The following is a 72,089-nucleotide window of genomic DNA, read 5'->3' as shown; positions in this document are numbered from 1 at the left end:
CAAAGGGGAACAGGTTTTGATCCAAGACGACCACATTTTGTTACAAAGGTTAAACAAACAGTACACTAAGCTAGAGGTAAGATTTCACCATGATACAGGTGATCTTAACGAGGTAGAACACAAAAATGAGCAGGTGAGTGCCAGTCTGACCTGGTGGACAAGGGTTCCGGTGATGTTCCAGGGACACTCGGACTGGGCCTCTGCGGTTCCAAAGTTCTTTCTACACCCACTGGTCGTCTGGATGGGGATGACAACTTTAGGCATCATTATCTAGGTGAGGTTGCGTGTTAAAATTACGTAAAACAAATTAACCTGGTTCAGAGATTGGTGCCTCATAAACAATCTCCTGAACCGATATTTTCAAATTAAGGGATATACAGGGTTACGGGTATAGGTTTAGTAGTACCTGTGATGGAGCTGATTGTATAAAGGCGTTCTTTTAGAAGGCACCTGGCACTGCTCCCTTGAGTAACAACCAAACGAGTTTCACTTTTCTGTGGTCATGCAAGTTTGTGAGTGATACGGAAGTGACGCAAATGCTGAGCATGTGGTATAGAGGGACTTAGAAGTAGGGCCCCCCAGAGAGCCTGGTTACAGGAAGACCAAGAGGTCTTGCTCTCTCTCTTCCAGGGGTAATCGCCTAGAGCAGAGAAGTTGTGTGAGCACGAACATCGAAGAGTGAAACATAAAAGAAAAGAAACCAGGTACTGGGAGAGGTTCAGACGCTGGGATCTGCGGGTCAAGCCGTTTTAGGGGGGATTGTTATAATTTAAGTAGGCCTCAGTTACTTGGCCTGAGTTTTATGTAAAAGGCTTGTCCGCAGTGTATGTCTTTAAAATAAATAGAGGTTTTGTGATGCAGGCAGAGGCATCTCAGGGTCTGCGTGTAGCAGAGGATACACGCAGATACTGAGAACATGTTCCTAAAAGAAGGCCATCGGCCACTCTGACCTCAACAGGAACAGAAAACATTGGCCATGTTTACTAAACATCCACGGTCCTGCATATAGGCCAAACGCCTCATTGATTATTAATCAAGTAGGTGTGTATGATGACACCACGAGTGGGTCCACCAATAGACTGATATAGGGGGTGGCGAAGATGATGTCATATTTAACTCTTTCCTAGTCGGTATTAAATCTGGAGCGAGCGATGGAGAACTCACTTCTGCTTCTTCCTTCCGCACTAGCTCGCAATACTGACTGGAACCCAATTATTTCTTTAAGCATGTTCTTCCTTTAGGTAATCTGATATAATGTCTGCTGTACATAGGTAGTTTAGTGGAACGTAGGTTAGCAAGAAGTGCCTGAGTGACTTCAGTAGGGAGTCTAATCACGAGCTTGTAATGCAACATGAAGATTGGCATGGCTAGGATATGATGAATGTATCTATCTGTATTCCTGTTTCCTGAATAAATAACGTAAACATTGAAGAAGCCTGAGAAAGTCTATATCCTGTTTGCGGTGTGGAGAGTCAAGTGATCTCACAGTCTGTGAGACGATGGTGTCGAAGCAAGGTGATAAGAACAGTTTATAACAAGGCACAGCAAATACAATAAGGAGATACGGAAAATAACAACCGCTAGCTAACCGCGAACACCGCACTCATTCGCAACAGTGCACGCGGTTATGCGCGATCTCCACGTGATAAGCACAATAGAGACAAGCACGCCAAACTAACCATAAACAGACAAACATGAAACAGGGGACGCGAGCGCTTGCTTAACGGTTACCTCACCGAGCCTGTAGCAAGCGCAGCGGACAAGACAGACACACGAAAAACAAGAACTAGGCAGGAAGGATCCACCGCTCTTCCGCCAGAGCAAGTGTGATCCAAGCAGGAACATAGATCAGAAAGATCCACAGCCGCTAACGCTAGCGGCTAGTGCGATCTCAGCAAGACAGAACGATTCGCTATCAACCGCCGTTGGTGACAGCGCAATCGCGACCGACAAGACAGAACAGAAGGATCCCCAGCGCTCGCACAAAGTAGCTAGCGCGATCCCAGGAAACAGAACAGAAGGATCCCCAGCGCTAGCACAAAGTAGCTAGCGCGATCCCAGGAAACAGAACAGAAGAGATAGCTGGTAGCAACCGCTGCACCAGCTATACTCCAAGAACATAGATCAGAACCATTTCCTGTCAACCACCATAGGGACAGGACAATGGCAAACAGGCAAGACAAGACAGAACAGGCAATACAGATAATACAACCTGACTGGGCTAGAAGAGGAGCCAAAAGCAACCCCCAGGAATTAACTATACTAGATAGCAATGGCTGACACTCCAGCAGTGTCCATCAGGAACTGAGCAAGGAAGGGAAATGACCAGCAAAGCATTCTGGGAAACATAAAGCTCTTATAGTGCCAGTCATCAAAGAAGGCAGGTAGGGGATTTGCATAACGAATGTATGCAAATTCCCCAGCAAGAGAACAGAACAGAAACTTGCAATGAAAAGACAGGTCTCTGTTCCAGAGACCTGCAGCCCACAGACTAGAGGAATGGACAAACAGCTGTCTGCCTGTGCAGCCAGCTGAGCGGATCATCACACCTACCCATCAGATCAGGCCCTAATCTGCCCCCTGCGGGCTTCTAATCACCCGGCCAAACCCTCACCCGCCCCACCACAGTGACAGAATTTTTTTTTCTGATCACTGCTGGTTTCTACGACTTAATTGTGGCTGAGACCAACCGTTATGCCACACAATACACAACCGCCAATCCAAGAAGCTGCCATGCCCAGCCCTTTCAGTGGAAACCACTCCAAGTTTCCGAACGTAACATTTTTTGGGGCCTTCTCCTTAACATGGGTCTAGTCAAAAATAATGTATTGCCGTCTTATTGGTCTACGCACCCAATACATCACATGTCCATGTTCTCTGATGCCCTGTCCAGGTCACGATTTGAGAACATCCTGCACTTCCTGCACTTCAGTGCCAATACAACCTGTCATCTAAGAGGCCACCCTGCTTATGACCAGTTCCACAAAATGTGGCCCCTCATAGACCACATGTCATCAAAATTTGCAGATGCTTATACCCCTGAACAGTCATTTTGAGGCATTTGGTTTCCAGACTACTCCTCACGGTTTTGGGCTCCTAAAATGCCAGGGCAGTATAGGAACCCCACAAGTGACCCCATTTTAGAAAGAAGACACCCCGTGGTATTTCGTTAGGTGTATGATGAGTTCATAGAAGATTTTATTTTTGTCACAAATTAGTGGAAAATGACACTTTGTGAAAAAAAACAATAAAAATCAATTTCTGCTAACTCTTCTATGAACTCACCATACACCTAACGGAATACCTTGGGGTGTCTTCTTTCTAAAATTGGGTCACTTGTGGGGTTCCTATACTGCCCTGGCATTTTAGGGGCTCTAAACCGTGAGGAGTAGACTTGAAAACAAATGTCTCAAAATGACCTGTGAAATCCTAAAGGTACTCATAGGACTTTGGGCCCCTTAGCGCAGTTAGGGTGCAAAAAAGTGCCACACATGTGGTATCGCCGTACTCCGGAGAAGTAGTATAATGTGTTTTTGGGTGTATTTTTACACATACCCATGCTGGGTGGGAGAAATATCTCTGTAAATGGACAATTGTGTGTAAAAAAATCAAAAAATTGTCATTGTAATTCTAGCACCTCATGAAATATGACAGGTGGTCAGAAAAGTCAGAGACGCTTCAAATTGGGAAAATTCACTTTTTGCACCATAGTTTGTAAACGCTATAACTTTTACCCAAACCAATAAATATACGCTGAATGGGATTTTTTTTTTATCAAGACATGTAGCACAATAAATTTGGACAAAAATGTATACAGAAATTTTACTTTATTTGAAAAATGTCAGCACAGAAAGTTAAAAAAAATCATTTTTTTGACAAAATTCATGTCTTTTTTGATGAATATAATAAAAAGTAAGAATCGCAGCAGCAATCAAATAGCACCAAAAGAAAGCTGTATTAGTGACAAGAAAAGGAGGTAAAATTCATTTAGGTGGTAGGTTGTATGACCGAGCAATAAACCATTAAAGCTGCCGTGGTCTGAATGGAAAAAAGTGTCTGGTCCTTAAAGGACTTCCGAGGCCAAAAAGTAGAAAATTACACTATACCTTTTAAAAATCTGAATCCACGGAGGACGTCCAGCGCTTCCTCCGCATCGTACTGCCGTCTTTGCTGCCTTTTTCTTTCCCCCCTGGCTCGGCCCGACCCCACTGAACGGGTCGCATAGGCTTCCACTAGTAAGATGGCCGCCGCCTTGAGCCGCGGCTGCGCAGTACTCTTTGCCCTTAGTGCGACTGCGCAGCCTTCAGCCCGCCTCCCGCAGCGTACATATTCCGTAATGCTGCCCAAGCGTATGTCGGGCGCGCTCACATCACTGCGAGCAGTGCATGTAAGGCCGCGCCCCCTTGACGATACAGTATACGGAGACACGCTGGGGGAGCGAGCATTACATTCACTATTGCAAGCGTGGATAAAGTAAGTTACTACCTTTGTCAAAGTTTGATTTGTGGGGTCAGAATTTTATTTCTATAAAAATGCCTAAAATCATGTTTTTATTAGTAACTTACTTTATCCACGCTTGCAATAGTGAATGTAATGCTCGCTCCCCCAGCGTGTCTCCGTATACTGTAGTGTCAAGGGGGCGTGGCTTCACATGCACTGCTCGCAGTGAGCGCCCGACATACGCTTGGGCAGCATTACGGAATATGTACGCTGCGGGAGGCGGGCTGAAGGCTGCGCAGTCGCACTAAGGGCAAAGCGTACTGCGCAGCCGCAGCTCAAGGCGGCGGCCATCTTACTAGTGGAAGCCTATGCGACCCGTTCAGTGGGGTCGGGCCGAGCCAGGGGGGAAAGAAAAAGGCAGCAAAGACGGCGGTACGATGCGGAGGACGCGCTGGACGTCCTCCGTGGATTCAGATTTTTAAAAGGTATAGTGTAATTTTCTACTTTTTGGCCTCGGAAGTCCTTTAAGGGGTAGAAAGACTGTGGTCCTCAAGTGGTTAATGTGTTATTCAGACACTTCTGCTAGACTAAAGGCATTACCATGATTCCTGTAATATGCTAACTTGCAAAGTTGTTTTCACCTTTAAATCTGCATTTATTGCACTATTATAATATAGACTAGTTGACCTAAGCCCGTTTAAAAATGGGCTCTAGGTCTCTTCAAGCACCACCACCGCCAGTCAGTGCGTCAGCCATGACTGTGCACAAACCAACTGCAGAAAACTGCTGTTTTCCAACTGTTGAGTTGATTAAAACAGCTGTTTCCAATTAATCAGTGTAATTTAGGATGCTTTAGAACAGCTTGGACTATTTTGAATGTTATATAACTTTACATTTCCCCACTGACTGTGACAGTTTGTGAAGGGTACAGGCGCGGAGCTAGGGGGGGTCGGGGTAGGACAAGTGCCCCGGGGCGCCTGGTCCCCGAGGGCGCCCTCAGCCTGGCTGAGCTGCGGGGTTTTTTTTTTTTGCGGCGGAGGGGAGGGGAGCAGCGCAGAGAAGAGGGAGAGCTGTGCGGACGGTGGGGAAGGGGGGCCATATCCCCCCTCCTTCCCTCACCTTAGGTGCTCTCTCTCTCCCTCGCTGTCCCCTCCAATGTCCGGGTGGCTGGCCTGGCAGCGGCGGGCGGAACTCACCTCCGTCTCGCTCCAGCGCCGGCCGGAAGTTCGAGTGCGCAGCCGCTGCTCTGGTCTGGACCAGACCAGAGTAGTGGCAGATCCATCCGGCGCTGCGACGAGACGAAGGTAAGTTCCGCCCGCCGCTGCAAGCCTGAGCCACCCGGACATTGGAGGGGACAGCGAGGAAGGGAGAGCAGCTCTTCTCTGCGCTGCTCCCCTCCTGCTGGGGAGGGGGACACCTGACCTGGCTACCTACTCTGGGCACATATACCCCTGGCTACCTACTCTGGGCACATATACCCCTGCCTACATATACTGGGCATATACCCCTGGCTACCTACTCTGGGCATATACCCCTGGCTACCTACTCTGGGCACATATACCCCTGGCTACCTACTCTGGGCACATATACCCCTGGCTACCTACTCTGGGCACATATACCCCTGGCTACATATACTGGACATATATCCCTGGCTACCTACTCTGGGCACATATACCCCTGGCTACCTAATCTGGGCACATATACCCCTGGCTACCTACTCTGGGCACATATACCCCTGGCTACCTACTCTGGGCACATATACCCCTGGCTACCTACTCTGGGCACATATACCCCTGCCTACATATACTGGGCATATACCCCTGGCTACCTACTCTGGGCATATACCCCTGGCTACCTACTCTGGGCACATATACCCCTGGCTACCTACTCTGGGCACATATACCCCTGGCTACCTACTCTGGGCACATATACCCCTGGCTACCTACTCTGGGCATATATACCCCTGCCTACATATACTGGGCATATACCCCTGGCTACCTACTCTGGGCACATATACCCCTGGCTACCTACTCTGGGCACATATACCCCTGGCTACCTACTCTGGGCACATATACCCCTGGCTACCTACTCTGGGCACATATACCCCTGGCTACCTACTCTGGGCACATATACCCCTGGCTACCTACTCTGGGCACATATACCCCTGCCTACATATACTGGGCATATACCCCTGGCTACCTACTCTGGGCACATATACCCCTGGCTACCTACTCTGGGCACATATACCCCTGGCTACCTACTCTGGGCACATATACCCCTGGCTACCTATTCTTGGCACATATACCCCTGCCTACATATACTGGGCATATACCCCTGGCTACCTACTCTGGGCACATATACCCCTGGCTACCTACTCTGGGCACATATACCCCTGGCTACCTACTCTGGGCACATATACCCCTGGCTACCTACTCTGGGCACATATACCCCTGCCTACATATACTGGGCACATATACCCCTAACTACATATACTGGGTACATATACCCCTGGCTACATATACTGGGCATTTATACCCCTGGCTACATATACTGGGCACATATACCTCTGGCTACATATACTGGGGACACATACCCCTGCCTACATATACTGGGCACATATACCCCTGGCTACCTGTTCTGTGGACATCTCTACCCCTGGCTACCTGTTCTGGGGACATCTATACTGCTGGCCACCTATTCTGGGGACACCTTTAGACCTGGGGCTACCTATTTTTGGGCAAGCATTGCTGTCAGATTGAGTGTATTTTGGGGAACTGCTGCCAGGTGAGAGGTGTCTACCATATTAAGGGGACATTCTGCCTATTTATGTGAAATGCTGTCTATTTATGTGCCTCATGACTGCTGAATTTGTCTTGTTGGGGGCCTCATGGTTACTGAATTTGTCTTGTTGGGGGCCTCATGATTTGTTGGGGGCCTCAAGATCGCTGAATTTGTCTTGTTAGGGGCCTCATGATTGCTGAATTTGTCTTGTTAGGGGCCTCATGATTGCTGAATTTGTCTTGTTGGGGGCCTCAGGATTGCTAAATTTGTCTTGTTGGGGGCCTCATGTTTGCTCATGATTGCGGAATTTGTCTTGATGGGGGTGGGGGGCTCATGATTGCTGAATTTGTCTTGGAACATGCTGGAAGGTACATACTGAGGGAGGGTGGGTGAGCGTGAGCCTGCTAACCTCCATGTACATTTGAAGGGGCGTGACCAAATGTGGAGTACCCATAACCACGCCCACATTTGGTCACGACCCTTCACCTTAGGGGGCGCATTAATAGTCTTTGTCCCCGGGCGCTGAAAACCCTAGCTACGCCTCTGGAAGGGTATGAATAATTTTGGACTGGACACTTTTTGCTCACATGTAAATAAAAGCTGAGAAATGTTTTTTTTTTTCTACAATAATGCCTCTTGTACATCACCTTAGTATATTTTGGGAGACACCTATGTCACTTCCTGTCAAAAAATAACTTGATGGTTGAATAAAAATAACTTTAAGTCAAAATTTGCCAGGTGTATAAATAATTTTGGGCAGCACTGTAAGGCTCATTTTAAAATAAATGTGGTGCACTGCTCAGGTCACTTCAAGTAATCCAATTCATGCTTAAGAGATTCGATTCCAAGTAAGTCGCTGAGTCTTCCCATTGTTGGTGGTCTTGTCCCTTAAAGAGAACCCGAGGCAGGTTTTTTAAATTTTAATAGCACACAGAGGCATGTTCTCTGCAGAATGACATGCCTCTGCTGCTGCTGCCACCAGTCCCCCTGGGCTTTGCTGCCCCACCCCCCCCCCCCCCCCCCCCGATAAATAGCACAAGGCTAGCGAAAAATCTGCTTGTCGCTAGCCTTCTGTTTACCGCGGGGCGGCGAGCGGCGACACAGGGGTGCTAAGGGTGTGCTTGGACACCCCCCTGTGCCACCCATGCATATTTATAAGAAGTACATTTCTCCCAGAGTAAAGTGCACCATACATCACTTTTCTCCTATGTTGCTGTCACTTACAGTAGGCAGCTAAAATCGGTCAGATCTGACAGGTTTTGAACTAGTCCATTTTGTCATGGGGAGTCTCAAGGTTTCCTTTATTTTCAAAAGCACTTACTGAATGGCAGTTGCCCAGTCCAACTGCCGAAATATCATGCAAGGAATAGGAAGGATAGTCAGCATAATTATATTAATCCTTTCCATAGAGTGTTTTCTAAAGAGTAAAGGAAATACTAAGAACCTACCATGAAAAATGGAGTAGTCCAGAACCTGTCAGATTTTAACTGACTATTCTACTTGACAAAGGAGAAAGGTAGGTCATGGTTCATTTTACTCTGGGAGTAATGTATGTCCTATAAAATGTATTTTAAATGTTAAATGTTTTGTGAGAGTGGTCCTTTAACTTGTGTGAAGCATTTAAATTATGTATTAACATGGTGCTAACTAAAATCTTCCACAGCACCTTCCACACTACAGTCGTGTAGCTAATTGTTCCTCAGAGGAACTCCCAGTCCAATCACTATTATAATTAGGCAGCAGATTGGGGTAGAGGATAACACTCTTGCTTCTGGATTTCAGTTTCCTGCTGATAAGTTAAAGGATAACTGAAGTGAAAGGTATACAGAGGAAGCCATGTATATTTTCTTTTAAATAATACCAGTTTCCTGGCAGCCCTCCTGATCTATTTGGCTGCAGAACCAAACAAGCATGCAGCCAATGTCAGAAACACCTGATCTGCTGCATGTTTGTTCAGGGTCTATGGCTAAAAGTATTAGAGGCAGAGGATCAGCAGGATAGCCAGGCAACTGGTATTGCTTACTTACAAGGAAATGAATATATCAGCCTCCATATACCTCTCACTTCAGTTGTCCTTTAACTTATTAGCAGGAAAATGGAATCCAGAAGGAATCCCAGATGAACCTGCGAAGAACATTAAGGCCTCTTTCACAGTGCGATGTTAAAGTCGCACGTTAGAAAATGTTTTAACGTGGACTAACGCACAGCAAGACTAAGTCTGTGCAACATTCACAAGGCACACGTTGTGTTGTGTGTAACGTGTAGCAATATTTAGAAAGTGCTGATGCTGTGCGTTTAGCAATACATTTGCTGTGTTATGTGTGTTGCAAATGCTAAGTAATGTTTCTTTTTGTTAAAAAATGTAACGCATGCGACGTTTTCATTCCATCAGTATGCAACGAAAACGGCGCACCAAGAGACACATAACGCAGTGCAAAATAACGTTCAATTTCATAACCTACATGCGCTCCGTTAGGGGCACGTTGTGCGACTTTAACGTCACATCAAACGCATCGTCCCACTGTTAAACTTCACACAAAATGTATTCTGGTCAAGATTCTAACCTGATACTCTAATACTATCCACTACGCCAGCGCCACTGTGCTGGCCAAACCATCATGTATAGTTGGCACTTTGTATGAAGATCCACAAAGTACGCAGTCACATAATTGTGGAGATTTTGTCTGTAACAGTGTTAATACAAAATAAACACAACATGAATGAAAAAGTGCTGTCACTCCAGTCATCTTTATGTATTTAGTAGCCAGAGCAAGCTTCGTTGCTACTCTGCCAATCTGCAAATAATGTCAAGGTAAAGGAATATTATTCGTAAGTAAAACATTGACTTAACTCTGTTTGCCATGTAAGGCATGGTGTGTTAATATACTCACTTTATCTAAGCTAATATGACATTTGGACAGTGACCATCCAGAATGAATTGTTCTTTGCAACTGGAGTCTGCAAGACATTTGACAGATAGTTGTTAGATTCCACATCTGCTGCTAATGTCAATGCAAAATATGTCATCACTACCGGATTTTGCAATTTCACAGTCAATAAAATCATGCAATTCAATCATATCCATTGGTGTGTTTTAATCTCATATTCCCTTCATCACTGTATTTTAGCATTATCTTATGTGGTCTGATCCTGGAAAATATAATAGTCTTGGCATTTTGGTGCCAAAGGTTTAAAATTTGCCTGCAGATCTTTTGGAACAGAGTCATTCTTTATGTGACCTGGCCTCTTGCTATTAGTGCTGAGATGGGATATGGTGTACATTATCAGTCACCTTTCCTTTCACTGCTAATTGGAGGGGATATGGCTTAATTTCTAGTCACATAGTCACTACCCCCTTTCCCATTAATTGATAGGGACATAAATGTGTTATGTGAGGTAGTGAGGGGCATGATACAGCTGGATTGGCATGGGGCCTTCCAAGATTTTGTACTGGCATATGAGAGGAAGGGACATCATGTAAAACACTATCAAAACTATGGCAATGAAAAGTGTTGTGATTGGCCAGAGCGTGGGCTCACATTTTCGAACGTCTGAAGTTCAGATTCCCTATAAGTTAGGAAATTTAAATAAATGTGTCATATAGTCAGAGCAAAATCCAAAAACATATTGTTCCTGAGAAAAAAAATAATTGTTGCAAAAATTCACTAAAAATAATGAGAAATGAGGTTTGTTTTTATTGCAAAAATTATACTTTCTGAAGAAGATTATAGAAATATTAACACTTTGCATTCAAAAATACTTACATATAACAACCTGTGACACAGGCAGGGATAAAAACCATGTAATAAAAACCTGAGAATATCAGTCTAGAAAAAAAGCACTGATTTTGCATTGTGCCATTCCCTAAGAACTGGTCCCCACTCCAACCCAAGCCATTCAACACAAAAACAGATGCTTTATGCTTCTCAAACTGTGCAATGTGGAATTTTTTACATCTAAAAAAATAAAAAGAACACGTCTGTTATGCATTTATTAACCTTGCAGGGAACAACACATTCTCACATGTACGCAATTTATGAAAGAAATTGGCTGTAATGCCATAAGGTCAACACACAGACAGAGCTTGCCACCAGGCCACAGTGGCTTTCAGATTAATTATCACAAACAAATAAAGCTATGCTCCTCTTTGCAAAAATCCATGGGGGGGGGGGGACTGAGCTGGAGGGGGTAGCGGGCAGGAAGTGGGTATTGGGCATAGTGGCGGGGAGGGGTGTCAAATCCCCCCCCTCACCTGGGTCCCCCGATCTGCACTACACTCCAGCTATTGAGCGCAGCAGCAGCATAGTAATATCAGGCAGCACCAGGGAGTGGGGATAACTCACCTCTTTCGCGTTCCAGTGTGCGTTCCACTCTTGTCACTCCCTGCAATGCCGTCCACTTACAGTACAGTGGGCGGCATTGCAGGAAGTGATGAGAGTGGAACGCACGCTGGAACGCAGAAGAGGTGAGTCATCCCCACCTGCTTCCTAATATCACTACGCTGCTGCTGCGCTTAATAGCTGGAGGGGGAGCGCAGATCGGGGCACCCATGTGAGGGAGGGAGGGTCTGACCCCCCCTCCCCGCCACTGTGCCCAATACCCCCTTCCTGCCCGCTACCTCCTCCAGCTCTGCGGCCCCCACACCAACGGCCAGGCGGGTGCCTCCCCCCCCCCCCCCCCGTCTTTGCTGCCTGAGGAACTCGCCTCATGGGTTACAACAACAATGAATCAACAAATAACAATGAATTTAACCATTATAAATTCAAGGCAGAATCATTAGATCATTCTTCAGTGTCCTCCTCCAGAAGTTTAGTAAGTTAAAGGAGTTATCAGGCTTTTCGGGCCCTCCTGGATCTACTTACCTGTGGCTTCCTCCAGCTCGTTGCCGGCGACATGTCCCACGACGCAGCTCCGCTCGAAGCCTGCGGCCCGGAGTCCCTGCCGGTACTGAGGGCGACCTCAGGATTTGCCTCGTACTGCGCCTGCACGAGTGGTGTTGTCAATCACCGCCACGTCGTCTGGACAACGTGGCAGTGATTGAGAGCACCACTCGCGCAGGTGCAGCACGAGGACGACTCTGAGGTCGGCCTCAGTACCGGCGGGGATTCTGGGCCACAGGCTGCGAGCAGAGCTGCGTCGTGGGACATGTCGCCGGAAACGAGCTGGAGGAAGCCACGGGTAAGTAGATCCGGGGGGGGCGAAAAGCCTGATAACGTCTTTAATATGCAGTTATCATGAAATTAGGAACCTGTAAGATTTTTGATTTTCCAGCGGCGACAGAACGCCGAGACCCAGGTTGCAGCACGGACTTCCAGGTCTCAACGTGTCGCTGACTTCACTGGAGCACAGAGCAGTGCTCAGATCCCATTGGATAAGCGGAGGACGCGTTCCCAGTACGCCCTATGCAGATGTAAACATTAGCCCACGTGTGTCGGTGTGTCAGCTGACTAGCTGACACGCTGTCCTGCGATTGGTTTAGATTCAATTCTGTTTTGTGTTGATTGGTTAGTCCTTGTATTTAAACTCAGAGTGCACCCCCAGTTATCTCCCGTGATAGCATTAGCTGTGGCTTGTTGCTGGGTATGCGCTCTCTTCCTGATTGATTCCTGTTGCCGATTACTGTTTGTATCCTGCCTACGCTAACCTTTGATTGATTCCTGTTGCCGACTACTGCCTAATACTTGGACTATGCTTGCTGGCTGCCCAGATTAACCTCTGCTTGGAAAACGGACTTTCATGAACGCCGCCTGGACTGATCTCGACTTATCCTGACTACGCTATCTCTGGAAAGTATATCTGGACTGCCTTGTCATTCTGAAACATCTGTCTCTGCAAGTCATCTGACTCATTTGTCTGGATTGCATCATCCTCTAGGCCTCAGGTGACTATAAACGTATATACTTGTGAATACTGGGCCCATTGCATTGCTAATTTATTGGGTTCTGTTGGTGGATTACTATCTGTCAGTCTGTATGCTACATCTACCTGTAGGATGTATTGTAGTATTGTGTTAGGTAGGAGTTTGTGCAGGTGTTACAGACTGGGCTATGGGTCAGTCATATGGGCATACAGCCTGACCTATAGTCATTGACCAGACAAGCCTGACAGTATCACAGGCCAGGTATCCATTAAACAAAAGGAGACTAACAGGGGGTCTCCACAATGGAGTTACAACAACAAATACTGCTCCTCACAGCAAATGTGAATCAGCTCACGGAACAAGTATCTGCTCAACAGGTACAACTGACTCAATTGGCCAATTGGCCAATGCCTCTTCTTGTGCTTAACTCCCTGTTCATTCTGCTGAACGTTCCGTACCTCATCTAAATTCATCTCCTCGAACACCAATGGATCTCATAATGCCTCTTCCAGAGACTTTTTCTGGTGCCAGATCTCAATTCAGTAATTTCGTGAATAATTGTCTGTCATATTTCAAAGTCCGCTCTCAATCTTCTGGTTCAGAATCTCAAAGAGTGTCCTTTGTTATATCCTTGTTACAGGGAGATGCACAGTCTTGGGCCTATGGACTTCCGCCTGAACATGAAGCTCTGACCTCAGTTGATAACTTGTTTAAAGCTATGATGAACAGATGAACCCATGCAGTTAGGTGTTTCAAAACTCTCTGGTGCTGAAAAAAATAGTAGAAAAGTTGTAAGATTATGTTTCTATTGTGGGGAAGTAAGGCACATAGTCCAATCATGTCCCAATAAGACAAAGAGGTTGGAAAACTACAACACTTAACTGGGGTGGAGAGAACTCGGTTAAAGTGGTCTAACACCCAGCATTTCAACTTTGCTTTAAAAGATTGCTTACAGCTTATAAACTATTATGCCAGAATTTTTTTTTAGCAGAAATTCACTGAATGAATTAAACATGACATTTTAGTGCTGCATTTAGCTAGAAATTCTCCTCCGTGCTTGCTTGTTTAGTTACAAATGTATCTATCTACAATGTAACAAACAAACACTGCTCTGAGAGAACCAAGAGGGCTTCCCCGGCAGGCTTTTCAAAGGTCTATATGTATTCCAAATAAAGATACATTTTGTAACTAAAGATAAGAACGGATGCGGATTCCTAGTTAAATCCAACACTAAAATGTCATGTTTAACCCATTCAGTGAATTTCTGCTTAAAAAAAAATCTGGCATAATAGTTTGTAAGCTGTAAGCAATCTTTTAAAGCAAAGTTGTAATGCTGGGTGTTAAACCGCTTTAAGCACTCAGTGTATCTCTCCAGAAAACAATCTCATTATGTTGCCTGTATCTATTGTCAAAGAAGAAATTGTATACAATTGCCAGACCTTAGTTGATTGTGGAGCTGTGGGCAATTTTATGGATATATCTTTAGCTAAAAGGTTATCCATTCAGACAACTGCAGTGTCTGAATCGATACCCATTACTGCTGTCGATGACTCTGTGTTACAGCAAGGGTTAATGTTAACTTCGGAGGCATGCCAGTGAGGTCTCCTCTGCTTCTTAAGCCTCCGGGCTTCATTCAGGAAGTGTCTGCTGTCGTGAATACTACTCGTGTTAGTGATCAGACCTTAGACTAGATCCCAGGTGTTGAAACCAAGGACTTCACACCTAGACTAGGAATTGTTATATTGTATTTATTATCTGTATATGACTCTGGCTAAACTCTAACTATGATCTTGTATTACTGATTTTGTACTTCTGCCTATCTGCCTTAAAGTTGCTGAACCTCTGCCTGATTACCGATTACTCTTCTGCCTCACGATTCTGTACTGATACTGTCCTCTCTGTTTCCAACCCTTGCCTGTCTGACCATTCTACTCACCCATGGACCCTCGCCACCGATGAGGTTTTAGCTTCACCAGCTTCTCTGGTGAAGTTAATTGCTTGTGACCGATTGCTCCTGCTCCTAGGCTGCAGTACAGTCAGTGAACCGATAGTACCTCACCAGCCCCTCTGGTGAGGTCTCGCCAAGCTATTAAAGTTACGGTACTCTAGCACACAGTCAGGGTACCGATAGTACCTCACCAGCCCCTCTGGTGAGGTCTCGCCAAACTATTAAATTACGGTTACATCAAGCACTACACACTCAGCTCCTCACGCTGCTGTACTGGTATTAGTGATGATTCTGCAGATCACACATAATCAGGTATAGCGTCTGCATTATTGGTGATTCTGCAGATCACCAAATAATCAGACATCTGAGTTGCTACACCAAACCGTTACAGCAAGCTAAGAGAAAATTGATTGTATGCTAAGTTAGAAAAATGTATTTTTGAGGTAAAACAAGTCACATTTCTGGGTCATGTAATATCTGATACCAGTCTAACTATGGATCAGGAAAAGGTCAAGGCAGTATTAGAATGGCCTCAGCCTAACAGCCTCAAAGCTTTGCAATGTTTTTTTGGGCTTTGCAAATTTGTATAGGAAATTCATTAATAATTTCTCTGCTAAAGTCGCTCCTCTGACGGATCTCACAAAAAAGGGGCAGATCCTTCCAATTGGAGCTCTAGGGGTGTTACGACTTTTGAGGGGTTAAAACAGGCCTTTTGTTCTGCCCCAGTTTTGGTTCATCCAGCCATCCAAAAGCCTTTCATTGTCGAGGTAGATGCATCTGAAGTGGGAGTTGGGGCAGTCCTGTCCCAGCTTTCTGGCACTCCCGAGCGATTACATCTCTGTGCTTTCTTCTCTCAGAAATTTTCTCCTGCAGAGAGAAACTATGACATTGGGAATACACAGTTATTAGCCATTAAATTGGCTCTAGAAGAATAGAGACGTTGGTTGGAAGGAGTAGAGAATCATGTGATAATTTATACTGATCATAAGAACCTTGAGTACATTGAATATGCCAAGCGTCTAAATTCTGGACAAGCCCGTTGGGTATTGTTCTTCTCCAGATTTAATTTTTATATCACTTATAAACCTGGTTCAAAAAACATCAAGGCATATGCCCTGTCGAGTTGTTTTGAGAAAGAAAGTCTCAATATGGATCCTGTATCCATAATTCCTAAGAAATGCATTATTTCTGCTTGCAAATTGTCTCCTTACCTTTCCAACCAGTTGCTCAAGATACAAGACCAGGCACCCCGGAATAAACCAACTGGGAACTTGTTTATTCCTTGTGGCCTTCCAGAGATAGTCTTTAAACAATTTCATGAGGATAAATCTGCAGGTAATCCTGGGGTTAAAAAGACTATTGAGCTTCTCAGAAGGGATGTTTGGTGGCCCTCTCTTGGTAAGGATGTTGTCAATACTTTTATTAAATCATGTTCTGTTTGCCCCAGTAGTAAGGTAGCACGTGTCAAACCTCAAGGTACCCTTTTACCCTTACCCATTCCTGAAAAACCCTGGTCACACATATTATCCATGGATTTTGTGGTTGATCTTCCAGTTTCCCAGAGTAAAGCTGTCATTTGGGTAGTGGTGGACAGGTTTAGTAAAATGACTCATTTTTTAGCTCTTTCTAAACTTCCATTGGCTAAGGAACTAGCCCAGATATTTGTTGAGAATATATTTAAGATCCCTGGTATTCCTGAAAACATTGTATCTGATAGAGGGGTGGAATTTGTTTCTCAGTTCTGGTGTGCTTTTTGTGACAAATTAGCAGTTTCTTTGTCATTTTCCTCTGGTTTTCATCCTGAGTCCAATGGGCAGACTGAAAGACTGTCTCAATGTTAAAGTATAGGAAAGTGGAAAACAGCTCTGAAAAACGCTAGATCAGAGCTGTTTTCCAGGCGTTTTTGTTACAGTAGCTGTTCAGTAACAGCTTTACTGTAACAATATATGAAATCTTCTACACAACAACGCTCCAAAAAATGCTAGACATGTTTAGAAATCAGCTCTAAACATACCTAGAATCGCTCAGAAATCTGCTTCAAAAACCTCTAGCTTTTTGCAGATCTGCTTAAGGTTTTTGGTATGCACTGGGCCTCTCTCCTGTGCTGGAGAGTGCAATGAGTGAAGGGCCGACTCTGCTATCTTGTCCAGTTCTGCCCCTCTCATTAGAGCAGAAAGGGCTCAAACCCACTATCAGCATTTTCTAAGTGCTAGTGATTTTGAAAAGCTCTTGCTAATGCAATACTATGGGTGATTTTTATAAAATCATATTGCTCTAGCGGGATCACACACATAGCATTACATTAGCAAGAGCTCAGAAAAGCGCTGCTAGTGGGTTCCATCATGCCAAAGATATATGAAATGTCTGTAAATATCATATCTCTGTGGCAATTGCCTTGAGTCGATACCACAGACATTAGCAGTTAATAGCAAAGCCCCCATACATGCTATAATCACCACATTTGCTGGGTATGATAAGAAAAATAGTTGGAACCAGGGGAAAAACGACCTTGTATATATATATTTTTTTTTTTTTTTTTTGAGAAAATCGATTTTAAAGTCATTGTATTGTAGGAAAAATACATTTTACACGAGGTTAACTTACAGATATAGTATCCACCTTTCAAGTTTCTTCCTGGTTTTGAACTCAGGATGTTTAATTGCTGCCTTAGCATACACTGCTGATGAGCCACAGGCTCTTCTAGAACACTTTCTACATTCTAGCAAAACTGCTTCTGAATTTGATGTTGCTGAACAGACCTCCTTTGCATTAGCGAGTACCCACAGCTGCTCTGCATCTCAGACACTCAGAAACACATTTAAGCACTTCCTGGTCAGCAGATCACCACAAGTTCATCAAGGTTATGTCCTGTGTTTCATGTCTCCCTGTTATCTGTATGCTTGGCCAGGAGGTTATACTTTTCCTAAATATGTCTCTGACTGCCCTGTGATAGTCTGCTCTTAAAGGAGTCATCAGGCAAAGTATATGAAACTTACTTACCTGGGGCTTTCTCCAGCCCCTTGCAGCTGTCTGTTCCACGCTGACAGCTTTTTTCGCAGCCGCCGGCCTGGGGTCCCAGCATGGTGCCGAGGATGACCTCGAGGTTGTCCTTACTGCGCCTGAGTGAAGCGCCACTGTCAATCAAGCCCATGTTGGCCACGGCGTACTGTGCCGACACAGAACTACTGCGCCTGAGCAGTATGTTGCGGACAACATGGACTTGATTGACAGTAAGGATGACCTCGAGGTCGTCCTCTGCTCCGTGCGGGGACCCCTGGCCGGCGGCTGTGAATGGAGCTGTCAGCGTGGGACAGACAGCTGCGAGGAGCTGGAGAAAGCACCAGGTAAGTAAATTTACTTTCATGTGGTTTGTCTGATGACTCCTTTAAGCATAGGTGAACTGGGATTTATACAGATTGCCTGGCTGTCCTGCTGATCATCTGCTTCTAATACTCTTATGCTTAGAACCTGAACAAGTATACAGATCAAATGTTTTTGACTGGTTTAGCTTTATGTTTGTTTTCTGTGTGTGATTCACATTACTGCAGCCAACAACATCAGCAGGACTGCCAGGCAAATGGTCTTGTTTAAAAATACATTTGGCAGTCTTCATATCTGTCTCATATGTACTGCATACGGACCCCCTGGAAACCCCTTCATGGAATTCATTGCTCTTACTTTTGACATATGTAAATTACCACTACCGTTAGGTTTGCCTGGTCAGTGGCCACAATTGTTTTGTTATAATTTATGTGTTTTTTTTTTGGGGGGGGGGGGGGCACAGCGTCAATTCTTAGCAGTAGCTGAGTAAAAACTGTATAAAAAAGCTGTACCGGAATAAAAACCACCAATGTCAAAATATTCCTTGGCTTGATGCCATACTCTGATTACAAAGTGTTCATATGTGTATATATATATATATATATATATATATATATATATATATATATATATATATATATATATATATGTATATATGTATATATATGTATATACAGTGGTGTGAAAAACTATTTGCCCCCTTTCTGATTTCTTATTTTTTTGCATGTTTGTCACGCTTAAATGTTTCTGCTCATCAAAAAACGTTAACTATTAGTTAAAGATAACATAATTGAACACAAAATGCAGTTTTAAATGATGGTTTTTATTATTTAGTGAGAAAAAAAACTTCAAACCTACATGGCCCTGTGTTAAAAAGTGATTGCCCCCCTTGTTTAAAAATAACTTAACTGTGGTTTATCACACCTGAGTTCAATTTCTGTACTCACATCAGGCCTGATTACTGCCACACCTGTTCAATCAAGAAATCACTTAAATAGGAGCTATCTGACACAGAGAAGTAGACCAAAAGCACCTCAAAAGCTAGACATCATGCCAAGATCCAAAGAAATTCAGGAACAAATGAGAACAAAAGTACTGTAATTGAGATCTATCAGTCTGGTAAAGGTTATAAAGCCATTTCTAAAGCTTTGGGACTCCAGCGAACCACAGTGAGAGCCATTATCCACAAATGGCAAAAACATGGAACAGTGATGAACCTTCCCAGGAGTGGCCGGCCGACCAAAATTACCCCAAGAGCGCAGAGAAAACTCATCCGAGAGGCCACAAAAGACCCCAGGACAGCATCTAAAGAACTGCAGGCCTCACTTGCCTCAATTAAGGTCAGTGTTCACGACTCCACCATAAGAAAGAGACTGGGCAAAAACGGCCTGCATGGCAGATATCCAAGGCGCAAACTACTTTTAAGTATAAAGAACATTAAGGCTCGTCTCAATTTTGCTAAAAAACATCTCAATGATTGCCAAGACTTTTGGGAAAATACCTTGTAGACAGACGAGGCAAAAGTTGAACTTTTTGGAGGGTGCGTGTCCCGTTACACCTGGCATAGAAGTAACACAGCATTTCAGCAAAAGAACATCATACCAACAGTAAAATATGGTGGTGGTAGTGTGATGGTCTGGGGTTGTTTTGCTGCTTCAGGACCTGCAAGGCTTGCTGTGATAGATGGAACCATGAATTCTACTGTCTACCAAAAAATCCTGAAGGAGAATGTCCGGCCATCTGTTTGTCAACTCAAGCTGAAGCGATCTTGGGTGCTGCAGCAGGACAATGACCCAAAACACATCAGCAAATCCACCTCTGAATGGCTGAAGAAAGACAAAATGAAGACTTTGGAGTGGCCTAGTCAAAGTCCTGGCCTGAATCCTATTGAGATGTTGTGGCATGACCTTAAAAAGGCGGTTCATGCTAGAAAACCCTCAAATAAAGCTGAATTACAACAATTCTGCAAAGATGAGTGGGCCAAAATTCCTCCAGAGCGCTGTAAAAGACTCGTTGCGAGTTATCGCAAACACTTGATTGCAGTTATGGCTTCTAAGGGTGGCCCAACCAGTTATTAGGTTCAGGGGGCAATTTCTTTTTCACACAGGGCCATGTAGGTTTTGAGTTTTTTTCCTCACTAAATAATAAAAACCATCATTTAAAACTGCATTTTGTGTTCAATTATGTTATCTTTGACTAATAGTTAACGGTTTTCGATGAGCAGAAACATTTAAGTGTGACAAACATGCAAAAGAATGAGAAATCAGAAAGGGGGCAAATAGTTTTTTCACACCACTGTATATATATATATATATATATATATATATATATATATATATATATATATATATATATATACATACATATATATATATATATATATATATATATATATATATATATATATATATATATATATATGTATACACAGTACTGCCCATAGTCATTCATGCCCCTGGCATATTTAGACTTAAAGTTACTTTTATTTAACCAGCAAGTCATTTTTTTGAATGGAAATGAGGTAGCTGTCTCCCAAAAAATAATACGACGATGTACAAGATGCATTACTGTGGGAAAAAAACACATTTCTCAACTTTTATTTACGTTTCAGCAAAAGTGTCCAGTCAAAAAGTATTCATACCCTTCAATAGCAAAGTCTTTATTGGATATTTCAGCAATCAAATGTTTTCTATAATTGCAGACCAACTTTTTGCATGTCTCCCCAGGTATTTTTTCCCATTCATCTTTAGCAATGAGTTCCAAATCTTTCAGGTTGGGAGGGTCTTCTTGCCATTCCCCCGATCTTTAGCTCCCTCCACAGATTCTCAATTGGATTCAAGTCAGGACTCTGGCTGGGCCACTCCAAAAGTTAATCTTGTTGTCTGCTAACCATTTCTTCACTACTTTTGCTGTGTTTTGGGTCATTGTCATGCTGCAATGTCCACTGGTGCCCAAGGCCAAGTTTCTCTGCAGACTTCCTGATGTTGTTGTTGAGAATCCTCAGGAATAGATCTTTTTTCATGGTGCTGTTTACTGTGATTAGGTTCCCTGGTCCATTGGCTGAAAAACACCCCAGAAGCATTAGGTTCCCACCACAATGTTTGATGGGGGGGGGGGGGCGCACCTCAAGCGGGCTCCACAATCATGTGTATAACAGGGCTGGAGATGAGTGCTTTGCTGGCTGGGGAGCTGGAGATTGGTGCTAGGCTGGCTGGGGAGCTGGAGATGGATGCTTGGCTGGCTGGGGAGCTGGAAATGGGTGCTAGGCTGCCTTGGAGAGCTGGTTATTGGTGCTAGGCTTGCTGAAAAGCTGAGGATAAGTACTATGCTGGCTGGGGAGCTGTAGATGGGTACTAGGCTGTCTGGGCATAGATACTAGCTGGCTGGGGACCTGGGGATTGGTACTAGGATGGCTGGGGAGCCGGGGATGGGTACAAGGATGGCTGAGGAGCTGGGGATGGGTGCTAGGCTAGCTGGGGTTGGATGCTAGGCTGGCTGGGGAGCTGGAGATGGATGCTAGGCTGGCTGAGGAAGCGGGGGTGGGTACTAGGATGGCTGAAGAGCTGGGGATGGGTACTAGGCTGTCTGGGTATGGATATTAGGCTGCCTGGGGAGCATGTCTGGATAGAAATACAAACTTAAACTTCCCATTCAAACTAGCACCCATCAGTTAGTTAAAGACATCCACTAAGCCAATGCAACAACAATGGTAGTACTATTGGCTGTTTGATGACATTAGATATTGTAATTGTTCTTATATTGGTTGGCTTAGTGGCCTTAATTGTTTCTAAACAATTAAAAGGTGTACTGCATTAGAGGTGGACAAACCTGTGAGCGTGGTGGTTCGGTAACGTATATTGCCTGCACTTGTGGCTCTAGGCCCTGCATATGACACTCACCCAAGGCCCCACGTACTCTAAGGCCATCTCTGTTGACCTTGGGTTGAAGGCTTCTCCTTTTTTACACCACATGAAGCATCATTGTCACCAAACAATTCAATTTTTGTTTTATCTGACCATAACTTTCTTATTTGTCCGGATGAGCATTTGCAAAGGCCAAGCAAGGTTTTGTGTGCCTTATCTGGAGAAGTGGCGTCCTCCTTGGTCTGCATCCATCAATGTGCAGTGTACATTGGATTGTCTGCCTTTGCCACCAGCGATGCCACCAGCAGAGACCAGATTCACCAGGATGGCCTTGGTGGTGATCCTTGGATTCTTTTCACCTCTATCACTATCCTCCTGGCCACCACAGGTGTCACTTTTGACTCCCAACCATGTCCTCTGAGATTTTCCACAGTGCAGAACATCTTGTATTTTTTAATAATACTTTGCCTGTAGCCACTGGAACATGAAAACATTTAGAAATGGCCTTGAAGCCCTTTCCTGACTTGTGAGCAGCCACAATGTGCAACCACAGATCCTCACTGAGCTCCTTTGTCTTAGCCATGGCTGTCCACAAACCAACTGTAGAGAGCTGCTGTTTTTTACCTGTTGAGTTGATTAAAACAGCTGTTCCCAATTAATCAGGGTAATTGGGATGCTTTAGCACAGCTTGTACTATTTGGAATGGTATAGAACTTTGGATTTTCCCACTGACTGTGACAGTTTGTGAAAGGTATGAATAATTTTGGACTGGACACCTTCTTTTTCATATGGAAATAAAAAGCAATGTCCCCCCCACACACACACACACAATAATGACTCTTGTACATCGTCCTATTAACTTTTGGGAGACACCTATGTCATTTCCCGTCAAAAAATTACTTGCTGGTTGAATAAAAGTAACTTTAAGTCAACATTTTCCAGGGGTATGAATAATTATGGGCAGCTATCTATCTATCTATCTATCTATCTATCTCTTTTCTTTTTGCATCCCTAACATTATATGTTTATGAAATAAATAGCTTTTAAGAAAAATGTAGCCATCCACTGCAATTAACAGAACTTAGATAAGTTATCTTCTGCTTCCACCTAGTGGAAGTCAGAAAAAAGTATATAAAATGTTTAATATGAGTTATTCAGAACTCTCTAATCATTTTTAACTAAATTGATTGTAATACAATTATTTTGGGTGCATAATTTTGAAAGTTAATTATAAAATATAAACGTAACAGATACATCTCAACATTTTAATAATTAATTGTACAGTATATTCACATGTGTTTGAAAGAGAAATAAGACGTGCATGTAAAAAACGTTATCAAAACACAGAAGCTCTTGTCCAGTAGTCCATTTGTCCTTGCTTTGAATGTCAGGTGATCAGTGATTTTTTTTCATGGGGTGCCATGCATGTGTGCAGCATGGTGGCATAGTGGTTAGCATTCTCACCTTGCAGTGCTGGGTCCCTGGATCGAATCCCAGCCAGAGCACTATCTGCATGGACTTTGTAGGTTCTCCCCATGCCAGCATGTGTTTCCTCCCACATCCCCCAAAAATACAGATACATTAATTGGCATCCCCCTAAATTAGCCCTACACTATGAAGGACATATGACTATGGTAGTGAATAGATTGTGAGTTGATCACAAATTCACAATCTAATCTAGTTATTCGATTGTGAGCTCCCCTGATGGACAGTTAGTGACAAGACTATATACTCTGTTAAGCATTGCGGAAGATGTCAGCATTATATAAATAATAATATAACTGAGATAGTATCAGTTGCCATTCCTATACATTTTTTTTTATTATTATTACTGGTATATAATAAAATGTGTGTAGTGCTACTGTGGAAGTTCTTACTACATTACTGAGACTGTGTTCATCAAAACTTAGGTACACACAACACAATTTGGCAAAGAATCAATGTAGTAAAAAAGCGTACGCAGCCTCCGTAAGATTGCTACCCAACCTTGGGTCGCAATCTTACAGAGGGGACAGTGGCAGTCTAGGAAACAGGTTTCTTTATAGGAGGTGGAGGATCGATTTAAATCAAGTGAAGCCACAAAATAGCGATCTGTTTCCAAAATTTTTTGTTTTACACTTTATTATATTCACAAAAAAATTATTTTTCTTCTTCAAAAAGGTAGAAAAATTCTTTGTAAAGCAGCAGAAGAATTTGTGATACAGACATATAAAAAGTAATACAAAAAGCAGATCATAGACACTGTGTGCTTTGTTTGATGAAAAAAGGTAATTTTAGTTCAGGCGACGACACTTGTCCGTTTCGGGTTATTGACCCTTCGTCAGGCCTTTATAAAGCATAGAGAATTATCTTAACCAGAGAATATGTACAGTCATAAAAGACCAAAAATGAATTTGATTAGTAAAGAGGTATCTGTTCCAACCAGACACAACACGGCACCTGACTGATGGCTGACATAGGGAAACTCAGCTGCAAACACAGTGTACACTCTAGGGAACAGCAGAACTTCGGTGTGGGACCTGATAGACATCTGGAGGCTAGAAGAAGCCCCAGGTGAGTAAAAATGTCTCATGTATCTTTTAAAGAGCCTATTCAGTCTAAATTAAACAGTCAATGGATTGTCTTCCCGTGCAAAGTTATAGTTACCTGTCTGGTCTTTTTCTTCTAAATCACTACTGGAGCCCCTCTGTGTCAGCTTCCGGTGTATAGCCCCACCCCACGGGGCTTCGGAGTGATTTAAAAGAAAAAGGCTCGACTAGTAGTCATAACTTTATATGAGAAAAAGATCCCTTGATTATTTAATTTAGACCATACATCTCAAACTCAGGTTCAGGGGCAAAAAGTCCTCACAGAGCCATCAAATTTGGCTTTGGTTTCTCCCACTTTGCATTATTTTTGACCCTAGGGAGACCGCCAGCTAAGCTATGTAGACTATCAACAAAGCCATAGATCACCAGGGAAGCCATATGGGATAGAGAGGAGGATGACTCTAGACATAAGGTAAATGTGTAGGGGAGGGAGTAGGTCTCTAGACAACAGGGAACTGTTTAGTGATAGGAGGGGGGGCACTAAACACCAGGAAACTGTGCAGAGGCGGGAGTAGAGACCACTAGGTACCAGGGAACTGTATAGTGGTGGGTAGAGTTGGGCCGAACCTCCGATTTTAGGTTCGCGAACCGGGTTCGCGAACTTCCGCGGAAGGTTCGGTTCGCATTAAAGTTCGCGAACCGCAATAGACTTCAATGGGGATGCGAACTTTGAAAAAAAAAAATAATTATGCTGGCCACAAAAGTGATGGAAAAGATGTTTCAAGGGGTCTAACACCTGGAGGGGGGCATGGCGGAGTGGGATATACGCCAAAAGTCCCGGGGAAAAGATCTGGATTTGACGCAAAGCAGCGTTTTAAGGACAGAAATCATATTGAATGCTAAATGACAGGCCTAAAGTGCTTTAAAACATCTTGCATGTGTATACATCAATCAGGTAGTGTAATTAAGGTACTGCTTCACACTGACACACCAAACTGTTCACTGAACAGAACAGGTATGCAGTGGCGGGTTCACTAAACAGGTATACAGTGGCGGGTCCACTGAACAGAACAGGTATGCAGTGGCGGGTCCACTGAACAGAACAGGTATGCAGTGGTGGGTTCACAGAACAGGTATGCAGTGGTGGGTTCACAGAACAGGTATGCAGTGGCAGGATCACTGAACAGGTATGCAGTGGTGGGTGGGTTCACAGAACAGGTATGCAGTGGCAGGATCACTGAACAGGTATGCAGTGGTGGGTGGGTTCACAGAACAGGTATGCAGTGGTGGGTTCACAGAACAGGTATGCAGTGGTGGGTTCACAGAACAGGTATGCAGTGGCAGGATCACTGAACAGGTATGCAGTGGTGGGTGGGTTCACAGAACAGGTATGCAGTGGTGGGTTCACAGAACAGGTATGCAGTGGCAGGATCACAGAACAGGTATGCAGTGGTGGGTTCACAGAACAGGTATGCAGTGGCAGGATCACTGAACAGGTATGCAGTGGTGGGTGGGTTCACAGAACAGGTATGCAGTGGCAGGATCACTGAACAGGTATGCAGTGGTGGGTGGGTTCACAGAACAGGTATGCAGTGGTAGGTTCACAGAACAGGTATGCAGTGGTGGGTTCACAGAACAGGTATGCAGTGGCAGGATCACTGAACAGGTATGCAGTGGTGGGTGGGTTCACAGAACAGGTATGCAGTGGTGGGTTCACAGAACAGGTATGCAGTGGCAGGATCACTGAACAGGTATGCAGTGGTGGGTGGGTTCACAGAACAGGTATGCAGTGGCAGGATCACAGAACAGGTATGCAGTGGTGGGTTCACAGAACAGGTATGCAGTGGCAGGATCACTGAACAGGTATGCAGTGGTGGGTGGGTTCACAGAACAGGAATGCAGTGGCAGGATCACTGAACAGGTATGCAGTGGTGGGTGGGTTCACAGAACAGGTATGCAGTGGCAGGATCACTGAACAGGTATGCAGCCAGGAAAAGCTAAGCCTAACTAATCTTTCCCTATGAGAGACAGACAGCAGCTCGCCCTACTCTCTCTAATGCAGGCACACGAGTGGCCGTAATGGCCGCCGCTGCCTGCCTTATATAAGGGGGGTGGGGCTCCAGGGGCTAGTGTAGCCTAATTGGCTACACTGGGCCTGCTGACTGTGATGTAGAGGGTCAAAGTTGACCCTCATAGTGCATTGTGGGGCGAACCGAACTTCCGGAAACGTTCGCCTGCGGGAGGCGAACGCGAACCACCAAAGTTCGCCGGGAACCGTTCGCCGGCGAACCGTTCGGCCCATCTCTAGTGGTGGGAGCCATTAGACACCAGGGAACAATAAAAAGGAGGGGTACAGTCACTAGACATTGAGGTTGACCTGTGACTTGTTCCCTGTGTTCATTTTCAGCCCACTTGTATTTGAGTTTCCCTTGATACCTTTGATTTAGACTGAATAGATTATTTTATAGAGGCTCTTTAAAATATATTTCTACAGTTGTTTTTGTTATTTTATTATACGATGTAGATGGCAATTATGTCTCCCTGGCTATTATCACATGATTTATACCTCTTGCTTGGAATACTTCCCTTTACCTCTTGTCCAAGTAGCTCTTGAGGGCTTTAGGTTGGAGTAACACTTGAGGAGACTACACACAGTTTCCCCGCATGCAAAATCACATTAGACGTGATAGTTGCTAATGTTGCCTGTACTCTGCGCCAGGCTGTGGGTGCGCACCCTGGTGCCAAGAACCATCCACATTAGCTTCTCCCAACCTTCTAAAGTGTTATTCCAACCTTTAAATTCCACACCTACTCTTAAAGTGGTTGCCTTAATGGTAACCCACCTTTGTGAGTACCTTTTTCATCTAATATAAGAAAAATCTTACTCTCAATTGTTCTTTTGTATTTTTCAAACTCCATACGGGAGGTTCATAATGGTGTGTGCCATTGAGGGTTGGGAGCACCATTAGTTAACTACTGGGTGTTGCTCCTCTGGCCCCTGGCCCATATGACATGTGCCATCTTCTGAAACTGACCACAGTTTCTTCGGGCATTTGTAATTCCCAGCAGGGGTCCTGCGCGCACACACCACAATGCATGCAGGGATGCTCAAAAGTTCATGGAAAAGACGCCTCACTTTGCTGATTAGTGATCAAAGGGGAGAAGGTGTATTTAATTATGTAGCAACCTATGAAAAGTATATTTATAGGCGTCCTTTATAAAAAAAAAAATCTTCCAAAAACTATTCTAACTTATGGAAGACAATTAAAGACTACTATTATTAACCACCCTGGCGTTCAATTTCCCCAGGATTTCCATGCAAAAAGTGTTTCAATTAATTTCCAATAATTTTCAAACATGTTTTGTTTGCAATCAATTTTTTTTATCTTGAATTCAATACAGGTTATTAAGTGTTTGCTGCAAGATGTTGCTGACGCTGTGTGACCCTGGTGTCATCAACGCCGATCGATGAGGGACATGTCATCACCGAGGGAGAAGCAAAATCCGCCAAGGGTCATGGAAGAAGGCGCTGGGTAAGCTATCAGAGGTACGCAACGAGGGATCAGCACGCCAATGGTGAGTATAAGACCCAGATGTAGAGCCAGGTATATAGGTAGCCAGATGTGTAGCCAGGTCACCAGCCCGCACAGAAGGGGGACACCTCCCACACAGAAGGGGGAGCCCCGACCCAGCCACCCGCCCGCATAGAAGGGACCCCCCCGCCCGCCGAATAGAAGAGGGAGCCCCAGCCAAACCTGCAGAACTCTGCCCTGCTGATCTGCTGCCCAGGGATACCCTAGGTTGGCTGAATGCTTGTTCTGCACGCTGTGGGTAGCACAGATCGCTACCCACAGCGTGCTGACAGGCATCCAGCCATCCTGGGGAATCCCTCTGATGAGGGAAAAGTGAAGCCGGCGGGGCAGACAAACAGGAAATCTCCCTGGCGGTATTGACGAGCCTGGCTCATCAATACCACTTTCAGCATGATTCTGCTGGACGAACCAGGCTTGTCAATACCGCTAGGAAGGTTAATTTTCTGCATGCTTACCACTGAAATACCTCATGTTTTACCTCATGTTCGTAAATGGAGAAAAGTCTTTCAGAATTGCTAAAAAAAAAAAGAGGAAAATGCCTCATGAGGTATTTTACCTACAAAAAAATATTTACCTCTCATAGCGACCAGAATTGAGGCCATTGCCTTTAAATAAGTAGGTAGGCGCTCATAAATGCTTGTATAGATAATATGATTCTCTTATTGCTTCAGTACAACAGGGTCCCCCCTTCAGGTCTGAACTCACCAGATGTTGCGGCCTTCAGGGCCCGTAATCGCCTCTGTGGTATAGGCCACCCCACAGCCTCACTGGCAATCCACCATCAGCGTCTCCACAGCTGTGTATACAAATAAGAGGTTCCACATCGCATAAAAACTTACCGTCTTTATTGTAAAAAAATTGCAGTTATAGCAAAGTTTAAAAAACCAGGCCAGCTGAAACCTCTCTTCAAAACGGGAATACAGCAGAAGGGGGGGGGGGGGGGGGGAGAGAACTCATCTGGCCCTGTTGTATTGAAGCAAGAGACTCATTATCTATGCAAGCATTTATGAGCGCCTACCTACTTATTTAAAGACACTGTATTGATGCCTGTGCATGGCAATATACTGCTCTTTCTTGCACCAGGACCTTTGTCTCTTATTTAGAGGAGTTGACGGTTATACCTCCAGTTTAAGACATATTACTTAGAGCGCAACTCCATGCATATATATCGGTGCCATGTGTGTGAATCCTAATTTTAACCTTTATTGATTATCAATTTTAAATCTTATGGATTTCTATATGTTGTGACTTATAGTTATATTATAAGATTACATTTCTGATTTTTTTGGTGCTCCAAAAGGAGGGCAATTGCTTTTGTTTTAGAAAATGTAATTTGTTTATAAAGTCTCAAATGCTTCCAGTTAAGCAACTATTTAATTTGTATTATAACATTACATAATAAATCATGTATATTTTAAAAACATTTCTCATTTTGCATATTTTGTATGTCTTAACTACTACGTCCTGTCAGAGTCACACAGCAACAAGCAGGACGTAGATATGAACTGCGCTGGTCCAGAAGCAGTTAATGTACAGTATATGCAGAAAAACAGTAATATTTCAATATTTTATACCACCATATAAAGCCTCGTTCTATAGTTCAGTATAGGCTGTGCTGTTCAGAGTTTTGTTTACTTTTTTCTAATCTTTTAGATATACAGTTGAGTCGTATTTTTTTGTAACCATCAACCTGCTAATCTGAAGTAATCCCAAGTCCTTGTAAGTAGGTCACTCATAGCAAAAGTAAATAGATGGCAGGAAACTGACATTTATTAGATGTTGAAAGAAATCTATAATAATGCATTTCAAAGTTTGGGAACAAATAATATGGCCCATTTCATGCCAAACTATCACTCAAATGTAGGAGTATAAAAGCCACCAGGTAACGTACTGTTCTTCAGATATTTGGTTGGGTATTCATTTTAGGAAACCTACAACCAATAGTCTCAAGCATGAAGGCTGCAATACTCTTCCTTCTTCTGGGCATCTGCCTTGGTAAGACTTGTCATTGCATTGTTAATATACTTACAATTTAAACAATATTAGATCATTTGAATTTTATCTTCTAACCCTGTTGCCATAGCATTCTACAACGAACAGTTTTAATATACATTCTTTATTTTGCTATTATATTCCATGTGTAAAGCAAATGTTGTAGAGCGAGGGGCAATTTTCCTAGTTTATCTTTAAGAAAAATCTAAAAACAATTTTATCTCAAAACTCCTTAAAGGGAAGGTCCAAGCAAAAAAAAAAAAAAAATGAGATTCACTTACCTGGGGCTTCTACCAGCCCCATGCAGCCATCCTGTGCCCTCGTAGTCACTCACTGCTGCTCCAGTCCCCCACTGGCAGCTTTCTGACCTCGGAGGTCAGGGCCAAATTGCATACATTTTTACACATTCCCGCTAGTGCAGGATCATTAACACATACATTTTTACGCGTTAGTGGTGAAACGCGTACATTTTTGTTCCTGCACTAGCTGGAATGCGTAAAAATGTATGCAATGTGGCCCTGACCTCTGAGGTCAGAAAGCTGCCAGCGGGGGACTGGAGCAGCAGTGAGTGACTACAAGGGCACAGGATGGCTACATGGGGCTGGTAGAAGCCCCAGGTAAGTGAATCTCATTTTTTTTTTTTGCTTGAACCTTCCCTTTAAGGTTGTGTGTAGAGGCTGGTAAACTGTTTTTTCCAACATTATAGCTCCATGTGATCATAGTCATTTTCATATCTATTAAATTAAAATCACAGTTTATAAGTAGTAGTAGTAGTAGTAGTAGTAGTAGTAGTAGTAGTAGTAGTAGCAGCAGCAGCAGCAGCAGCAGCAGCAGCAGCAGCAGCAGCAGCAGCAGCAGCAGCAGTAGTAGTAGTAGTAGTAGTAGTAGTAGTAGTAGTAGTAGCAGTAGTAGTAGTAGTTAGTAATAATACTAGTTGTTTGTGCAGACAGAGCAACAGAAATATTTAATAATAATAGTTAATAATAGTTATAGTTGTGGCTTTTGTAGCAGTAGTAATATCGCAGAGTTTTTGTTAGTAGAAATGGTTATAGTAGTAGTTACATTTTTAGATCCCCCTTTTAAAATATAATCTAAACATAATATAAAATACATTTTCACTCTTAATAATAGAATAAATACCATAATATAATCTATATGAGCAAACTAATGACTAAAGGAGTGATCTGTTTTTGTTTTGTATAGCTAAAACCTTTCAAAGCATACCCAAACTAAAAACTTATCATGCCTTGCAAAAAAATTAACATTCAATTTTTATATGAAATCCTGATTATTTTTATGTAAGCTTTAATTTAAATAATTGTAGGCTGAAGTCTTTCCCTTTGAGGGCATCTGGCTGAAGCATGATTGTGTTGCATACTGAGACAACTACTAAATAATCCCAGAATCGCAAACATATAAGCACACGTGCAAAACAAATGTGCATGTGCTTTTGTTTCAGTTTTTTTAATGGGTTTGCACTTTCCATGTGGTTTTCACGTGTTTGCATTTAAGATGGTGGTTGCCTGAATTTTATGCAGCCAGCAACCCACTTATCAAAAATTTTTAACAAAAGGGTAAGGGTTGCTAGGTAGTATTGTTGTATTGTCTATTTACAGTGCTTTGGGTATAATCTGGGCAGAGGTTCCTCTTTAAACATCATTCTTTCATAACGTAGTTGATTTAATAACTAGGTTGATCTATCAAGTTCAGCAGTTTACAAATTAAACATTCCTGGACATCCCTGGCATGAGGGTCCAATGTATCTAACAGAGGAAATTTCCACACTTTTCCAAGAGTTTAATCAATCTATAGATCTGCATTCTTCACACAATACACATCATTTTTTACACAGTTATCAAAACAGTCACACACAGGTATTAAAACTTAAGACAATGTTAGAGACCCACCCACACTATCACTTTAAGTGACAATGGTCTTATAACTGCGTACATATTGGTACGCTGCTGGTGAGCTGGGCGCAGGGAGAGCCAAATGACGGGTTCACCCTGATGCCACTCAAATTCCCAGCGGCCTAAAATACTATCCCCAGTCCAAATCGTAGCAACTCAGAGGTAGAAGTAATTCGGGGGGTGCCCGAATTACCCTTGTGCGGGGGCACATACTTGAGCACTAGCGCAATAGCGACACACGGCACTAAGCGCCATGCACCAAAATCACCTGCTTTGCTATAACCTCGTGTTGATGCATCATAATGCCCCTACACAGAATGTTGACCAGAAGGCTGGCCAGTCATAGCTGTTTAGCACTCTTCAGTAACCCTCTCTGTGCATACAAACAAAAAGAAATGAATGAAATTCTTATAACTTTAGTACCAGTGAGTTCTATTTATTAAACTGCGGTAAGAAGAAGAATGTGTGTAAATTCTTACTGCACAATGGGCTCTATTCACATAACTTCTCATACATGTCTTAATTATTTATCACCTAATTGATAAAAATAACCTTTCAGCACATTTACAAGCAAAATAGTCACTCATAGTAAGTTGCTGAATAATTTCATTTCAATATTACTTTTCTTGCCTTAATTATATTATATTTTTGCTCTTTGAGAGCTTAAACATGTAACATAGATGTGGTGAAAACAGAGGAAAACAGGAGAAAAAGCTTTGTGAATCATGCCCATTGAGTAGAGCAGAATGCAATACATTACATGCAGTACATTATGCTCTACTCATTGTGCGTAAGACTTACTCACTTTATTTTGCGTACCACAGCTTGCAGATAAAAACAGACAGCAGTGGAGCACTGCAGGCATTTTCTCTATCAATTACATTAGCTTTTGAGATAAAACATACCCCCCCCCCTTCAGCTGCATCCCTTGCAGGGTCTATTGTTACGCCCCTGTATATGAGACAGGATCTCAGCTATAATTACATGTAACTGTTTTTAATCCTGCCCATTGGAAGGCAACATAACTAAAAATATTTTTGATGATAGTCTAGTCTATTATTTTGAACAAAACTGTTTTAATGATGCGATACATATCTTTCTCACCACAGTTCCCACAAATGCAAACTATCAAGGGAAAAGAAAAATGACGGTAAGGAACATTTATAGCCACATTAGTGCTTTAGCCAATATTTTATGAATAATGTATTCAATTGTGATTTAGTAGAAGTAGGTATTGCTTGCAGATAATTTCATTTGAACTGGCAGACTCTGCAAAACTTCAATGACAGGAGAAAATGTTTACTTTTGAAATGGATAACATGATTTATCACACAGATAATAATAGTCTTTTTGGTATTTTTTAGGAACCAGAGTGCCATTCCATTGGCCGCATGTGGACAATGATTTTACAACGCTGGTGTGGCATTCAGGTACAGAATAAATAAAATCTTATGATCGATTGCTCATATATTTATTAAATCATTATATATTAATTTATTTTTTATATATTCACTTACATTAAAACAGTCTGGTACCAAGAAACATATTCTTTAGCTCAGTATCATATGTACTCTAAGGCTACTTGCACACCAAGACGTTGCGTTAGGTGCTACGTTAAGGTCGCATAACGTGCACCTAACACAACGTATGGTGCTGCAAGAGCGGACGGTAGAGTGAGCCGCGTTAGACGGCTCGATTCCTATAATGTCTCCTAGAGTGACGCTGATTGGCCAGCGGGTCCACGTGATGCGGAGCGAGACACTCCGCATTACGTGGTCCCGCCGGCCAATCAGCGCCCGCCAGTGCAGTGAATATTAAGTAGCCATGTGCACGGCTACTGTAGCTGGCTCTCCCCGCCTCCTCTCCGCCCCCCACTGCGCATGTGCAAACAGTCTAACGCGGCTATAGCCGCTCCAACGCCGTAGCATGCTGCACTTTGCGGAGAACGTGCAGCGTTACATGTAACGCAACGTGTGAACAGCCCACTTGTGTTACATTGCTGTGCGTTGGGGGAGCGTTACAGGCGCACTAACGTGCGCCTGTAACGTCTTGGTGTGTAAGCAGCCTTATTTCACAACAATGCAGTAAAATGGATTCACTTGGGTTGATTTATTAGAGTTAAAGGACACTAATAAACTTGGGGTGTTAGAAGAGAAGCAATGAAACAAATATGGATTTTTATAAATTCAACTTTTATTCAGTGGTAAAAATGTATTTTTACTTGGGAGTATTGGAATATACAAAGCATTCCTGACATTTTACTGAATTATAATTTGTGTTACTGCAGTCACATGCACACACCCAAAGCTAAAGCTTTTCTTCAACTGCTATAGGACAGCCTGAACTGATCAAAATTCTTTTTGCTGGTGCAAGCGCATAACTGAACTCACAAAATCGCTAATTTAGTTCAGATCACCTATGATTCAGGTGTGAGCTGCAAACGTTAGCCACTAATAAATAATTTTCAAGAAGTCCAATTCAAGGTTTCTGTATCACTTAGGTTCACTAGTGTGCTCCACTGGTTTCTAAGCCCAGTAGATAAGTCCAAAGAACTCAATAAGTACATATTTTAGCGCCACCAGGGGAGTTGGGTTCAGGTTGTTGCCGATTGTAAAAGAAATATTGGTAATATAATATTACCGATATTTACTGATATTTTATTACAGACATACCCATCAACCTATTCTCATCCTTCTAGCACTTAACACTAACCACTAGAACAAACCACTTCTAATAGTGTTTCACACTAACCTCCCTACCTACTGTCTAACACTAACCCCCCGGACCCAAACTACTAGCCAATCATCTAATAACTGATCTGCTAGACTAACCGAACCCTACATAGTAGCCAATAGGCTTCAAGTGAAGTCAGTCTGCTACTACTATCTGCATCAAGCACTCAGCTCAACGCCTAGGTCCTGGAATAATGATAACTTACATTGGCATCTATTAGATGCCTGCTAAACCCGGCACCCAAATGAGCTGACTCAAGCTCAATGGGGTTCATTTACTAAGTTTCTCTGAGTTGAAGAACGAAGTTAAGAGATTACATTGATAATAGGTAGGAGAACACTCATAAGAATAATTATAAGACAATAAAACTGACTTGGATCTGTAAAAAATGTCAGGAATGTGGTTGTTGTCATAATCATAATAACTGCAGGTTGTAGGAAATCTTCATTAACTGCCATTAGTCCAGTCCTTGGGAATTCTTATACTTTGTGAATTGACTTCCTCATTTCACACTATTATTTTTTAGTGTGGACAGAGCCTTGCTATTACTTTTTTTACAGCATTTAATTAACATCACAAAAATGCATAAAATGTTCAATGCAGATTTTCAGACTATTAAATCACTTGTTTTTCAAAATAATATGGTTATTACCTCTAACAATGTATCACATATCCTAATGCAGTTTATTACATTTACAGTTTCTAATTTTATTTAAAATTCTGTGATATGCTTCATGTTTTCTGTTTATAGAATTGTCAGAGCTGTACTGAAGCTGAGAGACACTGTAGACGAAGGGCTTTGTTTGAAGATGTGTGGTTTACCTTGGTAAGTCAAACTGTATTTTAGACATTTTTAGATTGTTTCGCAAAACGTACTTATATTTCACCTTAACTGTAAGGATAGCTATTGCCTGAGATAAACAGATAAGGAGAAATAAATCATGAGTTAAGTCATTTAAGGAGAAAAGAATTGTAAGTTAATAAGTAAGGTGGGATAATTTAACATAAAAGCTTTGTGAATCAGTCCCTTTGCTTCACGTGTAAATCAGAGTTAAATGAATATAATGTATAATAGCATCAGTATAGCATAGTTGAGCAGCCTGCATTACCCTAGCAATGTGCACTTTACCTAATCAACACAGGTTGTGCTAACTGCGCAACACATGCTATGTGACTGCACATGGCAATTTTACAGCAATTTAGAAAAAATACTTGCAAAACCGTGTTGATATGTTATGCTATGCTCTGCTCCCTGCATAGATCTGTAAGTAGCCCCAAAGCACCAGATCTATATAAAAAAAAACCTTAGGCCCCGTTTACACTTAATCAGTTGATATGCATTAGTACGCGTTAGTGCGCGTTGGTATGCGTTTTTTCCATAGCAGTGCATTGGGAAGAAGATTTCAGTTAAAATGCGTTAAGTGTAAAAGAGGTCATAGGAAAACATGGGCATTACTTTGAAAATCAGTTTTCTTTCAGTTATAACTGAGAGCAACTGATTAAGTGTAAAAGGGGGCCTTAGGCTTCATAAGATGCATTATGAGTGTTGATTCTTGCACATAGAAGAACATCTGAATTTTCTTCTGTTTTAAAAGTGCAATACTGTACTCTGCAGTGATTTTAGGTATGGGACTGTAGGATATTTTATACCGGCTCCAAAAACCTAAGCAGGAAAAATAACACTAGATCCTTCATATATATCTGGTGTTACAGTACAGCATGGACTTTATAATAAAGCAGTGCAACAAAGGTTTGGCTTTAACAAATATACAGAATGCAAATAATGAACAAATTATTGAGTTTAAATGAAACATAATCACTATTGTATTTGTAAGTTCTTATTATATACATACATAGACAGTCCCCTACTTACAAACAATTCGACTTACTACATTTGATACATACAAAGTTGTCTTCACATACAAAATATACAGTATTGATTTTGTTTTAATATATTGAATAAGGTTAAAAACACATTAAACACACATTTAAAAAAAATTTGAAAAGCATTGTTTTTACTAGATGTCCAAATCCAGAGTTGTGCAAATGTAAATCATTTATCTACATTTCACGATCTATAACACATGGCTTGACTTAAACATATTGAACTTACAAACAAACCTGTTTGTGAGTAGGAAACAGATATAAATTCACACTCACACTTAATTCATAATAATAATCCAGACATTTGTATTGCGCTTTTCTCCTGTCTGACTCAAAGCGCTCAAGAGCTGCAGCCACTGTGACGCACTCAAGAGGCCACCCTTGAGTGTTAGGGAGTCTTGCCTTGAACTCCTGACTGAATAGGTACTGACCCTAGCCAGGATTCGACCCTGGTCTCCCAATGTCAAAGGTGGTGCCCTTACCCAGTACACTATCCAACCACTTGTCATCATGATGTGCTTTTGCATAGCAAAATGATGTTTCCACCATGCCACTCTAGATACAGTAAAGGAAACAGAAATGGTGGAACAACACGGAGAGCCATATACCATATGTAATATAATCTATTTGTGTATCATTCTAAGGAATAGAAAACAGACACTAAAAGGCATTATGGTAATCCTATTATATGACCCCATTATCTGTTTCTTCATATTTCAGAAAATCTGGGCTCAAGATATGGGTCTGCAAGTCCGTGATATCATGTCAAGAGTGGTAAGATGATAAATAAGATGCTTACATGAATTATTCATTTGTTTAAGTTCAGAACCTCTCTGACTCACCAGGTCAGCTCCGTTAATATAATAATGTTCTTAAGAATTACATACATACTTAAAGGAGTTATCAGGGGAAAAAAGAAAAAATAGCTTTACTCTCCTGGGGCTTTCTCCAGCCCCTTGCAGCCGACTGTCCCACACTGTCACCTCCGCTCCCCGCCGCTGTCCTGGTCTCATAGATCAGTATTCAGGTCGACCGCGGGGTTGGCCTTACTGCGGCTGTACAACAGGCCACTGTCAATCATGGCCGCACGGGCCGAGGCGAACTGCGCAGGCGCAGTAGTTCTGCGCCTGCGCAGTTCACCGCAGCCCACGTCGCCGTGATTGACAGCAGCGCTTCACGCAGCCACAGTAAGGCCGACCCAGCAGTCAGCCTGAATACCGATCTACGAAACCGGGACATCGGCAGGGAGCGGAGGTGACAGTGTGGGACAGTTCGCTGCAAGGGGCTGGAGAAAGCCCCAGGTGAATAAAGCTAATTTTTCTTTTTTCCCCCTGATAACTCCTTTAAGAAAATTGTATTTCCTGAGCTAATTTTATTTTATTTGAATACAAATCAACAGCTGAAAAAAACTATGTTAATTATGGTTCCAAGGTAGGCAAGGTAAAGATAATTATAGACACCTTTGTAGACATTACAAAGTGCCCTGAAATGATGATGAGCAGTTAATTTGTATGCCGAAATTGTAATACCTGAACAAAGTTCAAGAAGTGAGTGGAAAAATAGGTTAATAGGTCAATAATTTTTTTCTCACGCTCATTTATACATGATGTACTGCCTGCAGTGGAATAGAAAATGAAGGCGTGTCTTATATGGACATATTTTTGCTGTGCAGGATCCAGAGCAGTTTGTCCATCTGGGCATGTTATATCATAAAAGACCTAAAATGGGAATGGAAATTGGGAAGATGGATTAAACATGAAGTTGCATGGTGGATCAAAGCACTAAGTACTGGATTACACGAGTGAGAAATGAGTAGCTACTAGCTACAGGGAAACCAAGCAATTTGGAATAAATGCAGACTAAAGGTGGCCACACACGATACAATAAAATGATCCGATTTTACAACAATTCGATAAAACTGATCGGATCTCCCGAAAAAATCTATAGCTTTTTTTTACATTCGATTGAAAAATCCGATCGAATTTCCAGTTTTCTTCAATTTTTATCGATCCGGAATGCCAGATATTTTGCTTCAATCTTTCTAAAGATTGTATGGTGTGTGTTAGATTGTCAATGTATTAATATACACATCCTAGCAATTTCATCATAGTTTCCAATCATTTTTATCATAATTGGGGAAAAATGTAACATACGTGTGTGGTACATTGGTCATATTTTTTTAAATGTTACCATCAGTCAGAAAAATTGATTGCAATTCTTAAATTGAACAGATATTTTAAAAAATTGTATGGTGTGTGGCCACCTTAAGGCTGAAATAAAACTAGCTCAAATGGGGAATAGGGTCTATTCAGGATTGTACACATTGCCCCAATCCAATTCAATTCACTTTTTCTCCTAAGGTTTCTCCTAGGTGATATTTTCACATTTTATGAATAAAAAACCCTTTATGTCACCAGCAAGAAAGAATTTAATGAATTCAGGATGTTATCTTAAATAGAAGATGAATAATTATCTCTTAGGAGAAAATTTAGGAGAAAAAGTGAATTGAATTGAGCACAGTTTGTCTGCAAACTTATGCAGCTTGAAAATGCACAACTTGAATTCCTCCGAGAGGGAATTTGATTTAATAATTTTAAAACTGCATAAATGTACTTATTAAATTTGCATAATACTACATCAACTCAAAATTATTTATATCGCATTAACCATCCTCATCCTCAGTAATCATCAATGTACGTAGTGGAGGTTATTGGTTTGTAAATGTGTGATAAATCAGATGGAATGTAACATAAGTTAAACCGCTCTTGATAATCAGTCTCTCAGTGAGGACAGCATGATTATTGTCTCTAGACTTCCTGAAGTGAGGTGTTAGTTGCATAGCTGCTGTTTGTGGACATTAGGCTCACGTAATTTGCAGTTGATGAACTTGCAACATCTTTTTTTTTAGGACGAGAATGAAGATGGCAGCCATCTCATGTCTGCTTCTCTTTAACCACTTTCCGACCGCGTCACACCGATGGGCGTGGCCGCGGCGGCAGCCCCGGGACCGCCTAACGCCGATTGGCGTGAAGTCCTGGGGCTCTGTTTTGCAGGAGATCGCGCGCAGGCTGCGCGCGCATCTCCTGCTTGGGGGGCGGAGCTCCACCCCGCCTTCAGTCTCCGAGCGGCTATTGCTGCTCGGGAGACTGTTAGACGGCGTGATCGGCGTCTATTTACACTGTGTAGTGCTGCGATTAGCAGCAGCGCTGCACTGGGGACAGCCGTGTGACACGGCTGTCCCCTGGGGACAAGAGAGCGATCGGCTCTCATAGGCAGAAGCCTATGACAGCCGATCACCGTAATTAGCCGGCTGTGGGGAGGGAGGGAGGGAGGGAGGGAGGGAAGGGATTTAAAGGAACAGGTTATTTTTTTAAAGCTGCAACAAAAATATTTATATAAAAAAAAAACATGGGGGGAGCGATCAGACCCCACCAACAGAGAGCTCTGATGGTGGGGAGAAAAAGGGGGGGGGGATCACTTGTGTGCTGTGTTGTGCGGCCCTGCAGCTTGGCCTTAAAGCTGCAGCAGCCAATTTCACTAACAATGACCTGGTCACTAGGGGGGGTTTAGCCCTGCAGTCCTCAAGAGGTTAACAATGAAAATGATCTTTATGTCCTGAAAAGAGGTGTAATAATTTTTGTAGAGTTATATGAAGATATCATTATGCTATAACTCATAGTTTGTGCTTACAAAAAGGTTTTTTTAACTCAACAAATTGTGCTTGAATTGGTGGGATCTTACAACATGGTATAAAACTTAATGTTCACAAAAGAAGTCTCACATTAATGAGAAAATTATGATACATTAAATGGAAAAAATATATATTAAAACAAAAATAATGGTTCAACTTATGAATTTCCAGATTTGATATTTTAAATGTTAAATGCATGTTGTACTTCACATTTTTTTCAAATAAGAACATGTTTTGATTTTTGTACCACCCAACTTGAAAGATGCTAATTAAATAATGTTTTATGTTTCCAGAATTTCAGGGGTAACTTCAACATTGAAGTCCTCATTAAGGCAATGGAGGTAACACAATTTTCTGTCTTCTCATTTATATTTCTTATATATTGTAGCTTGGTTATATTGGGCATGATTTTACTAGTGAAAGCCTACTGGAATTTAGATTTGTGAGTAGGATATTTACTCAGATGCACAACACCATGTACACAGTGTTAAACACATGCCATACATTTTCTGGCACAAACACTGAGTTAAAAATTCAAGGATTTATTTTGTGATTACCTTACTTTTCCATTTCTCACTTTCAGTCTGGACAACATGCTGAACTTGCAAACTATTTCCAACCCCAAGGCAATATGGATTTCTTCCTTAAGTGCATCTCTGCTGAAATGGTGAGATTTTACAACTACTCAGGCCTAGTTTTTCCATTATGAGTGAAATACTTGCCTTTATTGCTATCCAGTCAATAACTAATAGCTATAGCTGAGATAACTTACCTGCAGGCATTCAAAGCTAGAGGCCTATTTATGTTATGCAGATAACTAGTAATATCAGCTGTTCTGCTGGGTCCAATCCTTAACACTAACATTTTTTTTTTCGTTTAAAGTAAAACGCATGACCAGGTAAACTTGTTAAATTAGACATATGCAAACTATTTAAATATTGATTCAACTTGTTCTGTAAATTAGTTAACATCTAGCAACGTTAGCTAAGGAACTAACCAGCATACTGACCTGATCCTTTAATTGAGCACTACAGCAAAAAGATTAACAGATCCCGACTGGACTGTGCAGATAACACCTTAAGCATACTGTCCTTGGTTACAATATTTATATCCTGTGAAGTTGACCTTTAAATGGTGGGTTTTTTTGGTCAACAGTTTTGTTTGAAATATACACCTGCTACTGCAACAAAATGTTAAATATTTAAAATTTAACATATGGAGATAAAACATTATATTCACCTTAGCAATTGCACTTCTGGTACCCAGTCCCTATCTTCTTTGATCAGGACTTTGGTGTTGCTTTCACCCTTGGATAGGTAACAGAAAGTATTTAGACCCCTTCACCTTGCTCCTTCTGGACACCACATGAGTAACTTGCAACTTGCTCTTTCAATCAGTGCAGCTTCCATTAGAGCACCATAGTGTTGGAGCCTTGAAGGGTTGGGGGTAGGATCAGCAGCATCAGGGAGTGGTAGCCTGAAGATAACCAAAGGCAACACAGTAGCATTCTGGGAAAGTAAAATTTCTGCATCAGGTAACTGAGAGCTCTGACAATGACTGATGGCAAGACCTGAGTTCATATGATGCTAGCTTGCTCTTGACGCCTTAGCTTTGGATCACAGTGTTCCAGCTGTCTATGGAAGGGATTAAAAATCATTTTTGAAATCAATGTCCTGACAATAAATTTAAACTAAAAAATTAAAGCCAAAGTTTGCATTACCAAATTTATAAATATCTAAAATGTGACTGACAAATTCATATTCTAGTAACTATGGCATTTTTATTAATTATCCTTTGCAGGCTAATATATTAATCTATGGAAATGTGAACTTAGGACACATAATTTATTCTGCAAATAACGTTATGGTAAGAAATGTTTTTTTTATGCATATATACTGTATATAAAAATGTTGTCATTAGTACTTAGCAGTATTTTTATGTCTCTGTACAGTCCAATTAATTTTAGCCCATATTTTGATTTATTTGTTGTATTTCCTTGCTACTAATTAGTACTGCTGTAGTGTACATGTATGGCCACTTGTCACTTGGGGCAGAGTTAGACCATAACAGAGGACTTCTGCTTTCAGTTTCTATATTTTCTGCTAGCAGAGAGACATCAAAGCATTCCAAGAATTTGTACCACAACACGTTATGCAGGCTAAGGTCAAAAGCAGTGCACTTATCTCAAACGAGATAATTCCTTTAAAGCTGCCAATAGGTTAAAACTGGTCAGGAAGAAGCACCAGTGTATTAGAAGTAGGCTATGGGGTATCATTCATCAAAAGTCATATTTGAAAATACATAATATTTTCCATGCACTCAAATTTGGAATTAATATGATGCTAACCTGGAAGTTTTTATCAGGACCCCACAGCTTGAAATTGCAATAGTACCAGTCAACACACTAACAGAAAGCAAAGTCCTATGTTTGCTACTTTTTTACCCCTCAGTGCATTCACTTTTTTTTTCTTTCATTGTCCAGAGGAAAGATACTCAGTAGAACACTGACTATCCATCAGTGCATTCATTCCTTTTTTTAAGAGCAAACATGCTCGGGAGAGTGTTGTCCATGGGGCACAGTGTATCAATCTCTGACAAGCAGAATAAAATGCCACCATTAACATACATGTGATGAATGGAGCTAAGTTGTGTCTCCAGTCTAGTAAAATTATAAGAAACCAACCAGGCATGAACTTCTGCATCAGTTCTTTATTCAAACCAGTTCAAAGGGATCTGCAGATAATCCTCCACAGTGTAGCAAACCCTGACCCTACCACCCTTAGGTATTGTTAAATATTATGTCCTACGAATCATTCCCTGATTTAATAACTTGACTCAGTCAGGACCCCTGTCTAGCACACTATCTGTGTCTAAGTACTCTGATGCATGTGGTCACTCATAGGCATGGAAACAATCGTATTGATCGCTTAGAAACAGCAAAGTCTTTATTTCACTGACTTCTAAACAATGTGGTCCGAGGAGGTCTCTTTGTGTCAGTGACTATATTTTGATTACCTGTTTCCCCTTACAATCTGCAAGTAAAGCAATCCAATATTGTAGCTGATATACAGTCAGAGACATGAACCAAAAAATAGTTTAAGATAATGTGCATTAACCTTCTTGGAGCTATACTGAGCAACACCTTTTCTACAAACAAGTGTCTTTGTTGCTTGGAGCATATGCCCCGCAGTAGTACCTCCTAAATTGTGTTGTTGAGCAACACCTTTATCTGCCTTGATTTCAGAATACACACTTTTACGAAAGTGTAATGTTTCTTTGACACCCACTAGTCTTCCCTTGTCCCCGCTGTCTTGCTCTACTGATGGACAATGCACCCAATGTTTCTTTGTTTTTTTATTTTGTCAGTGGGTAACCTCCAACCTAAGTTCCAAACAGACCATATGTAACTTTTTCAAACTTGCACACTGGGAAACAAGAGCTTGAGAGCCAGACTCTCTCTCTCTGCAAAGATCCAAACAAATAGGCCCTTTCTAAACTGTGAACCCTCAGATCTCTACAGGCTAGTGATCATCACATCCATTTAATAGTTTCAAAATAACTCAATTTTCTGGCTTCCTATATACTTGCATCTATATTAACCGAATAACACGTGCAGGCTCATATTCAATTCAATTTTTCTCCGTAGTTTTCTCCTATGCGATATTCTCACAACTTTAAAGGGGACCTGAACTGAATAAAAATATTTAAAATAAACACATGATGTACCTGTAAATGAATATTACTTGCTTACCTCACCATCAGTTCCTCTCAGAAGCTCACCATTTTCTTCTAACAATGATCCCTTCCAGTTCTGACATTTTGTCAGAACTGAAATATATCAGTTGCTGTCAGTTATATATCAGTTGCTGTCAGTGATAGCTGAGAGGACAACTCATTTGCCAGGTAATGTCCAAGTTTCTTTATGGTTTACGTGGGCAATGTTACAGTTTAACAGTGTGCTGACCTTTAAGCTGTTATCGGGTAATAGGCATTTTCCAAACGGAGAACGGACAATTCCCTTGAACACAGTGGACAAACAGGATGCTGGAGAGGAAAAAAGAGATTGAGGAGTAGACTACATGGAAGGTAAGTATGACGTGTGTATGTTTATTATGACTTTTAATTTTCAGTTCAGGTTTTCTTTATGTCACCAGTGAGCAAGAAAATACTCAAAATAAATGTGATAGTACTTTTTCACCAACTTTTGCTACTTTTTCAGTTATAAAGTGCTGAAAAGTTAGTTTAAAGAGAAAATTAAAATGATCTCCTAGGAGATAAATTAGGTGAAAAAAGTTAATTGCATATGGGCCTCAGTCTCTTCTAAAATACAGCCCACTTGCTACATATGCATGTATGTATTTTGCACAGTTGCAGTAAAAATGAATAATTTTGCAATCTAAAGTATACCGACTTTCTAAGCTTGGTATATCAGTAAGTAGGAGAAGCCCTCTTGTTTTTCATTAACATATACACTAACTATTTTGCAATAAAATGATATCAAAATTATTTGATTTGATATTTGATACAGAGTCAAAATGTACTTATTTGCACTCTGCTTCCCTATGGGTCAGTTCACATCTATGCATTTTAACCAAAAGCTATTTTACAATGTACTGCTTCAGGGCAACTAATCAGTTAAATAACATTTTAAGCCACTAGCGAGCAAGAAAAAACTCATATTAATTTTGACAACACTTTTTCACCTACTTTTTGGTACTTTTTCGGTTGCAGAGTGATGAAAAGTTTTCTTAACAAAAGAGGAAAAATTGTATCCTAGGAGAAAGCTTAGGAGAAAAATTGAATTGGATAAGGACCCAGGTCTACTTGTAGTTTAATACAATGGGCAGCAGAGGAAAACAGATGGGTTGTGTGCCTGTTTATAGTCATCTATTTGTACCTCAATGGACAAACCCGATGTATGCAATATTTTCTGGACAGCAGATTGTGTTGCCATTTTTTGGAGAAATTGCCTGGAGAAATTATATTGGACCCTACACTGTACAACAACAGATCCTTAAGGCAGTAACAAACACAAAACTTTTATATGGCGCTTTTGTCCTGGTGGACTCAAAGTGCCAGAGCTGAAGCCACTAAGAATATATAGGCGTTCTATAGGCAGTAGCAGTGTCAGGGAGTCTTGCCCCAAGGTCACCTACTGAATAGGTGCTGGCTCACTGGACAGGAGGAGCACGAGATTTGAACCCTGGTCTCCTGTGTCAGAGGCAGAGCCCTTAAGCAGTACATTATCCAGCCACTGCACAAAGTAGAGCAAACACTTACAATATCATACAGTATGATACTGCTGTAGCTAGATCCATTGTAGAGTGTTCCAAGCTGCTCTGTTTAGGAGCTCTCAAATAACTCACCTGCCTGCCTGATTGTATGCTCCACACATTAACTGAAAATCAAATAACATTGGATAGTATACATTTATGCTGTTTTCAATTTTCTTATACAATCTCGTTTTTTTCTCTCTCTTCTTTTTACAGGGTGGAGGTCTTAATATAGTAGCCATAGGTTATAGTGATATTATTGAAGGAACCCTTACTGGTGGTGGATCTAAAACTGGTGGTAAAACTGGTGGTAAAACTGGTGGTGGTCTTTTGAGTGGATTGGTTGGTACTGCTGGAAATTTAGTCAGTAGTGCAGTTGGTGGTGCTAGCAATCTTGCTGGTGGGATGATGGGTGGTGTTCTCCATACTGCAGGTGGTGTACTTGGTGGTATGAGCAATGTAGCTGGTGGGCTGGCTGGTGCTACTGGTAATGTAATGGGTGGTATGGCTGGTGGTGCTAGCAATCTTGCTAGTGGGATGATGGCTGGTGCTCTCAATGCGGCAAGTGGTGCAGCTGGAGGTATTACCAATCTTGCTGGTGGGCTGGCTGGTGCTACTGGTAATGTAATGGGTGGTATGGCTGGTGGTGCTAGCAATCTTGCTAGTGGGATGATGGCTGGTGCTCTCAATGCGGCAAGTGGTGCAGCTGGAGGTATTACCAATCTTGCTGGTGGGCTGGCTGGTGCTACTGGTAATGTAATGGGTGGTATGGCTGGTGGTGCTGGCAATTTGGCTGGTGGGATGATGAGTGGTGCTCTCAGTACTGCAGGTGGTTTAGCTGGAGGTGCTAGTGGTTCTTTAAGTGTTGGAGGTGGTTTAGCTGGAGGTGCTAGTGGTGCTGGTAAAGGTCAATATTACAGTACAAGTCAGCAAATAGGTGGTAGTGCTCAAAGAGTTGGTAGCAGTACACACTTTGTTGGTCAGTATCAAGGTCAGTTGGATGTTGGATCTGCCAAGCGTGGTTAATAACAGGTAAGATGCACCATACCAAAAATGAAATATTTGCTTCCAGTTTTAGCTTTTTTGTTTGAAACACACATCCATTAAACAGATCAAATATGTGAATTGATAAATGTATATGACACATTTATTTGGTGACAAATGTTATTTAAAACCCCAGTTTATGGCTGGATTTGCAAAACTATTTTCCTGTGCCAGTAGATGGCTCCTTTTTTCATTGGAGAACTGCCAGTATGTGAGCTGTCCAAACTCCCCATATCCTATTAACTAAAAGTGGCTAACGCTACAGCAGCTACTGATATGCAGAGTCTCCTTACATTACTGTCTATTTCCTACCTGTGAGTGTTTGATAAAGCAGTTATCCTTCCCACACTTTTCCTCAGTGTTTTATGAAAATCAATGGATTCAGATTCCATGGCACTTGTATTTGTAGATTTTACTGACCTACCATTTGATGCTGATCAGCAGCTTTGGAATGTAACTATTTCAAGCGAAATCAAAGTCTGATGTATAACAAAATGGAAAACTTGGAGCAAAGTCTAAAGTATAAAAAAATGGACAACTTGGGGTCCTCCTCCCACAAAGTGCTGCAGCCACCCCCACCTCTGCTGCCAAGGCCCAACCCCCAGCTTGGTGGCCGTGGCCATCAAAAGGGGGTGGGCCACAGATGGGGGTGACCACAGAGCTTTGTAATTCTTTGTTGAGGTTTCAGGCAGAAACGGCCTTTAACAATAATGGTAATTTCACGGTGAACTGGAGTTAGATACATGTTAAATTGCAGAAGCTACATTCAGGTATTATAAGGATAGCATTAATTTCATTTAATTGTATTTATAAATAAAACATACAGAAAGAAATAGGTCTTTGATGCAAAGAGCACTGATCAGACTTCACCACAAATCAGAGTTATGTGAATACAGCTTTCAGAATGAAATGGGCATCAGTGTACATTTACAAGGAGACATTTGGGAAAATCTGGTAGAAAGCAGACTCAAAATTTCACAAGTGTCCCTCTATTGGATGTACAGTCCCACTTATGGAAGCACCTATCCTGATGCAAAGACCTATATAAATATGTATTTTACTCTATAGACCTACTAAAATTGTTGCTACAATGGGGAAACGTTTATGTACAATCTCTAAAATATTGCTTTGTTTAACTCCATCAGCTGTGAATGTGCAGGTGTACATGTCATCCGCCTAAATATGTTAGTACTAAAATGGGTCCCTGCATCTAGTTGAGAGATATGCAGACATAACAAAGTAAAATAAACACCTCTGCACTCACTCTTCTCGTGTCAAGGTGCAGAATTCAGACAGCAATGCCAGAGGAAACAGGAATATCCGCACTCTCCAACTGGTGGCATCCAAACGATTTTATTGAACAACCACAAGACACAGAAATAAAAAGCTGACATGTTTCGGACAACAATGTCCTTAATCATAGCCCCGTAACAAAGCTGTCATGCACTGACTACGATGTACAGGCTGCTTTGGAAAAAGTTCTGTAAATAACAGGCAGCCACTGGGTACTCTTATTTCTTATTGGTATTTCTTATTTCATTTTGGGAGCAAAATTATTTACTGTATTGTTGTTTGATTATTGTTCAGCAAGCTACTTAATTCTGATTTAACATATTTATGTTACATGAAATAAATGGTTAAAAGATGTGTGTATGTCTAACTTATATAATTCTTTGAATCTTTCTACAGATTTTGCCTTATGCCATATTTGTTGGTCAAGAAAGTGACATTGCATCTGCTTTGCATACCTACTTCATGATGTATTCCCTTGTTTCAAAAGCCTGTATTAGAATGCGGTTTGCCTTGTGTCACTTTGATGTCAATAAATACAACGCATTACATTTTAACAAGCTTGATGTATTTTTTCATGTTGATGGCATCTCCAACAGCTGAATTCGGGAGGCCGGCTACGCAGCAGCACAAATCTTTAGCTAATTCTTGCATTTCTGTCACCAATTACAATATGTGTGTGTCCTTTGTAGGGATGCTCATCACAAGTAAATCATGAGTAACCACAATGGTTACTCGTGATTCAAATGAGCTGTAATTGCCGCAGCTGAGCGGCTGTATGTGGCGGGGTAAATTGCCCATAATGTTGCCGTCCTCCCTGCGTTTCAAAGAGATTGCAAGCATCCTATTGGTCGCATTGCAAGCCTCATTATGGTGCACTTCCTCCATCAAGCCGGAAGGAGGAAGTACGGCATAGCGAGGCTTGCAACAGGACCTATAGGACGCTTGCAAGCTCTTGGAAATGCAGGGCAGAGGGCGGAATTACGAGTGATTAACCCCGCCTCATACAGTCGCTCAGCTGCAGCAATTACAGCTCATTTGAATCACGAGTAACTACTGTTGTTACTCGTGATTAGCTTGTGATGAGCATCCCTGGTCCTTTGTCAGCACATTGGGCCTGGTCCAATTCTTTTTTTCTTCTAGGACCTGGAGGAAAAAAAGAATTGGACCAGGCTCAATGTGCTGACAAAGGACCAGGGATGCTCATCACGAGCTAATCACGAGAAACCACAGTAGTTACTCGTGATTCAAATGAGCTGTAATTGCTGCAGCTGAGCGACTGTATGAGGCTTCCCCAACCCTGTCCTCAAGGACCACCAACAGTGCATGTTTTGTGGAAACCCACAGAGGTGGTTAATCAGCTCTGCTGAGACACTAATTACCTCACATGTGATTGTTTGTGGTTTTCTGCAAAACATGTACTGTTGGTGGGCCTTGAGGACAGGGTTGGGAATCTAGGTGATATTTCCACATTAGAAACAAAATGCCTTTTAAACCACCAGCAAGCAATTTAATTTTGACCGTACTTTTTTTTACCAACTTTTTGGTATTTTTTCAATTGCAGTGTGCAAAAGTTATCTTAAGCAGAAGCTGAAAAAATGCTCTCTTAGAAGACAACAGGAGAAAAAGTAAATTGAACTGGGCCCATTGAGCCATTGAATATGCCTTATGACATTCAGTTCTATAACAAATATACCAAAAGCCAATTTATTAGAACAGTTGTGAAGAAGCCTAAAACAAAAGAAGGGTAGTTACCAAAAGAAGCCAATTAAAATCACACAGGCTGTTCTCTAGAGAAGTGCTGTTATATCTACTGGCACTTTTTATATTGTCCAAGTTATAAAAGTAACAATTACTTTTTCCCCTATGGCACTGTCAATTACACTAGGTAGTAAAACTGACAGATCTGACAGTTTCCATACTCTCAGGGATGATTCTCAGTATTCCCTTTATTCTTTACAAAAGCACTGCCTAAAAAGGGATCTATACAGCCTGCCTAAACATTTTTACACTCTTCTGGCAGTTGAACCGTGCAACTGCCATTCAGTAAGTGCTTTTGATAATAAAGAAAACTCAGAGAATCTCCCTTTAAAAGATGGAATAGTCCAAACCCTGTTAGATTTTGTCAGATTGTTGCTATCTTACTGTAAGTGACAGTAATATCAGTAATATAGGGAAAAAAAATGCATTTTCATTTATTTATTTTTTTTTGCGAAAAAATGAATGTAAGAGCACACCACTCTTCCTTGACAGCCTACAGGGGCCCTAACAAACTTGATCACAGATCTTAAAACATATGGAGTATAGCTTAAACAGAGACCTCACATGATATACAAAACCTTTATTGTGGACCAGAATCACAGCAATTGACATACATTTAAAATATTAAAAACACTGAGAACCTCCGGAGTCCCTCATCCACCCCTCACACATACCACCATACGCATCAGTCACGCTGCTTCACCAATCAGTGCTGCACATAATGGTAGCTACCATATTAGCCATGTAGAACACTTGCACTGTCCCTTTAAGGTAGAGAGTTACACCTTTGCTCAGGTTGTATTATTCCTTCCAGGGTTGTAAGGAAAATAGAGAAAAGGAAACTGATTCAAAAGTCTACTGCTTTGCATACACTTAACAGATCTCATGCAGTTCTGGAGATGCAATGCTGAGTCTTCCACAAAAGCTTAGTGGCACAAGCAAATTGTATAGGTGACAGTTCACAGGCAATGCATATAGCGCGTTTGTAGCTTACTTGTAATTTCTATGGAGTCAGCTGATCATGGGCCACTTGCATCTGCTGAAACTCACAGGTCCCCGACACTCTGCGGTCCGCGTTGATTCAATCTTGGGCTCCAACAAATGCTGCTGCTTCAATGCACACCACTTACATGGATAAACAGCGTGGCTGGGTGTCAGTAGTGAGCGCAATCTACCCGCCTAAGGCTATTGACTTCAACGTGACGGTGGGGATCCAGCGCTCCTGTGTTACTGGTAGTGGGCGAGGCCGGCCTCCTGGAGCTCCTCCCACTTACATGTTTCGCCAATAGGCTTCCTCAGAGTGACGTCAGGGGGAGTGTCACGACATCCTACAGGCTTTTTATACTCTCCCTCACAGTCATGTGATGCATCCTCAGTGGCCATCTTTGATGCTGGAAACATAGCGATTTATTTCCATTAGATCACATCTCATTTCATTTTTCATTTTCTATTCCCCATGTAGCAGTGTACGAGTAGATCCATTATATGTTTGCACATATCAAATAGATCACAGATTAAATCTGCGTATTGCATCTCAGAGAAATCATAAAAGCTTAGAAATGGAGCAAAGTTTCTTATCAGAGCGTTTTTTAAGAGAACGTTTTCTAACATGTAGTTTTTATTTCTCATTTTTCCTCTCACGTTATTTTCTCTCTCCTGTGCCCATCTTTCTGGCGTGAGTGGCAGCTGAGACAAGTGGGTACAGTGCACAGAGTACGCATGCCCCATATAGGCATTAACGCATGCGCATGACAACCCTGAAACATATGTCTCTATCATACACTGTTCATCACCACCCACAGTCATTTTCCACTCACATCCACCTATATGAGCACATTCAATTATTTTTATCATGCAAACGGGATCGGACATATTTGCTAGCAGTATAAAGTTAATTCAGAAATACAGAGAAGTCAATCTCAGAATTCAGGCCAAATGGAGATAGCATGCCCAATTTATAGATCCACATCGTCTCCACCTGGCATAGATCCTTCTCTATATTAACTCTTCTCGCTCCTTTTTTCATAGATATTAAAACCAAACTAGTCTTCCATTAACCACTTAAGGACCGCCCCCAGCCGATGGGCGGCAGCAAAGTCCGGGCCCAAACGACCGCAATACGCCCATCGGCGGGGGCGGCTGCGGGCGTTGCTATGCGGCGATCGCGTCTTCGTGACGCGATCAGCCGCCGGGGACTGGCTCCGCCCCCCGTTCGCTGTAACCCGCCGGCCGTTCGGAAGCGCCGGCGTGTTACTAGCACCCGGATCGCCGCATGTACTTTGTATAATAGGCTTTGTAATGTATACAAAGCCTATTATACTGGCTGCCTCCTGCCCTGGTGGTCCCAGTGTCCAAGGGACCACCAGGGCAGGCTGCAGCCACCCTAGTCTGCACCCAAGCACACTGATTTCCCCCCCTGCCCCTTGATCGCCCACAGCACCCCTCAGACCCCCCCCCCTGCTCACCCCCCAGACCACTGTTTGCACCCAGTCACTCCCCTAATCACCCATCAATCACTCCCTGTCACTATCTGTCAACGCTATTTTTTTTAGTCCCTAATCTGCCCCCTACTCCCTCCTGATCACCCCCCCCCCTCAGATTCTCCCCAGACCCCCCCCCCTGAGATCCCCCCCCCGTGTACTGTATGCATCTATCCCCCCTGATCACCTGTCAATCACCTGTCAATCACCCGTCAATCACCCCCTGTCACTGCCACCCATCAATCAGCCCCTAACCTGCCCCTTGCGGGCAATCTGATCATCCACCCACACCAATAGATCGCCCGCAGATCTGACATCAGATCACCTCCCAAGTGCAATGTTTACATCTCTTCTCTCCTCTAAACACCAACTAATTACCCATCAATCACCCCCTATCACCACCTGTCACTGTTACCCATCAGATTAGACCCTAACCTGCCCCTTGCGGGCACCCAATCACCCGCCCACACGCTCAGATTGCCCTCAGACCCCCCCTTATCAATTCGCCAGTGCAATATTTACATCTGTTATTCCCTGTAATAACCCACTGATCACCTGTCAATCACCTATCAATCACCCATCAATCACCCCCTGTCACTGCCACCCATCAATCACCCCCTGTCACTGCCACCCATCAATCAGCCCCTAACCTGCCCCTTGCGGGCAATCTGATCACCCACCCACACCAATAGATCGCCCGCAGATCCGACATCAGATCACCTCCCAAGTGCAGTGTTTACATCTCTTCTCTCCTCTAAACACCCACTAATTACCCATCAATCACCCCCTATCACCACCTGTCACTGTTACCCATCAGATTAGACCCTAATCTGCCCCTTGCGGGCACCCAATCACCCACCCACACCTCAGAATGCCCTCAGACCCCAGCCCTGATCACCTCGCTAGTGCATTGCTTGCATCTATTTCCCTCCTCTAATCACACCTTGAGACACCCATCAATCACCTCCTGTCACCCCTAGCACACCTACCCATCAGATCAGGCCCTAATTTGCCCCGTGTGTGCACCTGATCACTTGGCCAAACCCTCAGATCCCCCTCAGACCCCCTTCCGATCACCTCCCAAGTGCATTGATTGCATCTATTTTCCCCTCTAACCGCCCCCTGAGACACCCATCAATCACCTCCTGTCACCCCCCTAGCACTCCTATCCATCAGATCAGGCCCAATACATCCTGTCATCTAAGAGGCCACCCTGCTTATGACCGATTCCACAAAATTTGCCCCCTCATAGACCACCTGTCATCAAAATTTGCAGATGCTTATACCCCTGAACAGTCATTTTGAGAAATTTGGTTTCCAGACTACTCACAGTTTTGGGCCCGTAAAATGCCAGGGCAGTATAGGAACCCCACAAGTGACCCCATTTTAGAAAGAAGACACCCCAAGGTATTCTGTTAGGTGTATGATGAGTTCATAGAAGATTTTATTTTTTGTCAAAAGTTAGCGGAAATTGGATTTTTATTGTTTTTTTCACAAAGTGTCATTTTTCACTAACTTTTTTGCAGCCTAACTGTGCTAAGGGGCCCAAAGTCCAAGGAGTACCTTTAGGATTTCACAGGTCATTTTGAGACATTTGGGTTCAAGACTACTCCTCACGGTTTAGGGCCCCTAAAATGCCAGGGCAGTATAGGAACCCCACAAGTGACCCCATTTTAGAAAGAAGACACCCCAAGGTATTCTGTTAGGTGTATGATGAGTTCATAGAAGATTTTATTTTTTGTCACAAGTTAGCGGAAATTGATATGTATTGTTTTTTTTTTTCACAAAGTGTCATTTTCCGCTAACTTGTGACAAAAAAAAAAATCTTCTATGAACTCACCATACTCCTAACAGAATACCTTGGGGTGTCTTCTTTCTAAAATGGGGTCACTTGTGGGGTTCCTATACTGCCCTGGCATTTTAGGGGCCCTAAACCGTGAGGAGTAGTCTAGAATCCAAATGCCTCAAAATGACCTGTGAATAGGACGTTAGGCCCCTTAGCGCACCTAGGTTGCAAAAAAGTGTCACACATGTGGTATCGCTGTACTCAGAAGAAGTAGTATAATGTGTTTTGGGGTGTGTTTTTAAACATACCCATGCTGGGTGGGAGAAATATCTCTGTAAATGGACAATTGTGTGTAAACAAAAATCAAATAATTGTCATTTACAGAGATATTTCTCCCACCCAGCATCTGTATGTGTAAAAATACACCCCAAAACACATTATACTACTTCTCCTGAGTACAGCGGTACCACATGTGTGGCACTTTTTTGCACCCTAACTGCGCTAAGGGGCCCAAAGTCCAATGAGTACCTTTAGGATTTCACAGGTCATTTTGCGACATTTGGTTTCAAGACTACTCCTCACGGTTTAGGGCCCCTAAAATGCCAGGGCAGTATAGGAACCCCACAAATGACCCCATTTTAGAAAGAAGACACCCCAAGGTATTCCGTTAGGAGTATGGTGAGTTCATAGAAGATTTTATTTTTTGTCACAAGTTAGCGGAAAATGACAGTTTGTGAAAAAAAACAATTAAAATCAATTTCCGCTAACTTGTGACAAAAAAAAAAATCTTCTATGAACTCACCAGAAGTCCATTTGAGTCATCCTTGGCTTGTTTCAGCCTTCTTTCCTATTAATTCAGTTGTTACATGGTCTTTTCTCTCAGTAACATACCCCACTGTATTCCTTTTGCGATGCTGCGCTCACATGTAATTGAATCTTCATACAGTTGTGTCACTCAAATGAAAAGAGAAATAAAAAACATAGCATAATACTGTATTGCAACAGTGCCACATCCCTCACACCCAGTGCCAGGAATTTGATCGTGAGCTCTGCCTAATTATCCTCCACAGGTCACCAGGTCACACAGGTCCTCACCATATAGTATGGCCGCCAACCACAGACAGCAACTTTAGCACCTTTACACTTTTCAACCCGTGCAAGTTTCCTCAGGCTTAACACCACCACCAACATGCGTGGCCTCTCACCTTCTGTTTTGCTGCCCAAATTATAAGACAGCAACTGCACTCAAACACCCAGCGGATCTCTCACTGCCAGCCTCGAGTAGATGATTCCATAGGAACAGGAGTCTCACATCAGCCTAATAACTGAGAAGCTCCACATAGTGTAAAACCATTCGCTTTAATAAAAAGTTTAAAAGTAGTGCACTCACAAGTTTCCAGTAAAATCAAGCATTTCAGTACAATCCTCCACGCCAGCTCAGTCCGCCCGTAGCTCCGCCCTACGCGTTTCGTGCATGCGCACTCATCAGGGGCTTGAGGCGCATGACCAGCCAGCGTCTTAAAATACTCTTACTTCCCTCCCATCATCCAATAGCCAGTTTCCCTTTCTCAAGATGGCCGCCGGAATACTTCCGCCCTGCACCATCCCTCTCAACATCCTATGAGAAATTGCCACGTCAGCAAGGGTCAGCCCCGTCACTGCAGTCCGCCCGCTGCACTTCCATTGGGAGGCCAGCCACGGCTATTCACGCCCAGGGTTCCGCCCCCAAACATCATCTCATGGCTAGTGTTTTCAACATGCCGATAATCCAGCGCTATGATTGGCTCAAAAGCGGAGCCTTCCGCAACAATACGGAATTCTTAGTTGTTTTCAGCCCTTTGCATACAATACGGTCCGCTCCTCAAACCCCCTCATGATATCAGTACAGTTTATCACATTCTTTACCTCATCATACTCCACAATATCAGTTTTCCACATACCCCCAAATCATCATTATTATCATAAAACCTAAAGACATAGTTTCTTCCCAACCACAGTAATGTTTATCATCCCCACATGGTTACACATTATTTTTACCATTTTCTACCTCATCTTCCATCCAGTACCCAATAGCCCACTCCAACTAAGCAAATCGATTTGTTTCTTCTCATTCTGTCCAATGGCCCGGAACCCAGCCGCTGCATACACCCACACCCCCCACTCACATGGCAGAGTGCAAGTGGATACAGCATCAAGGGCCAGCATCACCGGACACATGGATAAGTGATCCCAAAAAAACACACAGTACCCAGGAGAGTCACCCCCACCCCATACCCCCCTAACAGCAACAGTACAACCAATAACAAAAACAGAGACCGAACCCCATGTTTTAAATGGGGTACATGTGTGTCCCAAAGAATAGGGGCACACATCTACCCCACATCTCCCTAATCATTCGAAATGAAACAATTCAAATCGAACTCGACATTTAGGCCTCTCGGGTGCAGCGTTTGGAGTTCATGAATCCAGCGTGACTCCATCTTAGATAATTCCCTAACTTTATTACATCCTCTCCAACTCCCCCTTAGCCTATCGATTCCACAAAAATTTATCATGCCCGGGTCCCGCCCATGTTGTTCAGCAAAATGTTTAGACATATTATGTGCAGGGTTGCCTTTTTTGATATTTCTAACGTGCTCACCAATCCGATCCTTGAGTTTCCTTGTGGTCCTCCCAATATATTGGTGTCCACAGGGACACCAACACATATATACAACATGAGTGGTACTGCAAGTGATGCAGTCCCTAAGTTCATATTTCTTGCCATTGACCTTTCCCACAACTTCATTACGTTTCTGTGCCTGCGACTCTGTGCAACCTATGCATTTTCTACATGGATAGAACCCTTTGTTCCCCATCATATCTCCCCTACATCTTTTTGGTCCATCGATGAAACTTGGAACTAGGATCTGCTGCAGATTTTTTGCCTTCTTATATATAAACCGTGGTTGAGCAGGTATATTCCGTCCCAACACCGTGTCGGCCCTCAGCACATTCCAGTGCCTCCTAATTATACGTTCGACCTCACCATGCCTGGAATTATAGTCAAGTAGCATTGCATATTCCTGTCTCCCACTTCCATCCTTAGTGTTCCTCCCATTTTCCAAAATCTGTCCTCTATCCATTTTCTCAGCAGCATCACGTATCCTTCCCAATGTCTCCCTCTCATACCCCTTTTCCACAAACCTCTCTATCAGCATGTCTGTCTGTTCTCTATAGTCCGAGATCTCAGAACAATTACGTCGTATTCTAAGCATCTGCCCTTTAGGTATATTAGTAAGCCACTTCTTATGATGACAGCTGGAATATGGGATATACCCGTTCCTATCTGTTTTCTTAAAATAGGTCCGCATCTGCAGCTTATCTCCCCTCCTATATAGGTCCAAATCAAGGAAGCAAATTCTGTTCTCATCACTCTCCACCGTTAATCTAATGCCCCTCTGGTTGGAATTAAGCCATTCCACATATTGATCCAATTCCAGTCTACTCCCTTTCCAGACGATACACAGGTCGTCTATATACCTGAACCAGTATCTCACTGGTTGGCTATTGCTATTTTCCAACACCTGTCGCTCCCACTCATCCATAAAAATATTTGCTAAACTGGGTGCAAATTTTGCCCCCATCGCGCATCCCGTTATCTGCCGAAAAAAATGTCCTGCATACCAAAAATAGTTATGCTGTAAAACAAACTTTAACAGCTGGAGGATAAACAGAATTTGCTCCCTCCTTAATACACCATCCATCCTTAGAGCTCTTCCTACTGCCTTTATTCCCAGATCATGCGGAATTATTGTATATAAAGAGGCTACATCAGCTGTTACTAAAAGATCATCTTCACCTAACGTGATTTTTTCTACCTCTTTAATCATTTGCTTCGTGTCTTTAATCAAATATGGGAGTTTTTGTACAATAGGCTGTAAGAACTTATCAATATACTCACCTATTCTCTGATTTAGGGACTCTATCCCGCTAATTATGGGCCTACCCGGGGGTCTTTCCAGATCCTTGTGTATTTTTGGATTCTGATATATCACAGGTATCCTTGGTACGTCAATCATAAGATATTTGAACTCTGAATCATCAATTATCCCCTCATCAAGCCCTCCCTTCAGAATATCTCTTAATATCCCTTTATATTGTCTAGTGGGGTCTCCCCTAAGTTTCTCATAGGTTGCACCGTCCCCAACTATCCTATCTAATTCATCAGTATACTGGTCCTTTCTCATCACCACAACACCACCTCCTTTGTCAGCAGGCCTAATCAGCAGGTCCTTTCTTTCAGCTAGTCTAAGTGCTGTCACTAACTCACCATCCTTCCTCTGATCACCCAATTTCTCTAAATCCGTCGTGACCAATCTTCTGAATACTTCAACTGTACTTCCCATACTATGTGTATTTGGATTGAATAGGGACTTATTTTTTAGTCCTGTGTGCACATAATCAGGGACTGGTCTATCATTGTTCCTATTAATGGCTTCTTTAGATAAGAAATATTTTTTAATGTTAAGTTTCCTAACGTACTTCTGTATATTGATGTACGTACCAAATTTGTCTAATCCCTGCTTGGGGGCATACTTCAGACCTTTATCCAAAATGGCCATCTCTTCCGGTTTAAGCTGGACCTGACTAATATTAAAGATACCCTTTCCCTTCACCTTCTTCTCTTTTCTTCTCCCCCCTCTGCACCCTCTTCTATTCCTCGCTTTCTGCCCCCTCCCCCAGGGTCCACCTCCCCCTCCCCCACTCGCTGCCTCCTCACCTCGTCCCAAATTTTCCCAAAAAAATCATCATCAGCATCATTCAGTGGATCAAACCGATTTTGTGTGGGTACATAATTGGGTATCTCATTCCTCTGATATTGTGATCTCCAATCTCTTCTCGGTCTCTGCGGGCCCATCCCTGATCTAAATCCCGGGGTTCTGGGTTGGTTGAAGTGGCCTCTGTGCCCCCCTTCATTGTATCTGTCCTCTCCTCTATACCCCCCAGTTTTCCCCCATCTTGCTATCCCATTCATTTGTATCCTCGGGCTCCCCTCTTCCCATCTTTCCTCTGTTCTAGGAGAATTAAAATGTACCTACAGGCCTACAGATGGCAGGTAGAACAGACTAAAAGGAAAGAAAAAGTGGAGAGGAATATGGCCACTAGTAGTGAGCATATGGAGATGCAGCAGCAAGGTGAGTACAAACCCCGAATAGATACAAGGTATGAAGGATATAGGATGGGACCCCAACAGGTACATTTTAATTCTCCTAGAACAGAGGAAAGATGGGAAGAGGGGAGCCCGAGGATACAAATGAATGGGATAGCAAGACGGGGGAAAACTGGGGGGTATAGAGGAGAGGACAGATACAATGAAGGGGGGCACAGAGGCCACTTCAACCAACCCAGAACCCCGGGATTTAGATCAGGGATGGGCCCGCAGAGACCGAGAAGAGATTGGAGATCACAATATCAGAGGAATGAGATACCCAATTATGTACCCACACAAAATCGGTTTGATCCACTGAATGATGCTGATGATGATTTTTTTGGGAAAATTTGGGACGAGGTGAGGAGGCAGCGAGTGGGGGAGGGGGAGGTGGACCCTGGGGGAGGGGGCAGAAAGCGAGGAATAGAAGAGGGTGCAGAGGGGGGAGAAGAAAAGAGAAGAAGGTGAAGGGAAAGGGTATCTTTAATATTAGTCAGGTCCAGCTTAAACCGGAAGAGATGGCCATTTTGGATAAAGGTCTGAAGTATGCCCCCAAGCAGGGATTAGACAAATTTGGTACGTACATCAATATACAGAAGTACGTTAGGAAACTTAACATTAAAAAATATTTCTTATCTAAAGAAGCCATTAATAGGAATAATGATAGACCAGTCCCTGATTATGTGCACACAGGACTAAAAAATAAGTCCCTATTCAATCCAAATACACATAGTATGGGAAGTACAGTTGAAGTATTCAGAAGATTGGTCACGACGGATTTAGAGAAATTGGGTGATCAGAGGAAGGATGGTGAGTTAATGACAGCACTTAGACTAGCTGAAAGAAAGGACCTGCTGATTAGGCCTGCTGACAAAGGAGGTGGTGTTGTGGTGATGAGAAAGGACCAGTATACTGATGAATTAGATAGGATAGTTGGGGACGGTGCAACCTATGAGAAACTTAGGGGAGACCCCACTAGACAATATAAAGGGATATTAAGAGATATTCTGAAGGGAGGGCTTGATGAGGGGATAATTGATGATTCAGAGTTCAAATATCTTATGATTGACGTACCAAGGATACCTGTGATATATCAGAATCCAAAAATACACAAGGATCTGGAAAGACCCCCGGGTAGGCCCATAATTAGCGGGATAGAGTCCCTAAATCAGAGAATAGGTGAGTATATTGATAAGTTCTTACAGCCTATTGTACAAAAACTCCCATATTTGATTAAAGACACGAAGCAAATGATTAAAGAGGTGGAAAAAATCACGTTAGGTGAAGATGATCTTTTAGTAACAGCTGATGTAGCCTCTTTATATACAATAATTCCGCATGATCTGGGAATAAAGGCAGTAGGAAGAGCTCTAAGGATGGATGGTGTATTAAGGAGGGAGCAAATTCTGTTTATCCTCCAGCTGTTAAAGTTTGTTTTACAGCATAACTATTTTTGGTATGCAGGACATTTTTTTCGGCAGATAACGGGATGCGCGATGGGGGCAAAATTTGCACCCAGTTTAGCAAATATTTTTATGGATGAGTGGGAGCGACAGGTGTTGGAAAATAGCAATAGCCAACCAGTGAGATACTGGTTCAGGTATATAGACGACCTGTGTATCGTCTGGAAAGGGAGTAGACTGGAATTGGATCAATATGTGGAATGGCTTAATTCCAACCAGAGGGGCATTAGATTAACGGTGGAGAGTGATGAGAACAGAATTTGCTTCCTTGATTTGGACCTATATAGGAGGGGAGATAAGCTGCAGATGCGGACCTATTTTAAGAAAACAGATAGGAACGGGTATATCCCATATTCCAGCTGTCATCATAAGAAGTGGCTTACTAATATACCTAAAGGGCAGATGCTTAGAATACGACGTAATTGTTCTGAGATCTCGGACTATAGAGAACAGACAGACATGCTGATAGAGAGGTTTGTGGAAAAGGGGTATGAGAGGGAGACATTGGGAAGGATACGTGATGCTGCTGAGAAAATGGATAGAGGACAGATTTTGGAAAATGGGAGGAACACTAAGGATGGAAGTGGGAGACAGGAATATGCAATGCTACTTGACTATAATTCCAGGCATGGTGAGGTCGAACGTATAATTAGGAGGCACTGGAATGTGCTGAGGGCCGACACGGTGTTGGGACGGAATATACCTGCTCAACCACGGTTTATATATAAGAAGGCAAAAAATCTGCAGCAGATCCTAGTTCCAAGTTTCATCGATGGACCAAAAAGATGTAGGGGAGATATGATGGGGAACAAAGGGTTCTATCCATGTAGAAAATGCATAGGTTGCACAGAGTCGCAGGCACAGAAACGTAATGAAGTTGTGGGAAAGGTCAATGGCAAGAAATATGAACTTAGGGACTGCATCACTTGCAGTACCACTCATGTTGTATATATGTGTTGGTGTCCCTGTGGACACCAATATATTGGGAGGACCACAAGGAAACTCAAGGATCGGATTGGTGAGCACGTTAGAAATATCAAAAAAGGCAACCCTGCACATAATATGTCTAAACATTTTGCTGAACAACATGGGCGGGACCCGGGCATGATAAATTTTTGTGGAATCGATAGGCTAAGGGGGAGTTGGAGAGGATGTAATAAAGTTAGGGAATTATCTAAGATGGAGTCACGCTGGATTCATGAACTCCAAACGCTGCACCCGAGAGGCCTAAATGTCGAGTTCGATTTGAATTGTTTCATTTCGAATGATTAGGGAGATGTGGGGTAGATGTGTGCCCCTATTCTTTGGGACACACATGTACCCCATTTAAAACATGGGGTTCGGTCTCTGTTTTTGTTATTGGTTGTACTGTTGCTGTTAGGGGGGTATGGGGTGGGGGTGACTCTCCTGGGTACTGTGTGTTTTTTTGGGATCACTTATCCATGTGTCCGGTGATGCTGGCCCTTGATGCTGTATCCACTTGCACTCTGCCATGTGAGTGGGGGGTGTGGGTGTATGCAGCGGCTGGGTTCCGGGCCATTGGACAGAATGAGAAGAAACAAATCGATTTGCTTAGTTGGAGTGGGCTATTGGGTACTGGATGGAAGATGAGGTAGAAAATGGTAAAAATAATGTGTAACCATGTGGGGATGATAAACATTACTGTGGTTGGGAAGAAACTATGTCTTTAGGTTTTATGATAATAATGATGATTTGGGGGTATGTGGAAAACTGATATTGTGGAGTATGATGAGGTAAAGAATGTGATAAACTGTACTGATATCATGAGGGGGTTTGAGGAGCGGACCGTATTGTATGCAAAGGGCTGAAAACAACTAAGAATTCCGTATTGTTGCGGAAGGCTCCGCTTTTGAGCCAATCATAGCGCTGGATTATCGGCATGTTGAAAACACTAGCCATGAGATGATGTTTGGGGGCGGAACCCTGGGCGTGAATAGCCGTGGCTGGCCTCCCAATGGAAGTGCAGCGGGCGGACTGCAGTGACGGGGCTGACCCTTGCTGACGTGGCAATTTCTCATAGGATGTTGAGAGGGATGGTGCAGGGCGGAAGTATTCCGGCGGCCATCTTGAGAAAGGGAAACTGGCTATTGGATGATGGGAGGGAAGTAAGAGTATTTTAAGACGCTGGCTGGTCATGCGCCTCAAGCCCCTGATGAGTGCGCATGCACGAAACGCGTAGGGCGGAGCTACGGGCGGACTGAGCTGGCGTGGAGGATTGTACTGAAATGCTTGATTTTACTGGAAACTTGTGAGTGCACTACTTTTAAACTTTTTATTAAAGCGAATGGTTTTACACTATGTGGAGCTTCTCAGTTATTAGGCTGATGTGAGACTCCTGTTCCTATGGAATCATCTACTCGAGGCTGGCAGTGAGAGATCCGCTGGGTGTTTGAGTGCAGTTGCTGTCTTATAATTTGGGCAGCAAAACAGAAGGTGAGAGGCCACGCATGTTGGTGGTGGTGTTAAGCCTGAGGAAACTTGCACGGGTTGAAAAGTGTAAAGGTGCTAAAGTTGCTGTCTGTGGTTGGCGGCCATACTATATGGTGAGGACCTGTGTGACCTGGTGACCTGTGGAGGATAATTAGGCAGAGCTCACGATCAAATTCCTGGCACTGGGTGTGAGGGATGTGGCACTGTTGCAATACAGTATTATGCTATGTTTTTTATTTCTCTTTTCATTTGAGTGACACAACTGTATGAAGATTCAATTACATGTGAGCGCAGCATCGCAAAAGGAATACTGTTACACACATCTGATGCTTGATGACTGGTGCAGCGATCCATGGACACGTAAAATAGTCTTTGGACTCTAAGAGGGACTCTTTTATCGTATGTTAGAAAGTAATTCTGTATGTACGCTAATTGTTATATTGTAAGTAATGAGCGCACAAGACATAGATTAATTTAAACATACCCCACTGGCCTAGTTATCAGGTGAAACAATCTGTAATACATCCACCATATTCTCCGGAAGCAGCCCATGGGCAGAACACAAGTGTTTAACACGCTAGCATAAAATATCTCTAGAGCAAATCAGTTTCAGAGAACGGATCCGTCACTTAGTAAACTAACCCATTCATGTGCTCTTCTACACAGTGACTGCTGACTGCTTGCTCACTCCCATTCCTAGTCTGTATGAAGCCACACCTTCCTATTAGAAAAACCATGATAGGTTATCAGTCAGTAGGGAGGTGTGGCTTCACTTCAGCTGACAAGCAAATCAATGTCCTCCTTGCATACTCATGTGACTAATGGTGGGATGTATTAGACTGGCTGATAGTGAGCAGGCAGCATTAGGATGCTAAGAAGGAGGTTATGAACTATGAATTGAGTGCAGCAGGTATTTATTTTAAAGACTACAATGCTTTTTAAAACTTTTTTATGAATAATTATGGAAAACAATTCTCTGACCTTTGCCATTGCTAAAAATATTTTGCACTGTATCTCTCTCTCTCTCTCTCACAAGACATTCATACAAACTGATCTGTACAGGGGGCATCTATACCTGGCAAGCCTATACTGGGGAACCTATACCTGGCTAATGTATACTTGGGTCACCAATACCTGGATAACCTATACTGGGGCACCTATAAAGCCTCCTGATTAGCAGGAAGTAGTAAGAGTAAGTGGATGGAGACAGAAAATCCTGGTGGCAGTGATCTTTGCATAGTGCCTAGACCAGGAGTAGGGAACCTATGGCTCGGGAGCCATATGTGGCTCTTTTGATGGCTGCATCTGGCTCACAGACAAATCAGTAGGGGTTGATTCACTAAGCTACACTGCTCAAGCAGCGCAGCTGAGTGTGGCAGCGCAAATAACATTTTCAAAGTAGGCACCCTACTGCTGTAGCATGCACTACTAACTTACTCGCACTCTCCCAGCATGAATGGGGGGGTAAAGCCTGTGGTCCTGAAGTAGTTAATAATTCCACTTTTTGAACAGTCACCAGGATGGAGCTTATAAAAAGTGTGCGAGGGGCACCATAAACATTGTTATACCTTACAAGGTAGCAATGGTACTGTGTTTGGGTATGCATAATACGTATTACAACTTACAGAAATTATGTGATCAGAAGCATAGAGCAAATAATATTCAGTCCTGTATACACTAAATAAACACATGTGTTGTTATCTACCTATCCAGCTCTTTCAGACAAAAGTTTAGTAACTTTTGCCTTGAAAACACATGCGTCACAAAAGAGAATTGGCTCATAGTGACAACTACTTAACCACTTAACAACCTCTGCCACGCTTATCTACGCCCCTTTAAAATTCACCTGAGTCACAGGGGCGTAGATAGGCAACTCCTGTTTATTTTCCTGCTGTGCGCGATCGCGTTCGCGTGCGCGATCGCGTTCGCGTGCGCGATCGCGTTCGCGTGCACGCGGACGTGCATACGCGTCGGGCACCCGCTGGTCTGTGATTGGCTGATGTGAACATGTGTTCACAAAGCCAATGACAGTGCTTATTCATGCAGAATGTGTGTAAACATTGTATCAGTCACTATGCTGTTACAGTTACTGAGATCACTCGTGAGAGGATCTCAGATAACTAACACAGCATTAGTGAGTGATCAGCATCAGTGAGTTTTTTTTTTAAATAAATTATACCCCCATTAAGCCCATTAACCCTTGCCTCCCTTAAATGTGAAAATTGCTGTGGTTTTTAGGTGAAAAACCCCGTGGTAGAGAAGTGGTTAAAGGAATTTTATCAAACTTGTACTATTTCTGTAAGCACGATAAATGAATTTGCCAACAACAGTAAGAATGAGCACAGCTGTGACCAGGCCATTTTTCACTAATTAGGCTACTGCAGCTTTAAGGACTTGCTGCAGGGCCATACAACTCAGCACACAAGTGATCCCCCTTTTCTCTGCCCACCAACAGAGTTTCTGTTGGTGGGCGAGGATCTCTCTCAGGATGTTTTTTTTTTTTGGGGGGGGGGGGTAAATATTTATTTCCCTACCTTCCCTACAGCGATTGGCTGTCATAGGCTTCAGCCAATGAGAGCTGATTGATGTCCTGCATCCCAGGGGGACAGCCGTGTCACACGGCTGTCCCCCGTACAGCGCTGCCATAGATCGCAGCACTGTACTATGTAAATAGATGGAGGTTTCGCCATCTAACAGTCTCCTAGCGGCATTCGCCGCTGGGAGGCTGATGACGGAGCGGAGCGATCTCCTGCAAAACACGCCCCCAGGACTGCACACCGAGCGGCGTTAGGTAGTCCTGGGGCTGCCGCAGCATCCACGCCACATGGCATGGAGAGGTCTTTAAGAGGTTAAATAGCACTAGATCACTGTGCTGTACAAATGAAAATTATCTTTTTTTTATTTTCGCGGCTAGCAGGCTGTTTACGGGTTCCCTGCTCTGCGTCACTGCAGGGAACACGCGCGCATGCTTGCACACATTCCCTGCTAATCCCTGCCCACCGCTCTTGATGCCAATCGGCATTAGGCAGTCTTGGGGGTAGCCACTCTGTGTCCGCCAATTGGCATTTGGCGGTCGCAGAGCAGTTAAGAGTGCTTTTCTATACAAGCAAAATCTTGATGTATAATCAAAAAAAGTATACATGTGTCACGTCATCACAACTGAGCCGATAGTTCTTCTCCTTTTTAGTACTGTAGGATTGTACTTAATTGTACTTAATCTGAGTGTAGAGACTGTAGAGACTGTGCAAAGCCACATTTCCATGAAATCCTCAAAAATAACTGTCATTGAAAAAGTTCCTTGGAAAAGTTCCTTTTTAAAGCCACACACACACAAAAAAAAAGAATGGGGCAAGTTAACAGATGGCAATGATTCTGTTAGTTATAGTAAAAGTCTTCTTTACATTTTTATTTTATGATATTTTACTATAACTGTTTTTAGATGGTGGAATGAGTCAATTTTCCCAGCACTGGACTAGTGGATCCATGATGCTTAAAGGAATACTATCAAACTTTATCAATTTCTATCAGTAGCATAAATCAAAATCCCATCAATAGTCTAAGCGAACACAGCATATCTTTTTGCTGTGAAGTATCTTTTTTTATTTATTTTACCTTATAGGCTGTGTCCCCTGTGAAACTGACAGCGACGGGGAATGGGGCAGCTCATTATGTGAGAGAGGATTCCTATATTACAGTGTAGCAGTGGATTACCCGACTTTCAGCTTTCCCTACATCAGCGCATTATTCAGCGGATGACACGCCGAAGTAGCCTGCTATGAGGAGCGAGAACGAGCTCTCGCTCCTATTCTGCCCAGCCAATCAGCCCCAGACTTCCGTGTGTCGGGCTTCCGCCGCTGCATCGTCATTGTTGTTTGCTACGCAATGGCAAACACATTAGCTGGGGGAGTCAGGTGAGTCTGCTGCCAGGTGAGAGGTGTCTACCATATTAAGGGGGCATTCTGCCTATTTATGTGAAATGCTGTCTATTTATGTGCCTCATGACTGGTGCTGAATTTGTCTTGTTGGGGGCCTCATGATTGCTGAATTTGTCTTGATGGGGGCCTCATGATTGCTGAGTTGGTCATGTTGGGGGCCTCATGATTGCTGAATTTGCTGAATTTTTCAAGACAAAAGTTACTACAATAATGTGAATTTTGTGAAACATGAACCTTAGAATTCCCAAATTAATTGAAGCATGAGCTCCCCCACCCCCGCACTTAAAACCACCATGCAAATGTTTGTTTTTATATTGGTTGGCTTAGTGGCCTTTACCTGACATAATTGTTTTCAAACAATAATAATAAGGAATACTGCATTAAAGACGGACAATTAACGCCATTAACGTGGCGATACGGTATATGGCCTACACTTATGGCTCTAGGCCCCGCATGTGACACTCGCCCCAGGCCCCGCATGCTCTAAGGCCGCCTTTGCTGTCACCAGAGTACAGGGTGGGCCATTTATATGGATACACCTTAATAAAATGGGAATGGTTGGTGATATTAACTTCCTGTTTGTGGCACATTAGTATATTTAAGGGGGGAAGCCTTTCATGGCGGCCATTTTTAAGTCAGCCATTTTGAATCCAACTTTTGTTTTTTTCAATAGTAAGAGGTTCATGTGACTCATCAAACTTATTGGGAATTTCACAGGAAAAACAATGGTGTGCTTGGTTTTAACGTAACTTTATTCTTTCGTGAGTTATATACAAGTTTCTCTTTGTTTACAGCCATTGAAATGTCGCCGAGATTAACACGTGAGGAGCGGATAGAAATTGTGTTGATGTCTGGTGAACACAGTAACCGGGTCATTGCAGCAGATTTAAATGCAAGACACCCTACGAGACCACCCATCTCCGATGCTACAGTTAGCAAACTAGTTTCGTGAAACTGGTTCAGTGTTGGATTTGCCAAAATGTGGACACATGAAATTTGTCACTAATGAAGAAACATCAGTGGCTGTCCTAGCTTCATTCAGCAAGAGCCCACAGCATAGCACTCGCCGCATGTCACTGGAGAGTGGCATTAGTCGAACATCCCTATTAGCTACTCACAAATGGCACCTTTATAAACTCCAGCTACTGGAGCATCTCAATGAGGATGACCCAGATCGGCGCACTGAATTTGCAGAATGGACAAAACAAAAATTTGAACAGGACTCTCAGTTTACGCAGAATATATTGTTCAATGATGAGGCAAACTTTTATGTGAATGGTGAAGTTAACAAACAAAACCACCGCTATTGGTCTGACACTAACCCACATTGGATAGATCCCTCCAAGACTGTTGGAACAAACTAATTGTTGGTATGATGTGGTATATGGGGTACAAAGATAGTGAGGCCATTCTTCGTCAATGGAAACCTCAAGGCCACTGGATATGCAAAATTGCTATATGGGTGTCAGGTCCAAGCATTCATAGATGAACAGTTTCCTGGAAAGGAAAGTGGATTGGTCGTCGTGGGCCAGTTGAATGGCCCCCAAGGTCTCCCTATCTGACCCCCTTAGACTTTTATCTTTGGGGTCATCTGACGGCAATTGTCTATGCTGTGAAGATACGAGATGTGCAGCACCTGAAACTATGGATGCTGGAAGCCTGTGCTAGCATTTCTTCTGCAGTGTTGCTATTAGTGTATAAAGAGTGGGAGAAGAGGGTTGCATTGACAATACAACACAATGGGCAGCACATGATTGAACACATTTTATGAGTGATCAAAAACTTGTAAATAACTCATGAAATAATAAAGTTATGTTAAAACCAAACATACTATTGTTTTTCTTGTGAAATTCCCAATAAGTTTGATGTGTCACATGACCCTCTTCCTATTGAAAAAACAAAAGTTGAATTCAAAATGGCTGACTTCAAAATGGCCGCCATGGTCACCACCCATCATGAAAAGTTTCCCCCCCTCACATATACTAAAGGGCCACAAACAGGAAGTTAATATCACCAACCATTCCCATTTTATTAAGGTGTATCCATACAAATGGCTCACCCTGTATACTGTATATCTATTTTCATGCTGCCATTTGAATGGCACCTGTGAATTTAGTGCCAGTAGTCTGGGAACTGGCAACATCAGCAATGCATATGTTCTATATTGAACTTTGCGGGTGCAGATTACAAGTCAAATAGCATTTAGCCTGTGCAATTGCTTCTGAATATAAAACAGTATGTAATTATCTGCATTAAAAAAGATGTCATGTGACCTGAAGCAGGTAAGTTAGGTGTCTACGGCTGGCTGGAAGTATAGGCGCACATAAACCACAATGTTATTTGCAGCTATAGTGGAGCTCAATGTATAATTTGGTTGCCAGAGGCGTGGTTTAAAGACAAGAATTACCGGTGACTAATTTAGACGGATGTGGCACGGATATCAGTGGCGGGAAGGAAGGTAGGTTAGTGTTAGGAATAGGAATAGGTAGAGGGTGAGTTAGTGTGAGAAAAGTTTAGGTAAAATAATAGTGGAATTTTAAGTAAAATTACTTATAATTGCTGATAATCAATATTAGCCAGTGCCCAATAGTAAACATCTGTAATTGTATCGGTATTCTACCAGTGGCTTCACCCAGCGCCCAAATTGCCACAGTCCAATTCAGCACCTTCACCTAACTTCATTAGTTGAATAGTTGAATGAATCTATTCTGCAAGCAAAAGCAGTAGTGAAAGTTGGTCATCTGTTGGGAGTAAAGAAAGTCCCACGACATGAGATCAGTACTTTATTTAAATATTTCTTTTCTGTTTACGCATTTCTTCCTCATCTTTTAAGTGAGCGAGTTATATTGTATTACGTAATTGTGTTTCTTTCTCTTAATTATTAACCCAAAGAACAGGAACACGGATATGAAAACGATTATAAACACCTATAAAGCAGACACCTGCAGAATGTTGCCTGATAAGCCTAGCTGAGCATTTCTTCATACTTCAGCAAACACACTTTACAGTGAAAATGAAGATCCTTGTGATTCTGCCCATGCTGCTGGCGGTTTTTCTTTGTTTGCTGTTCGGTAAGTTATGCATTGCACTGTTGTAGTATGCTATGTGTTGTATAGCTTTAGGTGATGTTTTATTTCATATTTATTTTAAGCATGTCTGCAAACTTGCCTAATGTATAGATTTTGAAGCAGCTCAGTTAGGGCTAGTTTACACTGAATCAATTGCTTTCAGTTACAACTGAACAGACTTTACTGTACTGTAACCCCGGTGAAGGAAATATCCATGTTTCCCTGTGGGTCAGTTCACGTCTACGCGTTCTAACTGACAGCCTTTTCACAATGCACTGCTGCAGAACAACTGAGCAGTTAAAGTGAATCAGTTATTCAGCATTCAGTGTAAACCCACCCTTAGGCTGCACATTATTATGACACTACCACTTCTCATATACATTTCCTGAAAGCATATCGGTAAGTAAACATGACATTATTTACCACTAACTTACATTACACTGACATTACACTTTGGGTGGGGTGTTAGGCTATGACCATGGTAGGTGATATTACATTGTTGCTCATCTGAAGGACTGTTAAGACATATAGGTCAATGACTTTTATACAATACTGTAGAAAATGGTGGCGTGTAAAATGAAATTGATAATGATATATACTTTTCAATGATTTATATGAATAACTCTTTTTGCAACACTTCAGAGTGCATTGAACAATGGACACTACTGACCATCTCTCATAGGGGTTTAAAATGTAACTTTTCTTTAATGATTAATGACGAGAAGCCAATTAACCTACCAGAGGGTGTTTGCTTTATGAAAAAAGATACCAAAGCACCCAGAGGGAACAACACAATAAAAATGTATTATTAATTACTATTATTATTTTGTATTTTTATGATTAAATATACAAGCTCTATGCAGCTTGCACCCTACATGGTGTTTGAACCTGTTATAGAGCTGCAAGGTAAGACCAGCCACTTGCTGCTCAATTTATGGAAACCTACTTTTCACAAAAACATAGAATTTAATCCCAGGATAATAGCATACAGATGATAACAAATACATTTTTTTTATAAAGTATTGCCAAAAAATTGCCAGATGTATTAGCCTATTCAGCAGTCATGTGTAAGGATGGTGTTCACAATATTTGTTTTTAATTCTAGGTTCTACAAACAGCGAGTCTGCTTCTGATAAAGGCATTGAGGTAGTTAAAACATGATATTTCTTTAATTACACAGTGCCAAGGCTAGTTATGCTCAGCTTGCTGCAGTCAGTACACTAAAAAACTACTTTTGGCTGGTACCATCAGGTATTGCACCCTGAATTTATCAGATCATCTATAGCTATATAACTTAATCTTTGGTGTTCACATAAAGCAACCCTGTAGTGGTGAGTGACCCGATAGTTATATCTTATTTATATTTTACAACAGAAGTGTTAAATAACAGTACCATAGGTGTGTCATACCCGGAAAAATAAAATATTTCTTCTGTGTTATTTGGCCACAAGAATATTCCTGGAGTTTGATCAGTCCCATCCCATGTTATCACACATCACACATTATCTTCTATGCTCAGTTCAGAGATCAGACAGCATGACACTTAAGTTTGTGTATGTAGTATTTTTTTTTTTTTTTTTTTGAGGGGTGGTGGTGGAGGGGTGATGAGATTGTAATAAAATAAAGCAAGCTAAGCTGGCCATACACTTATTAGTCCGAGACAGTTTTTAACTTGAACAAATCTGCTATACATCAAAAGAGATGGCCCGAACCTCTGATTTTCGGTTCGCGAACCGAGTTTGCGAACTTCCGCAAAAGTTTGGTTCACGCGAACTTTCGCGAACCGCAATAGACTTCAATGGG

At 42.5% G+C, this 72,089-nt stretch overlaps 2 protein-coding genes across 3 annotated transcripts in view; both read left to right on the top strand.

Moving 5' to 3' along the window:
- The first annotated feature begins 30,240 nt into the window (after positions 1-30,240).
- On the top strand, positions 30,241-48,667 carry LOC137561532 (uncharacterized transmembrane protein DDB_G0289901-like). Of its 2 annotated transcripts, XM_068272839.1 has the most exons (10): positions 30,241-30,329; positions 33,346-33,386; positions 33,601-33,666; positions 35,721-35,795; positions 37,574-37,627; positions 40,838-40,885; positions 41,128-41,211; positions 42,345-42,410; positions 46,034-46,849; positions 48,551-48,667. In XM_068272839.1, exons 1-9 carry the CDS (start codon positions 30,287-30,289, stop codon positions 46,841-46,843), a joined length of 1,287 nt encoding a protein of 428 aa, XP_068128940.1. In that variant the 5' UTR covers positions 30,241-30,286; the 3' UTR covers positions 46,844-46,849; positions 48,551-48,667. The 2 variants fall into 2 exon arrangements, with proteins under 2 accessions (XP_068128940.1, XP_068128941.1); XM_068272840.1 differs by lacking the exons at positions 30,241-30,329; positions 33,346-33,386; positions 33,601-33,666; positions 35,721-35,795 and adding an exon at positions 36,532-36,593.
- Positions 48,668-70,122: 21,455 nt separating this feature from the next.
- The window catches only part of LOC137561531 (serine protease inhibitor Kazal-type 1-like), a 14,292-nt gene continuing 12,325 nt past the window's right edge, over positions 70,123-72,089 (top strand). Inside the window, exons 1-2 of the mRNA XM_068272838.1 lie at positions 70,123-70,289; positions 71,392-71,432. Coding sequence (XP_068128939.1) covers positions 70,232-70,289; positions 71,392-71,432 — 99 coding nt within the window. The 5' untranslated portion in view covers positions 70,123-70,231. The remainder of the gene's footprint in view (positions 70,290-71,391; positions 71,433-72,089) is intronic.

This window comes from Hyperolius riggenbachi, chromosome 3, assembly GCF_040937935.1.
Source record: "Hyperolius riggenbachi isolate aHypRig1 chromosome 3, aHypRig1.pri, whole genome shotgun sequence".
NCBI lineage: Eukaryota > Metazoa > Chordata > Amphibia > Anura > Hyperoliidae > Hyperolius > Hyperolius riggenbachi.
The sequence above is the reverse complement of the archived record's forward strand: the minus strand, read 5'-3'. Positions and strand labels throughout refer to the sequence as shown.

Coding starts and splice junctions, on each gene's coding strand:
- LOC137561532 (XM_068272839.1), top strand. CDS start 30,287: ATGAAGGCTGCAATACTCTTCCTTCTTCTGGGCATCTGCCTTG. Junction 30,330..33,345: donor TCTTCTGGGCATCTGCCTTG/GTAAGACTTGTC, acceptor TTCTCACCACAG/TTCCCACAAATGCAAACTAT. Junction 37,628..40,837: donor GTGATATCATGTCAAGAGTG/GTAAGATGATAA, acceptor TTATGTTTCCAG/AATTTCAGGGGTAACTTCAA.